Below are 62920 nucleotides of genomic sequence, written 5' to 3'. Positions count from 1 at the left end.
GAGAGAGAGAGAGAGAGAGAGAGAGAGAGAGAGAGAGAGAGAGAGAAAGGCACCAGATGAGAGCGAGTACACCTAACATGGAAGTTGCAGTCTTTTTTATAAACTAACATCAGTGATGCTATCCCCTCACTTCTGCCATTTTCTCTTTGTTAGAAGTCAGTCAGTAAATTCAGGCCACACTCAGGGGGAGGGGATCACACAAAGGCATGAACACCAGGAGGCCAGGATCCTTGGGGACCATCTTAGAAGCTGCCTGCCACATTGCCCCTAAGGTATGTGGGACCCCAGACCAATACTTGTTTACAGGATCTGTCTATATAAACACTTTGAAATGCATTATGAAGTCATAGGTCCATATGCAGAAGTGTGATTTATTGAGGAAGATTTAGAAAAAAGTGTAGAGAAGACGCACTTAGGTATTTGTTTATTGTTCACTCAAGGCGCCTGAAGAATCCTTACAGAGACCAGGCTCTATCTCTTCCTATTCGGGTGTAGGAACCAACTCCTGATGTTCTTTATTGCCAAACGTGCCTAGAAAGGAAAAGCAACTAGTTTTTCACCTCTATGTAGAGAAGAACCCAGTTTTTCACCCCCTTCTGTGTTTCTTTTTCCCAGATGTCTTTTTTATGACTTGCCCAGAGTACTCACAACATTGCAGACAGCAGATGTGGGAGGGTTTTCTCCCCCACACCAAGCAATTCTCTGTGACCCCAGCTGAGTGTCCTACAACTGAACTCAATTCTGACACCATCTACCCAGAGCGAGTGTCACATCCCCAGGTTAAGGGCTCGGTCCCACAAGACTGTCCCGCCCACAACTTCAGATGCCAATCACAAGTAGTAGATCTCCAGGTGACCCACAACTTCTGTCAGATTTGGCTATAAATCAGAGGTTCCCATGACCCCCTCCTCAGTTTTGATTATCTTGTTAGAGCAGCTCACAGAACTCAGGGTAACATTTACTTATATTTACCAGTTTATTAAAGAATATGATAAAGGATAGAGATGAACAACAGCCAGATGAAGAGACACACAGGGCCATGTCTGGGAGGGTCCCAAGCAAAAGAGCTTCTGTTCCTGTGGAGTTGGGGTGCATCACCCTCTCGGTGTGGCTGTGTTCGCCAACCTGGAGTCTCTCTGAACCCCATGCTATTGGGATTTTTATGGAGGCTTCTTCACACAGGCATGATCGGTCATTAACTCCATCTCCAGCCCCTCTCCCCTCTAGAGAACGGGAAGGGATGAGAACTGAACGGGAGGGATGAGGCTGAAAAAGCTTCTGATAAAGTCTTGGCCTTTCTGGTGACCATCCTCCATCCTGGAGCCATCCAGGAGCCCACCCAGAGTCACCTCAATAGAATAAAAGATGCTCCCAGTGCTCTTATCACTTAGGAAATTACAACGGTTTCAGGAGCTCTGTGTCAGGAACCAGGGGCAGAGATCAATCTATATTCTCTATTATCACACAGAACCATGGCTCTTTAGAACATGTTTGTACTGGAAAAACATAGATCTTCTTACCTCTTCGGGTCCCTAAGCCATTTATTTAGTGCCGGTCACATCTTCCTCATGACACTGCATCATCCATTGGGCTGCCCATAAATACTGGCTTCCAGGGATGATTCCTACAGAAGTTGTCCCTGTGCTTTGTCAATAGGGACCACAAAAGCAAGTCTTCTGCAGAGTATGCAGGAAAATGTAGACAATCCTTCATTTTCTGGTCATGTTAAATTTACTGTTTGGAATTTTATGGCAAAAATATGAAAACACACATCTTCTAACCACGTCTTCTCTTGAACTCTTTAAACAATAATCACCGCATTCCTAGAATGAGATCTGCTGCAACCTCAATTGCACCCCTGCCTTCCACACTCCACCACTGGTGGGGAGGATAGGCAAGGGGCCCATGGCAGTGAGAAGAGAAGTCCCGTTTGTACACAGAATGTCCCTTCCTCATCTGGTATGGCTTGGGACCGACCTGGGGTAGCACGATGTCACCACATTGATGAGCAAAGACATGCCACTCGAGTTGTGGAGCAATCATCTCGAAGTCCTTGGAGGAGGTGGACATGGCCAAAAGGACTGCCTGATGCCTGATGCAGAGCCTCTGGAGGGAATGACTTCTCTGGGTGCCAGTGGCAAGGGACAAACAGGGTCCTGCCACCACTTTTGCCACCTTTGGGGGCTCTAGACTGGAGACTGCCCCACAGTTGGAATGATGATGTGTAGGGATTGATACATGGGCCTCCATATGCAGTGCAACCCCAAGAGTTGGCAGTGGATTGTTCAAAACTAAAGCTTTGAATATGACCTATAAACGACGTGAACAAGAGTCACACAAAATCGGTATGTCATCACCATTCTGATGGCCCGGTCTCATGAAATCCTGTAAAAGAAATGCCACACCAGTCAACAGGAGCAATCTCTTGCCAGGTCACCCCCCTGGAACTGACCATGGAGCACGGGGTCAGCACCATAGGTATAAGAACCAGAGTTCAGGGCGCCTGGGTGGCTCAGTCGGTTAAGCGTCTGCCTTTGGCTCAGGTCATGATCTCAGGGTCCTGGGACCGAGTCCTGCATCGGGCTCCCTGCTCGGCGGGAAGTCTGCTTCTCCCTCTCCTTCTGCCCTCCCCCCAGCTTGTGTGTGCTCTCTCTCAAATGAATAAATAAAATCTTAAAAAAAAAAGAGCCAAAGTTCATCAGGGCATCTGTCTGACCCCGTACATAAGGTAGAGGATAAGAGCATCTCCAAGAGGGAGAAATGGAGATCAGGGCCCCTTTGGGTCGTGGCCCAGACCAGGGACTCCTCATTCAAATGATACATCAGGCTCCAGCCAGTCCCAGCCACCAGAGGAGGTTTTAGACCGCTTTGAGGAAGGCACTTGAAAGCATGGGGCCCCCTGCGGCTCAGGTACCAGAGCAGGGGTCCTCCTTGCACTGCCTGTGACTTACATGAAAAATACGTATTACGTATAAAATATAAATTCCATATCGTCTTTCATTAGGAAATTATTAAAGTTAACTTATACTATATTAGAGTGGTAGTTTTAGAATACATGCATGAATTCTTTAATATTCCTCCACTCAAGCGACGATACTTAATTCCCCTCCCCTCGAGAGTGGGCTAGACTTAGTGTCTCACTTTTAATAAACAGAATTTGGTGCAGGGACAGTGCATAACTTCTAACAGTAGCTCCTAAAAGGCATCCATTGAGGCTTCCTTCTTGCTTGTTCTAGTGTTCCTGCATGCTCTACTGCGCTCACTCTTCCTCTCTCTCTCTCACCCTCCCCCTTGTCACCTGCTCTAGGGGACAGAAGACACCTTATTGCAAGGACATATCAAGAAGACCTATGGAGGGCGCCTGGGTGGCTCAGTTGGTTAAGCGACTGCCTTCAGCTCAGGTCATGATCCCGGAGTCCTGCGATCGAGTCCCACATCGGGCTCCCTGCTCGGCAGGGAGTCTGCTTCTCCCTCTGACCCTCTTCCCTCTCGTGCTCTCTGTCTCTCATTCTGTCTCTCTCAAATAAATAAATAAAATCTTAAAAAAAAAAAAAAAGAAGACCTACGGAGGGCCCATGTGGTAAGGAACGGAGGCTACCTGCCAACAGTCATGTGAATAAGCTTGGAAGCAGATCCTTCTGGGCAAACGAGCCTTGAGATGAGACCCCAGCCACCATTCTGGCTGAAACCTCACGAGAGAGCAAGAGCGGAAGCCAGAACCACCCAGCTAAGGCACTCCTGCACATCAGCCCTCTGAAAATGTGCAAGATAAACTGTTGTGGTTTTAAGCCACTAAGTGTTGGGCGGTGGGTGATTTGTTACACAGCAAAAATAGCTGGTACAAATGTTATTGGTTAAAAATGTTCAATAACACTTTATAAATTCAGGTCTCCTGTTCACAGGTGGGATGAAGCGGAAGAAACAGGAGGAAAATATTTGCCTTTCTGACAAAGAAAGCTCTTCATGTTTAAGTTTGTCAACTGCTGGGCGCCTGGGTGGCTCAGTTCATTAGGCGTCTGCCTTCAACTCAGGTCATGATCCCAGGGTCCTGGGATCGAGCCCCGCATCAGGCTCCCCGCTCGGCGGGAAGCCTGCTTCTCCCTCTGCCACTCCCCCTGCTTGTGTTCCCTCTCTCGCTGTCTCTCTCTCTGTCAAATAAATAAATAAAATCTTAAAAAAATAAAGACTATACTTAAATTATAATTAAAGCTTACAAAAAGTTTATTCTTGTCTGTTTAATCTGGAGAAGTGTTTGTTTATGTTTTTGTACAGAGGTTGCTTTCCATAGACACACTTAACGATGCAGCAGAGTTGTTACACAGCCTGGTGGACAAGGCAGAGCCATGAGATGTCAGGAGCTGGGATCCCTGAGCCAGGGATTGGAGGAGAGCCACCTGCCCGTTAGGAATACACATTTTAAACTTTACTGCTTCCTGCAGTCAGCTCCCAGGGCTAAGATGAGGCAAATAAAGTGTCTAGAGTGCAGAATTAATTTTTTTTAAAGATTTTATTTTGGGGGCGCCTGGGTGGCTCAATGGGTTAAGCGTCTGCCTTCGGCTCAGGTCATGATCCCGGGGTCCTGGGATCGAGCCCCGCATCGGGCTCCCTGCTCCGCAGGAAGCCTGCTTCTCCCTCTCCCACTCCCCCTGCTTGTGTTCCCTCTCTCGCTGTGTCTCTCTCTGTCAAATAAATAAATAAAATCTTTAAAAAAAAAAAACAAAAGATTTTATTTATTTATTTTTAAAGATTTTATTTATTTATTTTTAAAGATTTTATTTATTTATTTGAGAGAGAGAGAATGAGAGATAGAGAGCACGAGAGGGAAGAGGGTCAGAGGGAGAAACAGACTCCCTGCCGAGGAGGGAGCCCGATGTGGGACTCGATCCCGGGACTCCAGGATCATGACCTGAGCCGAAGGCAGTCGCTTAACCAACTGAGCCACCCAGGCGCCCCCAAAAGATTTTATTTTTAAGTAATCTCTACACCCCCCAACGTGGGGCTCGAACTCACAACCCTGAGATCAGCGTTGTGTGCTCCACCAACTGAGCCCGCCAGGAGCCCCTAGAGTGCAGAATTTAAGGAGACACTTCAACTAATGAGTGGCTAAATGAAATGTGGTCTATCCCTATGATGGAACAGTATTCAGCCATAACAAAAAGAATGAAGTACTAATGCATGCTACAACGTGGATGAAACTCAAGGACATCACTCGATAGGGAGAACTTGAGGTTGCCAGGGAAGCCCAGAAGGAGCTGAAAAATGAAGACAACATAGAGAAGGCAAAGCTGAGGAATGCAGGGATTTCAAACCCCTGGATCCAGCCTTGTCCAAAGTCAAACTATGCCTGAACTTCTTGGTTGTATGCTGTGGGTCCGGAATTCAGAAGAGCAGCGATAATGGCTTATCTCTGCTCCTCTTTATCTGGGGTCTCAGCTGGAAGACCGGGAGGCCGAAGACCGGGTCACCTGAAGACTCCCTCACCAGTGTGGGAGCTGATGCTGGTTGTAGCCCACGCATCACTTCCTCTCCACATGGGCCTTTCCCCACAGTTGTTTTGGGCTTCCTCACAGCATGGTGGCTGGGTTCCAAGTCCAAGTGTCCTGAAAGAAAGGCAGGTGGAAGTTGGATCATCTTCATGACCTAGTTTTAGAAGTTATGTAGCATCACTTACCCTGAACCCAAGGCATTGAGGTCGTCACAAGGTCCTGCCCAGGTTCAAATGGAGAAGAAATAAGATGCCAGGGTTTTTTTTTTTTTTTTTTTAAGATTTTATTTATTTATTTGACAGAGAGAGAGAGAGAGTTAGAGAAAGCACAAGCAGGGGGAGCAGCAGAGGGAGAGGGAGAAGCAGACTCCCCGCTGAGCAGGGAGCCCGACGTGGAAGGCAGATGCTTAACCAACTGAGCCACACAGGCACCCCAAGATTCTGTTTCTTGATGGGGAGTGACATGGTTCTGGAAAAGCAGATGGGACCAGAAATATTGCTGTGACCATTTTTGGAAATTATAATCTGCCACACTAACCACATAAGATACCAGGCAATTTGTTTTACCTCTCTGGGCCTCAGTTTCCTCATCAGTAATGTGAAGATAATAGGGGCACCTGGGTGGCTCAGTCGGTTAAGCGTCTGCCTTCGGCTCAGGTCGTGATCCCAGGCTCCTGGGATCGAGCCCCGCATCGGGCTCGCTGCTCGGTGGGAAGCCTGCCTCTCCCTCTCCCACTCCCCCTGCTTGTGTTCCCTCTCTCACTGTCTCTCTCTGTCAAATAAATAAATGAAATCTTTTAAAAGAAAAAGTAATGTGAAGATAATAATAATGTCTATAGTGTAGAGAGAGAATCACATGAGATAATGCATGTAATGGACTTAGCATAGTGCCTGCAACATGACACGTGCTCAGTGAAAATTAGAAGTTATTGTCAACAGGGGCACCTGGGTGGCTCTGTCAGTTAAGCATCCGAATCTGGATTTCAGCTCAGGTCATGATCTCGAGGTCATGGGATCTAGCTCCACGTCCAGCTCTGTGCTCGGCGTGGAGTCGGCTTGAGGGTCTCTCCCTCTGCCCCTCCCACCTGCTCACACTCCTGCTCTTTCTCAAATAAATAAATAAAAATCTTTATTTAAAAAAGAAGGTATTGTCAAATATCACTATCATTGAACAATCAGGTATCTTGGTACAGCTGAAATAGGATGTTGTGGGTTGAATTGTGTCCCCCCCAGAAAGATACAGTTGACCCTTGAACAACAACACAGGGATTCAGGGCCCCAATCCCCTGCAGAGTTGAAAATCCATGTATAGGGACGCCTGGGTGTCTCAGTCAGTTAAGTGACTGCCTTCGGCTCAGGTCATGATCCCAAGGCCTTGGGATTGAGTCCCACATCGGGCTCCTTGCTCAGCAGGGAGCCTGCTTCTCCCCCTGCCTGCCACTCTCTCTCTCTCTCTCTCTCTGACAAATAAATAAATAAAATCTTTTTAAAAAAGAAAATCTATGTATAACTTTTGACTCCCCCAAAACTTAACTACTAATAGCCTACTGTTGACCAGAAACCTTACTGATAACATAAACAGTCAATTAATATATATTTTGTATGTCCTATGTATTATATACTGTATTTTTACAATCAAATAAAGAAAAGAAAACGTTATTAAGAAAATCATAAGTAAGAGAAAACACATTTACAGTGCTGTCCTTTTTTATCAAAAACATCTGGGGGCACCTGGCTGGCTCAGTGGGAAGAGCATGTGAGTCTTGGTCTCAGGGTTGTGAGTTCGAACCCCACGTTGGGTGTAGAGATTATGTAAATAAATAAATAAACTTTTAAAAATTAAAAAAAGAAAGAGACACACACACACACACACACACACACACACACAGGAAAGAGTCACGTGACAATAGAGACAGAAATCAGAACATTACATCTGCCAGCTAGGAAGCACCAAAGATTGCTGGGAGCCACTGGAAGCTGGAAGGGGCAAGAAAGGATCCCCCTCGGGCGCCTGGGTGGCTCAGTTGGTTAAGCGACTGCCTTCGGCTCAGGTCATTATCCTGGAGTCCCGGGATCGAGTCCTACATCGGGCTCCCCGCTCAGCGGGGAGTCTGCTTCTCCCTCTGACCCTCCCCCCTCTCATGCTCTCTCTCTCTCTCATTCTCTCTCTCAAATAAATAAATAAATAAAATCTTAAAAAAAAACACTAAAACCTTTAAAAAAAAAAAAAGAAAGGATCCCCCTCTGAGAGCCTTCAGAGGGAGCATGGCTCTGCCAACACCTTGATTTCAGACTTCTAACCTCCAGAACCATTAAATAATACATTTCTGTTGTTTTAAGAAAAAAAAAAAAGAATCGGCAGACTTTTACTGGGAGCCTGCTCTGTGCCAGGCACTGGAAATAAGATGGCGCCTCGGGTAAGGACCCTGCCCCTGAGGAGCTGACAGCAATTCCCGCAGTTAAAGCAATAAATGGAGGGGCTTTGAGAATGATGGTGTGGTGCTATGTAGAAGATGCTTTACGTCCGGGGACCCCCAAGACCCACCCCCAGCCAGGTTTGATGATTCACTCTGAGTGACTCCATGTAGTTGTACTCATGGCTATGATTTTTTTTTTAAGATTTTATTTATTTATTTGTCAGAGAGAGCACAAGCAGGGCGTGCGGCAGGCAGAGAGAGAGGGAGAAGCAGGCTCCCGACACGGGACTCGATCCCAGGACCCTGGGATCATGACCTGAGCCGAAGGCAGACGCTTAACCAACTGAGCCACCCAGGTGTCCCCTCATGGCTAAGATTTATGACAGCAAAAGGACACAAAGCACAATCAGCAAAAGGAAAAGGTGCATGGGGCCAGGTCTAGAGGGAGCCAGGAACAAGCTTCTAAGACCCTTCTCCCAGTGCAGTCACACAAGACATGCTTAATTCTTCCAGCAATGAACTGTGACAACACATGTGACATTGTCTATAGGGAAACTCACCTGAGCCTGATAGTCCAAGACTTTTATCAGGAGCCAGCCATGCAGGCAACCTCTGGCTAGCATGTACAAAAATCCCAGATCCCAAGAAGGAAAGCAGGTGTTCAGCATAAACCACAGTGTTTGTAGGAACAGTTTAGGCACAGTGAGCCACTCATCATTTAGGGACTGGTGAGAACCCTCCCAAAATCTGAGTTCTCAGATGCCACCTGTATCAGTCAGCTCAGGCTGCCGTACAGGATACCATGGACTGGGCAGCTTAAACAACAGAAAGTTATTTTATCACAGTTCTGGAGGCTAGAAGTCCAAGGTCAAGGCGTCACCGACGTTGGTTTCTGGGGAGAACTCTCTTCTTTGCTTATAGACAGCCATCTTCTTTTTAAAAAAAAAAAGATTTTATTGTGTACCTGGGTGATTCAGGCGGTTAGGTGTCTGCCTTTGGCTCGGGTCATGATCCCAGGGTCCTGAGATAGGGCCCCGAGTCCGGCTCCTTGCTCGGCCGGGGGCCTGCTTCTCCCTCTCCCTCTGCCTCTCCCCCTGCTTGTGAGAGAGAGAGAGCACAAGCAGGGGGAGAGGCAGAGGGAGAGGCAGACTCCCCGCTGAGCAGGGAGCCTGACATGGGGTTCAATCCAACGACCCCAAGGTCATGACCTGAGCCGAAGGCAGACAGTTAACTGAGCCACCCAGATGCCCCAAGTTTTTTTAATTTATTTAAGTAATCTCTACATCCAACATGGGGCTTGAACTCACAACCACAAGATCAAGAGTTGCACACTCTTCCGACTGAGCCAGCCAGGTGCCCCCGGAGAGATCTCTTCATATAAGGACACCAGTCCTATTGGATTAGAGCCCTGTTTATGACCTTATTTAACCTTAATTACCTCCTTAAAGGTTCCATCTCCAAATAAAGTCACATTGGGGGGTTAGGGCTTCAACATATGAATTTGGGCAGGGGGTTGGGGGACACAATTCAGTTCATAACACTAACCAAAGGTCAACCTTGCAAGCTGGTCTTTCTAAGGACAAGCAGTCTCTAGAGTCTCCAGACTGCTATGTTAACTCTTTCCTGCGGAGGCTCCACACCAGATTCTAGAAGCCTTGAAATGGTTGCCAATTACATTGCTCCCTGGGAGGAAGGGGGCCTCATTTGGTGCTTGTAATATAAAGATTTTTTTAAAAGTAATCTCTACACCCAGCGTGGGGCCCGAACTCACAACCCCAGGATCAAGAGTCGTGTGCTCCACCGACTGAGCCCGCCAGGCACCCTGGTGCTTGTAATCTAGATTACAATAGCTCTTTCCCCCTGTATTGAGAAAGTTCCTGCCACCTTGACCACAACTATGAGACCAGAAGTTGATGTGTGAGCAGAAGGCAGCCTTACATGGACACAACCTAACAACTCACCCCCAAAAAGGGACATGCGTATTGGGGTGGCAGTGATCAAAACCTCCCTTTGAGAAGTGACATGCAAGGGAGGCATGGTAGACAGCAGTTGATGACCACGAGCTTTGGAGGAAGACAGCGAAGTTCAAGCTGGATTGGACTTGTGGCTCTGAAGCTTTTATCAACATGACCCATGCTGCTATTTAATAAATATTTGAAGAAAGTTTTATTTTTTAAAAAGATTTTATTTTTTTTAAAGATTTTATTTATTTACTTGACAGAGAGAGAGAAAAAGAGAGAGGGAGCACAAGCAGGGGCAGTGGGAGAGGGAGAAGCAGGCTTCCTGGTGAGCAGGGAGCCAATGCGGGGCTCGATCCCAGGACCCTGGGATCATGACCTGAGCCGAAGGCAGACGCTTAACGACTGAGCCACCCAGGCGCCCCTAAAAGGATTTTATTTTTAAGTAACCTCCACACCCAATGTGGGGCTTGAACCTACAACCCTGAGTTCAAGAGTCACACGCTCTACTGAGTCAGGCTGGTGCTCCAATATTTGAAGAATGCTTTAAATGGATGTTGTTTACCCTTGGTGAAATTAACTTGTCAAGTCTCAGTTTCATCATCTGTAAAACTTACGATGATAATAATATTCTCACAAAATTGTTCAATACGTTCAAGGATTAAAGTGCTGCTCCTGATGCCTGACTCAAGGTATGTGCTGAAAAGAAAGACAACTAGCATTAAATATAAATAGGGGATGATGGCCAGTGAACTATGGGTCATACGAATGCTGGTAATTTCCCAATGATGCTGAGCCATCCTGGGGCTGCACTAAGCCACCAGCTTTGGAAGCAATGGAATTCCAAATGGCCGGGCGATGATGAGACAATAAGAACCTTCCCGACCTTACTGTATGTTCTCATGGATCCTTGTAACAAATCTCCAGCACTAACCATGTGTTTAGATTCGTAGTAGTTGGATTCTTGGAAGCCTAAAGAAAAGGAGCACATAAATAAACACTCAATGACACCATATCGGATGGCCAAAAAGCAAAAAATGACCTAGTTCAGAATTTAGCCCTGGAGAAACAGAATGACTCCAGAAGCACTTATAATGCTAAATGGGACAGTTCATAATAATGCTCCAACTATCATAAATCTGTATGTACTGAGTAGTAGAATGGCAAGATGTAAAATGTGTAACTTCAGGAAATGCAAGAAATAAATGATGGAAACACAACAGCAGTAGGAGGCTTTATATTAATCAGCCTAGGATAGATGTAGTAGACACAGCAAAAATTGCACAATTAGGGGCACCTGGCTGGCTCTGTTGGAAGAAGATGCAACTCTTGATCTCGGGGTTGTGAGTTCAAGCCCCACGTTGGGTGTAAAGATTACTAAAATATATATGTGTGTGTGTCTTATAGTCAGTGACTATGGAACATTAAAAATTATTGACCCTCATATTAGGCCACAAGGAAAAGTTCACTAAATTCCAGAAAAGAGAATGGATACACACCACGTTCTCTGACCATAGTGCAATCAACTTAGATTCTTTTTTAATAGCTCAGAAAAAAACTTTAAAAAATATCTCTCTTAAACAACTCTTGCACCAATGGAACAATACACCAAAATTTGCAAGAAATCTAGAATAATAAGATCTAAAATTTCTCTGTAATGAAAACATTACATATCCAAGTGTACAGGGTATATAGCTAAATGGGGTCCCAGAGCAAAATTCACAGTTTAAGATATACTATACAAGATATCGTTAAGAAATTTCTAAACGACTAAATACATCCAAACTAAAATCAATAGACAAGTGATAAGCTGGGAGAAACACTTGCAGTATGCGAAAAACCGCAAAAGGGTGCGATGTTGTGATTTATAAGGAATTTGGTCATTCTTTTCTCACAAACATTTGGTCTTTGTCCACAGTTCCTGAATCACAGCTCCCCAAAGCCTTGGAATTTCCTAAGTGGGGGAAGTGATAAATGTATCTTTTGTTATGTTAAGGAGGGGACTTTGGAAAACATCTTAGGATGGGGGCTGGTTGCTGGGGGAACCAACAGGTGTTTAGAGGGCTGGAAATTTCAGCCTCTTCCCCCCCCCCCGACTTCCGGGGATGAGGAAGGAGCTGGAGATCGAGTGCAAGCACCAACATCAGAGCTTTAATCAATCATCTGTATGTAATGAGGTCTCCATAAAAACCTAAAAGAACGGGGTTCAGGGAGCTTCCGGGTTGGTGAACGCATGGAAATTTGGGGAGAGCGGCGTGCTCAGAAGGCTTGGAAGCTCTGACGCTTTCCCCCATACCTCGGCCCTATGTATCTCTAACATCCAGCTATTCCTGAGTTATATGCTTCCATAATAAACCAGTGATCTAGTGAGTAAAATCTTTCTCTGAGTTCTGTGAGCCGCTCTTGCAAATTAATGGAATCCAAGGAAGAGATGGTGGGATCCTCCGATTTGTAGCTGGTTGGTCAGAAGCACAGGTGATCCTGGACTTCTGACTGGTATCTGCCTTTGTGGTCGGGGTGCGGTCTCCTGGGATTGAGGCCTGAATCTGTGGACTCCGATGCTATTTCTGGGTAGATAGTGTCAAAATCGAGCTGAAATTGTGGACACTCAGCTGGTGTCCGGAGAATTGCCTGTTGGATGCATGCAGTGGATTTGGGTCCAACACCCAAAAGAATGAGCTGCCTTTGTTAATTTATAAATCAATAAGAAAAGACAAAAAGTGAATAGAGATGGACAAAAGATATGAATGGAAAGTTCACGAAAAAGGAGAATAGACAAAAACACATGAAAATATGCTCAATTTCATTCATAAGTGAAGAAACTCTAACCGATGCGATATTCTTTTTATTTGTCAGATTGATAAAAATGTATATGTTTCATAATATCCAGTGTAGACAAAGGTATGAGGAAACATGACGAGGATATCAGGCAGAAGTATAAACCTGAACAAGAGTTTTGGAGGAAGTGCTTGGAGGAAGTTTGGCAATATTTATCAAAGTTTTCTATTTGTATACATTATGATCCAGGAATTCCATTGCTAGGAAGTTACTTTTTATTTGATTTGATTTTGTTTATTTTATTTAAAAAATATTTTATTGATTTATTTGTCAGAGAAAGAGAGAGAGCGCAAGCAGGGTGAGCGGCAGGCAGAGGGAGAAGCAGGCTCCCCACGGAGCAAGGAGCCTGAGATCATGACCTGAGCTGAAGACAGATGGTTAACTGACTGAGCCACCCAGGCGCCCCGGAAGCTACTTTTTAAATTGACTTTTGAAAAAGTAGCCGTATATATGTCTTTAATACGAGGGTAAACCAAAATTATATACATAGCTGTTTTTTAGAAAGTCAATAAAGGGGCGGCTGGGTGGCTCAGTTGGTTAAGCATCTGCCTTTGGCTCAGGTCAGGATCCCAGGGTCCTGGGATGGAACTCGGCTTTGGGCTCCCTGCTCTGGGGGGAGCCTGCTTCCCCCTCTGCCTGCCGCTCCCCCTGCTTGTGCTCTCTCTCTTTCTCTCTATCAAATAAATAAAATCTTTAAAATAAATAAATAGTCAATAAAGTGCTCACTTGAGCAGCACATATACTAAAATTGGAACAATAGAGATTAGCGTGGCCCCTGAGCAATGAACACACACAAATTCATGAAGCATTTCATATACATTATGAAAAAGAAAACCACAGGCCCTAAATGGCGTCACTTATATTAAGGCCCCATCAGTAAACCAAGACTTCACACCTAACCTAACTGCAGTTTCAGCCCTCCCAAAATGTCCTTTAACAAACAGTCAACATGAGAATTTCCTGGTCAGCAATAGGAAATTTACTAATAGACCTCTTCCATTCCCCTTAGGCGGGTGACCTTGCCTGAAACAATGGTTCTTTGCTAATAATTTCCTTTTCTCCACTCCCTCTCTGCCTTCAAAAACCTTTCCTTTTCTGTAACCCTTTGGAGCTCCCCTCTACTTGCTAGACAGGAGGCTGCCCAATTCATGAATCAATTAATAAAGCCAATTAGATCTTTAAAATGTACTCAGTTGAATTTTTGTTATTTAACAATATAAAAAAGTGATAAAAGAATTGAAAGTCTGTTAAAAAAGTAAGATAAAATGGCTTCTTATGGGATGACGGGAAAGACTGAAGAGGGAAGAGACAGTAGAAGGTAGATTTCTCTGAAATATACCATACTGCTGTTGAGTTTGGAACCATGTATATATAATAATCATATTATATAATTATATTCTATTTTACAAGGCTTGTCATACCCCAAAGCAAGGAAATTATTGAAGACTACTTCAGTCATATCAACCAAGTTTAAAAGGCTCCCAGCAGGGGTACCTGGGTTAAGCGCCCGACTCTGATTTCGGCTCAGGTCATGATCTCAGGGTCTTGTGATCAAGCCCCACGTGGGGCTGTGCACTCAGTGTGGAGTCTGCTTGAGATTCTCTCCCTCCCACTTCTTCTGACCCTCTCCCTGCTTGTGCTTGCTCTATCTCTCTCTAAAATAAATAAATAAAGTCTTGGGCGCCTGGGTGGCTCAGTTGGTTGAGCGACTGCCCTCGGCTCAGGTCATGATCCTGGAGACCCGGGATTGAGTCCCGCATCGGGCTCCCTGCTCAGCGGGGAGTCTGCTTCTCCCTCTGACCTTCCCTCTCGTGCTCTCTATCTCTCATTCTCTCTCTCTCAAATAAATAAATAAAATCTTTAATAAATAAATAAATAAATAAAGTCTTAAAAAATAAAAGTAAAAAACATAAAAGGCTCCCATTGGCTAAAGATGGGTCAGTCTGGGCACCAAAAAGAAAAATAACTGCAACGGATTGAAATACATCAACTAGCCACGAGATCATAATGATGCTAAAAAAATGCCATTGGCCACCTCTGGAGGATGTTAGTGAACCACTGTATTCTTCTTTTTTTAAAGATTTTATTTCTTTATTTGAGAGAGAGAGAGACAGAAACAGAGCATGAGCAGCGGGGAGGAGGCAGAGGGAGAGGGAGAAGCAGACTCCCTGCTGAGCAGGGAGCCAGACATGGGGCTCGATCCCAGGACCCTGAGATCATGACCAGAGCCGAAGGCAAATGCTCAACCGACTGAGCCACCCAGGCGCCCCCCACTGTATTATTCTGAAAGCTGGTAAATAAAGAGAGAAAAAGTACCTGACGATATTAAAGAATTATTGTTTAATTGTTGAGATAAGACAATGATGTATGGCTAACTTGTTCAAAAGAGTTATTGCTTATAGCAACATCTTGAAATGGTATCTGGGTTTGTTTCAAAGCAATACAATGGGGATGGAGAAGTCGGTCAAAGTATGAATGAAAGAATTTTTTAAAGATTTTATTTATTTATTTATTTATTTATTTATTTATTTATTTAAGAGTGAGCGAGCGGCAGGGGGGCAGCAGAGGGAGAAGGAAAGGGAGAGGCAGAGAATCTCAAGCAGACTCATGTGCCGAGTGTGGTGTCCCACATGGGGCTCAATCTCACCACCCCAAGATCATGATCTGAACCAAAATCAAGAGTCAGACACTCAGCCGACTGAGCCACCCAGGCGCCTCAGCATGGTGACTTAGAATTCTATGTCATTTCTCACAGAACTGAAAGGAATGTCTGGAGTCAGATAGCCTGGGTTCAAATCTCAGTTCTGCCATTTACTGTGTGGCTATGGGCAAGTTATTCAAACTCTCTGTGCTTCAGTTTCTTCATCTGCAAAATGGGAATTGTAGTACCTACCTCGTGGGTTGTTGTGAGGATTCATGAAATAACACGTTAAAAGTATTTACAACACAGAGTGCCTGGCACATCGTAGGCACTCGCTAAGCATTGGTTCTTGTGATTATACTTGTTGGGGTGTATCCTACAGGAAGACATGATGACGGATGAGGCAGGAGAAGTGGGTAGGATTGTAGGTTAAAGAAGGAGTGTGGCTTTTATGTGGCAGGAAGTCATTGAAGGGTTTTAAGCAACACTCACAGCTAACACTGCGGATTGAGGACAGAAGCTTCATGTCTCACAAGTGGTTGCAACATGAATTTCCTACCTGTGCAATTAACTGCAAAATGCTTCAGGGCGAGTTGAAAACCTCCGACTGTGTTTACTAGAACCCTAGTCATTCCACATACATACAAAATGCAGTACCGCACTAATCCTAGTCTGTCTCAACTAGAAAAAGGAAAGCTAAACGTGGGCCAAGCTGCTATTTCCTTAACAGGAAGGTGTCATGGGCTTGGGAAATGACTTATAAGGGGTAACATGACTCAGGATCCTATGAAGCTGGGACTTGCCAAACTTTATTAAGTCACATTTTGTGCAAGCTATATGTATATTGATTACATAACTGGAGTATGTTCTAGGAGGGTGTTCAAAGCTAGGTCTGATTAAGAGCACTATGCTTCTAAAAGGCACAATTCCAGGGGCACCCGGCTGGCTCAGTCAGTGGAATGTGTGACTCTTGATCTCAGGGTCGTGAGTTCGAGCCCCATGCTGGGTGTAGAGATTACTTAAAAATAAAATCTTTAGGGGCACCTGGGCGGCTCAGTCGTTAGGCGTCTGCCTTTGGCTCAGGTCATGATCCCAGGGTCCTGAGATCGAGCCCCGCATCGGGCTCCCTGCTCAGCGGGACGCCTGCTTCTCCCTCTCCCACTCCCCCTGCTTGTGTTCCCTCTTTCGCTGTGTCTCTCTCCGGAAAGTAAATAAATAAAAATCTTTAAAAAAATAAATAAAAAGCATAATTCCAGTCGTCAGTTTTTATTTTGGCAAATTAGAAACATACCACAAGGGGTGCCTGGCTAGCTCAGTAGGGAGAGCGTGCGACTTTTGATCTCGGGCTTGTGGGTTCCAGCCCCACATTGGGTGTAGAGATTACTTAAATAAATAATTATTTTTTTTAAAAAAAGAAAGAAACATTCCACAAGTTTAGAGAACAGCAAAAATGAACATTCTGGACCCATCACCCAACTCCAACCTGTCTGTACTCATGGCCAATCTTATTTCATCTATATCCCACCTACTATGCATGCCTCAGATTATTTTGAAGCAAATTCCAGACATCATATTATTTCATCTAGAATATGTCAGTATGTGTTTTTGAAAGATAAGGACTCTTTAGAAAACCTAACCTCAATACCATTTCTCATCTAAAAAAATAATAATTTGGGGAGCCTGGGTGGCTCAGTCTTAGGTTAAGTGTCACTATCTCATGGGTCCTGGGTTAGATCCCCAGGTTGGGCGTCCTGGTCAGCGTGGAGTCTGCTTCTCCCTCTCCCTCTGCCCCTCCCCCGCTTATGCTCTCTCTCTCTCTCTCTCTCTCTCTCTCTCAAATAAATAAAACCTCAAAAAATTAATAATAATTTGTAAATAGCATCAAATACACAGTCAGCCTTCACATTGCCCTGATTTTGTATATATATTAGGGAAGGCTTTCATAAGGATGCTATTTACTGGGACACCTGGGTGGCTCAGTTGGTTAAGCATCTGCCTTCAGCTGAGGTCATGTTCCCCGGGGCCTGGAATCGAGTCCCGCATCAGGCTCCCTGCTCAACAGGGACCCTACTTCTCCCTCTGCCTGCCGCTCCCCCTACTTGTTCGAGAGCTCTCTCTGACAAATAAATAAAATCTTAAAAAAAAAAAAGGATGCTGTGTACCTCCATAATTAGGCATGTAACTGTCAGTGATCGCTTTCTGGGATATTATCAATCACTGATGAGCAGAGGTTGGATCATTTATTCACAAAGGGTGGCAAAACGGAATGTTCTGATTCCCTTGTTCCTTCTTCTTTTATTAGCCCAAATATATCTATAAAGGAGAACTTCCCCTGGCCAACTCTTTGGTGTGTATAAGAAAAACAGGAGAGCTGCTCGATTCCTGCCTCCTCTTTACCAGTTTTCAGTATCAAGTGTTGTTTCCCTAAGCATCCTCTCAAGGAAAACCATGAGCTATTTTTATTTAAGGAGCTATTATTATTTATTCGTGAACTTGTGAGTTTCATATTGCTTTTAATTTTAATTCCAATAAATTAACATGCAGTGTTATAGTAGCTCCACGCGTACAATATAGTGATTCAATAATTCCTATATATTTCTCAGTGCTCGTCAAGGTAAGTGTACTCTTTAAATTTCACCTATCCCCCACCCACCGCCCCTCTGGTAGCCATCTGTTTGCTCTCTAGAGTTAATTAAGAGTCTAACTTGTGGGTTTTATTTTTTAAATTTGTATTATTTTTAAAAATATTTTATTTGGGGCGCCTGGGTGGCTCAGTTGGTTAAGCGACTGCCTTCGGCTCAGGTCATGATCCTGGAGTCCCCGGATCGAGTCCCGCATCGGGCTCCCTGCTCAGCGGGGGGTCTGCTTCTCCCTCTGACCCTCTTCCCTCTCGTGCTCTCTGTCTCTCATTCTCTCTCTCAAATAAATAAATAAAATCTTTAAAAATATATTTTATTTATTTGATACAGAAAGAGAGAGAGAGCACAAGCAGGGGGAGAAGGAGGCTGAGCAGCTAGCCCCGATGTGGGACTCGATCCCGGGACCCGGGGATCATGACCTGAGCCCAAGGCAGGTGCTTAACCGACTGAGCCACCCAGGCGCCCCTATTTTATTTTTTTTTAAGATTTTATTTTTCGGACCAGCAGCGCCGGGGGCGGGCGAGTATAAATGGAGCGGTGGCTCCCCCGGCCGCCTCTCTCCGCCCTGGGTCGCTGCAGCCTCCGTCGCTTTCGGGCCGTAGCAGCCTGAAGGAAAACCAGGAAAAGATTCAAAAAAAATCCCAAAATGCTTTAAAACCTAAAAAAACAAAACAAAAAAAACCAAAATGAGAGAGAGAGAGAAAGAAAAAAGCGCATCCTCCTCGGAGAACCCGCCGGCAAGTCACTTCTGCACGCTTCCGGCCTGCCCGCACCTGCCGCCGCCGCCGCCGCCGCCGCACCTCGGCGCCCGTCGGTCCGGTGGGGAGCCGCCCGCCCGCGTCCACGCGCCTCCGCTCCGGCCGCCCCCGCGCCGCCTGGCAGCCCCCGCCCCCCGCGCGTCGGCCCCGGGCGCACCACGTGTCCGCGCTGCCCTTCGCCGGCCCGGCGTGGGAGGAGGCTGCACGCCCGGCCCCCGGGGGTTGCAGAGTCGGCGCCCACCAAGATTTGGCTTCTCTCTTGCCCTGGCTGCTGTAATATTAAACCGCCGGGAGCCCGCGGCCTATATTTATAGAGAAACGCGTGTCCCGGAGGCCGCCGTGGGCACCATTTGGTTGCCTCTTGGAGAGTTTTTATAATTTGGAGGGGAGTCCCCGTTTTAATACGTTATTTTTTTTTTCTTCTCTTTTGAAATTTGGAGCTTCAGACCAGGACAGCTGGAAATTACAAACTCCCAGGGAGGGCCATATTGTTTTTGAGAGCCTTTTGTCTGCGGTTTTGCAGTCTGGAACGAGCTGTCCCTGAACTCCCCCGTCTCTCCGAGCCTGCTCCGGCGTCTCTTAGCTTCACTCTGCCACCTGTGAGCCGCGGCGCGGGCCACGGCTCCGAGAAGAGCCCCTTTTGTCCTGTGTGGTCCCTATAAGAAGTTCTCCTGGCGGGGCTCGGGGTGGTGGGGGCTGGGGAGATGAACGCTGCGGCCGGCAGCTACCCCATGGCCTCCCTCTACGTGGGTGACCTGCACTCGGACGTCACCGAGGCCATGCTGTATGAAAAGTTCAGTCCTGCGGGGCCTGTGCTGTCCGTCCGGGTCTGCCGCGATCTGATCACCCGCCGCTCCCCGGGTTATGCCTACGTCAACTTCCAGCAGCCGGCTGACGCTGAGCGGGCCTTGGGTACCGTGAACTTTGATGTGATTAAGGGAAAGCCAATCAGTATCATGTGGTCTCAAAGGGATCCCTCTTTGAGAAAATCTGGTGTGGGAAACGTCTTCATCAAGAATCTGGACAAATCTATAGATAATAAGGCACTTTATGATACTTTTTCTGCTTTTGGAAACATTCTGTCTTGCAAGGTGGTGTGTGATGAGAACGGCTCTAAGGGTTATGCCTTTGTCCGCTTCGAGACGCAAGAGGCTGCTGACAAGGCCATCGAGAAGATGAACGGCAAGTTCCTCAATGACCGCAGAGGGTTTGTGGGCAGATTCAAGTCTCGAAAAGAGCGGGAAGCTGAGCTTGGAGCCAAAGAGTTCACCAATGTTTATATCAAAAACTTTGGGGAAGAGGTGGATGATGAGAGTCTGAAAGAGCTATTTAGCCAGTTTGGTAAGACCCTAAGTGTCAAGGTAATGAGAGATCCCAGTGGGAAATCCAAAGGCTTTGGCTTTGTGAGTTACAAAAAACACGAGGATGCCAATAAGGCCGTGGAAGAGTTGAATGGAAAAGAAATCAGTGGGAAAGTGATTTTTGTAGGCCGTGCCCAGAAGAAAGTGGAATGGCAGGCTGAGTTAAAGCGGAAATTTGAACAGCTAAAACAAGAGAGAATTAGTCGGTATCGGGGTGAATCTCTACCTTAAGAACTTGGATGACACCATTGATGATGAGAAGTTAAGGAAAGAGTTTTCTCCTTTTGGATCGATCACCAGTGCTAAGGTAATGTTGGAGGATGGGAGAAGCAAAGGGTTTGGCTTTGTCTGCTTCTCATCTCCTGAAGAGGCGACCAGAGCAGTCACCGAGATGAACGGACACGTCCTGGGCTCCAAGCCACTATATGTCGCCCTGGCCCAGAGGAAGGAAGAGCGAAAGGCTCACCTGACCAACCAGTACATGCAGCGGGTGGCTGGAATGCGAGCACTCCCTGCCAATGCCATCTTAAATCAGTTCCAGCCTGCAGCCGGTGGTTACTTCGTGCCAGCAGTCCCACAGACCCAGGGAAGACCTCCATATTACACACCCAACCAGTTAGCACAGATGAGGCCTAACCCCCGCTGGCAGCAAGGTGGGAGACCGCAAGGCTTCCAAGGAATGCCAAGTGCTATACGCCAGTCTGGGCCTTGTCTCGCTCTTTGCCATGTGGCTCCAACTGGGTCTGAGTGCCCGGACCGCTTGGCTATGGGCTTTGACGGGGCTGGCACCGCCCAGCAAGGGCTGACTGACAGCTGCCAGTCTGGAGGTGTTCCCCCAGCCGTGCAGACCTTAGCACCTCGTGCTGTCGCTGCTACTGCCCCTCGGGCTGTCGCACCTTACAAATACGCCTCCAGTGTCCGCAGCCCTCACCCTGCCATCCAGCCCCTGCAGGCGCCGCAGCCTGCGGTCCATGTGCAGGGGCAGGAGCCCCTGACCGCCTCCATGCTGGCCGCAGCACCCCCCCCCTCAGGAGCAGAAGTAGATGCTGGGAGAACGTTTGTTCCCGTTCATCCAAACCATGCATTCAAACCTGGCTGGGAAAATCGCGGGCATGCTGCTGGAGATCGACAGCGCTGAGCTGCTGCACATGCTCGAGTCCCCCGAGTCGCTCCGCTCCAAGGTGGATGAAGCTGTGGTGATTCTGCAGGCTCATCGTGCCAAGAAAGAAGCTGCCCAGAAGGTGGGCGCTGTTGCCGCTGCTACCTCTTAGCCAAGGAGAAACCGATTCAAAAGCCAAATAACCCCTCCTGGAATTCAGCTCCAGGTTTGAAGATTTCTAGCGTGTCCTATGGACCTCAACACCAAGAACCGCAAATTGGAAATTTAATAGGTCATTTTGTATCAAAAGGTCAATTATGAAGCACCTAGACTTTTTCAGTTAAAAGAATATATTCTCTGGGTTCTGCTGTGGCCCAGACAGTGTTAACTTTTTTTTTTTCTATTGTGGGTTTTGATTTTTCCCCCCAGAAATTGGTTTTATTTGATGTACCCGAGTCTTAAGTCTCTCAATAAAGAAAAAAATCTCCATTAAAAAAATTATTTTTCATCATCTCTACACCCAAGGTGAGGCTCAAACTTAGAACCCCGAGACCAAGAGTTGCAGCTCTACCGACTGAGCCAGCCGGGCGCCCCTAACTTGTGAATTTCAAACACGTTTATAATTAATGTTTCTTTTTTTTCCTAAAGATTTTATTTATTTATTTATTTGAGAAAGAATGAGAGAGAGAGAGAGAGCATGAGATGGGGAGGGTCAGAGGGAGAAGCAGACTCCCCGCTGAGCAGGGAGCCCGATGCGGGACTCGATTCTGGGACTCCGGGATCATGACCTGAGCCGAAGGCAGTCCTTTAACCAACTGAGCCACCCAGGCGCCCCTGTTTCTTTTTTTTTTTTTTAAAGATTTTATTTATTTATTTGAGAGAGAGAATGAGATAGAGAGAGCATGAGAGAGGGGAGGGTCAGCGGGAGAAGCAGACTCCCTGCTGAGTAAGGGGCCGGATGTGGGACTTGACCCCGGGACTCCAGGATCATGACCGGAGCCGAAGGCAGTCGCTTAACCAACTGAGCCACCCAGGCGCCCCTAATTAATGTGTTTCAATCCATTGCAATCATAACCCTCGTGGACGCTCCAATTGCCCATCTACAATCAGTGGGATCATCCTGAACTTGGCTTCTGGATCCTTTCTCAGAACTTCGGAATTTTCTGCTCTAACAGAGCGTTCCTTTCTTTCTGGTACTGCTGGCTCATCCGGTGCGCCCACGGGGCTTGAGGCTTTGTCAGAGTTTCCTCTTGGTGACAGTGTTGCTCCAGAAATACCAAGAAGCCCGCCGGCCCTCCTTCCACCCCCTTCCACACTCGGCCTCTGCTCCCGCCCTTCGGGTCTGGAAAAAAATGCCAAGGAGCCGGAGAGCCTCGGGAAAGGAGGCCACCTGCTGCCGGCTTTGCAGGAAACCGGCTGGCTGCGGCAGTACTTGCCTTTTTGACCCCGAAATCAATCTGAGATCTAAATGGCAAACTCTCATCAGACATCATTTCTAGAATTCCATTTCTACCCGTCCTAGGCTTTGTCAGTCCGCCCTCGTTGACTCCACCTGAGATCCCCGCGAAGTTACCGTGGTGCCAAGGACTGCTGGAAAGTCAAGGCCTGGAGGGAAGAAAGCAGCCCCGGAGGTCGGGGGATGTGGGGGGCTCACACACCTCCCAGGCCCCCGGGTGTCCGCCCCCGGGTGTCCGCCTCCAGGTGCGGATCCCAGCACCGAGGCCCGGGGTTCTCAGAGTGCGCTGGGTGGCTGAGCAGCATCTGCATCCCTGGGAACTTATTAGAAATGCAAATTCCCAGACCCCAACCCAGACCCCTGGATGGGAAACTGGGGAGCCTGTGTTGAAGCAAGCCCTCCAGTGGATCCCGAGAATCACTGCACCAGGCCAGGTGTGTTCAGTGGGAAGTAGCAATGTAGGGCAAGGCTTCGGAGGACCGGTCAGACGGTCCGGATAGGTTGGTCAGTGTGCACCATGGACCGCTCAGGGGACGCGCCCGGGCGCTCCACGCGGAGGGGAAGGACAGTTTGGTCTTGTGGTTTTATCACTGATACTGGAACCGGCACCCTTTCTCATGCCATTAAACAGCCTTCCATTGCTTCCCATTTCCTTTACTTTCATTTAAGAAAGAGTGTTTAATATTATCATTGGAAAAGTCCACTCCCTGAGCGCCACGCCGGCTCAGCTGGTGGAGTGTGCGACTCTTGCTCTCCGCCCCGAGTTCGAGCCCGACGCTGGGGGTAGAGAGTACTTTTAAAAAAAGAAAGTCCATGCTGCTCAGAAGGTTTTCAGAAAAGAAAGAACTATATCGGAGATATTTCTACATTTCCATGTTTATATTTACATAAACGTTTTTATAAAATTGGGTTCACTTCTACATATTATTTTAAAATTTTATTGATTCACTTATTTATTATTGAAGTGTTCTATTAGTTTCAGCTGTACAATATAGTCATTCAATAATTCTATACATTACTCCGTGTTCATCAGGGTAAATGTAGTCACCATCTGTCACCAAACAATATTATTAAAATATTATTGACTCTATTCCTTATGCTGTACTTTTCATTTCCGTGACATTTATTTCGTAACTGGAAGTTTGTACCTCCTGATCACCCCTTATCTATTTGTTCATATCATTGTGGATGGTACTTTTTCACTTCTGTTTGTACTGTTACACGATATGCAGTTTTCCAGTAACCATAACTCGTGAAGGCGTATTTTACAATTTTAAAATAAAAATGTAATAATCAGGGGCACCTGGGTAGCTCAGTCGTTAAGCAACTGCCTTCGGCTCAGGTCATGATCCCAGGGTCCTGGGATCGAGCCCCGCATCGGGCTCCCTGCTCAGCGGGAAGCCTGCTTCTCCCTCTCCCACTCCCCCTGCTTGTGTTCCCTCTCTTGCTGTGTCCTTCTCCGTCAAATAAATAAATGAGATCTTTAAAAAAAATGTAATAATCACAATGAAGAAATTAGAAATACAGAAACAAAATATTTCAAATCTCAAATTTCTGGAAATATATCCAGTACTATTGGCTTTATATGCATAATTTCAGACTCTATTCACATATAGTCATTCAATTATATCTAACATATGTGAGCAGGAATACAAAATGCCCAGGGTTCATCAGTATAATCCATATAATACTCATCATTCATCTTGCAAGATATATTTAAGTGTATATGTAAGCATATTCATAAACAATACACATTTTTTCTTTTATACAATTAAGACCGTGTCACATACAGTGTTCATGCCTGCAATTCATCATTTACCCCACGCCCCATATTATGACAATGTCCCTTATAGTTGTTCTCAAAGTGCCTGCTGTTTATTTTTTTATAGATTAAAAAAGTGTTTATTCTAATTGGAAATTCAACACATTCATTTACAAAGTTTAGAAAAATTAGAAATGATTTAATAAGCAAATAATTTACATATTTAAAAATTTTAGGTGCAAGGGGCACCTGGCGGGCTCAGTCAGTGGAGGGTGTGACTCTTGATCTGAGGGGTGTGAGTTCGAGCGTGCCCCTCCCCACCGTCTGAGTGTAGAGATTACTTAAAAATAAAATCTTTAGGGGAGCCTGGGTGGCTCAGTCTGTTAAGCGACAAGCTCCTGATTTCAGTTCAGGTCAGATCTCAGGGTTGTGAGATTGAGCCCTGTGTCGGGCTCCATGCTCAGTGGGAGTCTGCTGGAGATTCTTTCTCTCTACCCCTCCCCCCCATTTTCTAAAATAAATAAATAAATCTTTAAAATAAAATAAAATAAAATCTTTTTTTAACTTTTTAAAGATTTTATTTTATTCATTTATTTGAGAGAAAGAGCACAAGCAGGGGAGGGGGAGAGGCAGATTCCCCGCTGAGAGGGGGAGCCCCATGTGGGGCTCGATTCCAGGACCCTGGGATCATGACCTGAGCCAAAGGCAGATGCTTAACTGACTGAGCCACCCAGGCGCCCCTAAAATAAAATCTGTAAAAAATAAATACATAGGGGCACCTGGCTGGCTCAGTTTGTGGAGCATGTGACTCTTGATCTCAGGGTTGTGAGTTCAAACCCCATGTTGGGTGTGGAGCCTACTTAAAAAAATAAAATAAAATATAAAATAAAATTTATAAATTCATTTCAGTTTCGGCTTTTATAATATTTGTATTTCACATAAAAGTGGAATTATTTTCTACAGTTTCTTTCTAAAGATTTTTTTTATTTGACAGAGAGCACACAAGAAAGGGGCAAAGCAGAGGGAGAGGGAGAAGCAGGCTCCCTGCTGAGCAGGGAGCCCGATGTGGGGCTTGATCCCAGGACCCCGGGATCATGACCTGAGCCGAAGGCAGACACTTAACCATCTGAGCCACCCAGGCGCCCCTATTTCCTACAGTTTTATAGAATATTTCTCCATCACGTTATGATCATTACTCATAAGTTTTTGTATTCCCAAAATTATCCAAAAAATAAAGGCTTAACCAGGCTAATCCTATTCTTGAGACCTAATTGACTTTTTAACTTAATCAGCAGCCATGATTTAATTCAATCTATGTGTACATTTGTTTCACTCTCTGGATTGATTTCGGAGTTTTTATTCCATTTTTTCTCCCAATGACTTGGAAGTTATGTTTTCTATTTCTATTATTTTAATCTTTATATAGAATTCTTTTCAAACTTAAACTTACCTACATTTTCTTTTAAAAGATTTTCTGGGGCGCCTGGGTGGCTCAGTCTTTTTTTTTTTTTTTTTAGATTTTATTTATTTATTTGGCAGAGAGAGAGACAGCGAGAGAGGGAACACAAGCAGGGGGAGTGGGAGAAGGAGAAGCAGGCCTCCCGTGGAGCAGGGAGCCCGATGCGGGGCTCGATCCCAGGACCCTGGGACCATGACCTGAGCCGAAGGCAGACGCCTAACGACTGATGGGTGGCTCAGTCTTTGGGCTTCTGCCTTCGGCTCGGGTCATGATCCCAAGGTCCTGGGATCAAGTCCCACATTGGGCTCCTTGCTCAGCGGGAAGCCTGCTTCTCCCTCTCCCCCTGCTTGTGTTCCCGCTTCTCACTGTGTCTTTGTCAAATAAATAAATAAAAATTAAAAAAAGATTTTCTTTTATTTTTTAAAAAATTTTAAAGATTTTTATTTATTTATTTGTCAGAGAGAGAGAGAGCATGAGCAGGGGTTAGAGGCAGAGGCAGAGGGAAAAGCAGACTCCCCAGTGAGCTGGGAGCCCGATGTGGGGGTCGATCCCAGGACCCTGGGATCATGACCTGAGCCAAAGGCAGATGCTTACCTGACTGAACCACCCAGGCGCCCCAAACCTATATATTTTTTAAAGATTTTATTTATTTATTTGATAGAGACAGAGAGAGAGGGAACACAGCAGGGGGAGTGGGAGAGGGAGAAGCAGGCTTCCCGCTGAGCTGGGAACCCGATGCAGGGCTCGATCCCAGGACCCCGGGATCGTGACCTGAGCCGAAGGCAGACAATTACTGAGCTACCCAGGTGCCCCAATTCTACATTTTCTTAACAATAACTAAAGTTAATAAGTTATTTTCCACTTTAAGAAATTTTTATTTTTATTTATTTTACGATTTTATTTATTTGAGAGAGAGAGAGCACTTGAACAGTGTAGAGGAGGCAGAAGGAGGCGCAGACTCCCCGCTGAGCAGGAAGTCTGACATGGGGCTGATCCCAGGATTCTGGGATCATGACCTGAGCCCAAGGCAGACCCCCAGGTGCCCCTGTCTGCTCTTTTTTTTTTTTTTTAAGTCATCTCTACATCCGCCTTTTGTCTGGAATCAGCATCTTCCAGTAATTCACCAAAATGATCAACACAAAGGGAAAGAGGAGAGGTACCTGCTCTATGTTCCCCAGCCCTTTTAGAAAACATGGAGTTGTTCCTTTGGCCACATAGATGCAAATCTATGAGAAAGGTGATATTGTGGACATCAAGAGAATGGGCACTGTTCAAAAAAGAAGCCGCCCAAATGTTACCGTGGCAAAACTGGAAATCTACAATGTTACCCAGCATGCTGCTGGCATTCTTAAAAACAAACAAGTTAAGGGCAAGATTCTTGCCAGGAAAATTAATGTAAGTATTGAGCATATTAAGCCCTCAAAGAGCCGAGATAATTTCCTGCAGGCATGAAGGAGAATGATCAGAAAAAGAAGGAAGCCAAGGAGAAAGGTACTTGGGTTCAATGAAGCGCCAGCCTGCCCCACCCAGAGAAACACACTTAGTGAGAACTGATGGAAAGGAGCCTGAGTTGTTGGAACCCATTCCCTATGAATTCATGGCATGATACATGTAAAAAAAAAGGGGGGGGAGGGGCGCCTGGGTGGCTCAGTCAGTTAAGCGTCTGCCTTCGTCTCAGATCATGATCCCAGGGTCCTGGGATGGAGCCCCACATCGGGCTCCCTGCTCTGTGGGGGGCCTGCTTCTCCCTCTCCCACTCCCCCTGCTTGTGTTCCCTCTCTTGCTGTATCTCTCTCTTTCAAATAAGTAAAATCTTTAAAAAGAAAAGACCTCAAGATTGTACAAAAAAAAAAGTAATCTCTACATCCAACATGGGGCTTGAACTCACAACCCCAAAATCAAGAGATGCATGCTCTTCCAACTGAGCCAGCCAGGCACCCCTCTTTTTTTTTAATTGAAGTATAGTTGACATATTAGCTTCAGGTGTTCGACATGGTGATTCAACAACTGTATACACTGTGAAATGCTCACTATGGTGAGTATAATCACCATGCATCACCACACAGAGTTATTACAACAGTATTGTTTTTTAAAGTTTTTATTCACTTATTTAAGTAATCTCTACACCCAACGTGGGGCCCGAGCTCAGGACCCCGGAGATCAGGAGTCTGCATGCTCCACAGACTGAGCCAGCCAGACGCCCCTATTTCCTGCTTTTGAAAAGCTCAATGTATCACTTTGCTTTAACAGGAAAAGATTCATCAGGACCACAGGATACTGAAGGTTAACTGGGCAGCGATACAGACCTAGGTTTAAGACAGTTTTTAAAGAAACTACTGCAATCAGTCACGTAAGAAGTGTTTACCGAGTATTTACTATGTGCCTGGCCCTGTTCTGGGGACTGAAGACATCAAAGGAAAAACTGCTCTGATATTCTGCATTCGACTGAATGAGAAATGAGATAGCACGTTGATCCGTATTCTTACAAATTTAATCTGTTTTTTTTTCCTTAACTTTCTCAGGATTTTTTTTTCTTTTGATCCTTGTACTCTCGAAGTTTCACTACTATTTCAACGGCTCAGAGAAAGCATCAAGCTAAGTGGACTAGAAATGTCAGGACTGGGGCGCGTGGGTGACTCAGTCGTTGTTAAGCGGCTGCCTTCGGCTCGGGTCATGATCCCAGGGTCCCCGGGATCGAGCCCGGCATTGTGCTCCCTGCTCTGCGGGAAGCCTGCTTCTCCCTCTCCCACTCCCCCTGCTTGTGTTCCCTCTCTCACTGTGTCTCTCTCTCTGTCAAATAAATAAATAAAATCTTAAAAAAAAAAAAAACAGGACTACCAGAGCAGACGGTGGAAGAAGGGTCAAAGATGAAGGCCTGCTGGACTGAGTCTATGATGTGGATCTGGGAAATCCCCACAAAAAAAACCCCGAGGATGATGTCCCCTGCGAGGGCCCAGGGGATCCTCTGTTTACCGAAGTGATAATAAGGAATGCCATGGTGAGGGGCCCCCGCATCACAAACAGGATGGGTGGTGGCGCTCCTCTGTCAGCCATGGCCAGTGGGTGCCAGTCAAGGAAGGAGGTGGATGGTGGGGCTGGGTGGGGAGGGAGGGGGACAAGAAGGGCCTTGGGATGAGCCTGGGGTGCTCCACCCACCCTCAGGTTGCCCAACACGAAGGTCCATGAGGGGTTCAAGATCAACAAAAACATCTACTCTCTCTTTTTTTTTAAGATTTTATTTTTTATTTTTTTTAAAAGATTTTATTGTGTTGACCATCTTCTTATCTTTTTTTTTTTTTTAAGTAGGCTCCATGCCCAACATGGGGCTCAAAGTCACAACCCTTAGATCAAGAGTTATTGGATGCTTTACCCACTGAGCCACCCAGGCACCCCAGTGTTGACCATCTTTTTATGAGCTTGTTTGCCATCCTTATAACCCCTTTGGTGACGTATCTATTCAAATCTTTTCCCCATTTAAAAAAAATTAGGCTTAAAAATATAAAAAAAAATTAGGCTTCTTTTTTTTTTTTAAGATTTTACTTATTTTTTGACAGACAGAGAGGGAACACAAGCAGAGGGCGTGGGAGAGGGAGAAGCAGGCTTCCCGCGGAGCAGGGAGCCCGATCTGGGCCTCGATTCCAGGACCCCGGGATCTTGACTTGAGCTGAAGGCAGATGCTTAATGACTGAGCCACCCAGGTGCCCCTAGGCTTGTTTTCTAATTGTTGAGTTTCAAGAGTCCTTTCATATTCTGGATTCGAGTTCTCTGTAAATGCGATTTGCAAATATTTCCTCCCAGTTTGTACCTTGTCTTTCCATTCTTTTAACAGTGTCTCTCACAGAACAAAAGTTTTTAATTTTGATGAAGTCCAATTTACATTTTTTTTCTGTTGTGGATCGTGTGTTTTGTGTCCTAAGAGCTCTCCACCTAATTCTTGGTTACGAAGATTTTCTCCCATGTCTTCTTTTTTTTTAAGGTTTTATTTATTCATTTGAGAGAGAGAGGGAGGGAGGGAGAGAGCACAAGCAGGGGGGAGGGGGAGAGGGAGAGGGAGAAGCAGGCTCCCTGCTGAGCAAAGACTCCATGCGGGGCTCGATTCCAGGACCCTGGGGTCAAGGCAGCCGCTTAACCATCTGAGCCACCCAGGCGTCCCCTCAGGTCTTCTTTTTAAAAGTTTGATTGTTTTATGATTTTTTTTGAGAGAGAGCAAGAGCCTGTGCGAGCCAGCGGAGGGCAGGGGTCAGAGGGAGAGAGAATCCTGACATGGGGCTCAACTTTAGGACTGTGAGATTGTGACCTGAGCGGAAATCAAGAGTTGGAAGTTTAACCAACTGGACCACGCGCACCCCATTTATGTTTGACATATAGATCTATCATCCATCCGGTTTTCATTAATTTTTGTATAAAGTGTGAGGTTTCCATTGAAGTTCGTTTTTTGCATATGGATGAGCAATTGTTCCAATGCTTTTTAAAAAATATAATTACAGAGGTGGGTTTTTTTTTAATTCCAGTATATTTCACATACAGTGCTATATTAGTTTCAGGAATGCAATATAGTGATTCAACACTTCCATACAACACCTGGTGCTCATCACGAACGTGCCCTCCTCAATCCCTATCACCTGTCTCACCCAACCCCCTTACCCCCTCCCCTCTGATAACCATGAGTGTGTTCTCTATAGTTAAGAATCTTGTTTCTTGGGCACCCAGGTGGCTCAGTCGTTAAGCGTCTGCCTTCGGCTTGAGTCATGGTCCCAGGGTCCTGGGATCGAGCCCCACATCAGGTTCCCTGCTCTGCGGGGAGCCTGCTTCTCCCTCTCCCCCTGCTTGTGTTCCCTCTCTCACTGTCTCTCTCTCTCTCTCTGTCAAATAAATAAAATTAAAAAAAAAAAGAATCTTGTTTATTGGTTTCTCTGTCTCTCTGCCCTTTGCTCATTTGTCTGTTTCTTAAATTCCACATGAATGAAGTCATATGGTATTTGTCTTTCTCTGACTGACTTCGCTTAGCATAATATTCTCTAGCTCCAACCATGTGGATGCAAATGGCAAGATTTCATTCTTTCTTATGGCTGAGTAATACATACACACACACACACACACATATATATATGTGTATATATATATATATAAGCCACTTCTTCACCTTTTGTTGGATACATGGGGGGCTTCCATATCTTGGCTATTGTAGATAATGCTGTTATAAACATAAGGGTGCATGTATTCCTTTGAATTAGTGTTTTTATATTCTTTGGGTAAACACCCAATAGAGCGATTACTGGAAGGCAGTTCTATTTTTGATTTTTCGAGGAACCTCCATACTGTTTTGCAGAGTGGCTGCACCAGTTTGCTTTCCCACCGACAGTGCACAAGGGTTCCTTTTCTTCTACATACTTGCCAATTCTTGTCTCTTTTGTTTTTGGTTTTACCCATCCTGACAGGTGTGAGGTGATATCTCATTGTAGTTTTTTTTTTTAAAGAGCTAGGAGTCTTTTTTTTTTAAGATTTTATTTATTTATTTATTTATTTATTTATTTATTTATTTATTTGAGAGAGAGAGAGAAACAGCATGAGAGGGGAGAGGGTCAGAGGGAGAAGCAGACCTCCCGCCAAGCCGGAAGCCCGATGTGGGACTTGATTCCGCGACTCCGGGATCATGACCTGAGCGGAAGGCAGTCGCCCAACCAACTGAGCCACCCAGGCACCCTCACTGTAGTTTTGATTTGTATTTCCTTGTTGATGAGTGACGTTGAACATCTTTTCATGTGTCTGTTGGCCATCTGGATGTTTTCTTTGGAGAAATGTCTGTTCATGTTTTCTGCCCGTTTTTTAAATTGGATTATTTGGTTTTTGAGTGTTGAGTTGTATAAGTTCTTTATATATTTTGGATACGAACCCTTTATTGGGTATGTCACTTGCTAATATCTTCTCCCATTCTGTAGGCTGCCTTTTAGTTTCTTTTTAAAGATTTTATTTATTTGACAGAGAGAGAGAGACAGCGAGAGGGGAACACAAGCAGGGGGAGTGGGAGAGGGAGAAGCAGGGAGAGTGGGAGAGGGAGAAGCAGGCTTCCCGCCGAGCAGGGAGCCCAATGTGGGGCTTGATCCCAGGACCCCGGGACCATGACCTGAGCTCAAGGCAGATGCTTAACGACTGAGACACCCAGGCACCTCCTTTTTTTTTCTTTTAAAGATTTTATTGACTGACTGATTGATTGATTTGAGAGAGAGCACGAGTGGGTGGAGGGGCAGAGGGAAAGGGAGAGGGAGAAGCAGACTCTCTGCTGAGTGGAGAACCTGAAAGATCATGATCTGAGAGATCATGACCTGAGCCAAAGGCAGCTGCTTAACCAACTGAGCCACCTAGGCGCCCTGGTTTAGGAGTTTTTAATGCTTGGAATGAAAAATCACAGGCTGGGCTTTTCATAAAGTTATTGGTCCATCTCTGGCAAGGCAAGGATCTGCCCTCACCCAGCAAGGGCTTCGGAGTGGGGGAGCTCCTTCTGTAGTGTGGTATAGTGATGCCCCAACCAGGAGGCAAAAAAGCAAGAAGTATAAGGACCATCCACCTGCCAGGCCCAGGCACGACACAAGGCAATTTCAAGTGTTATCTCACTTAATCCCCACACCAACCCCATGAGGTAGGGATCCCCGTTTTACCAATGAGGATCCTGAGGCTTGGAGAGGTTCATCAAATTTGTCCAAAGTCATAAAGTTCAAAAGTCATGAAGTCTCAAAGCCGAGATGAAGAAAGCCTGGTCTTCTGGTCTTCCCTACTCTGCCACACTGAATTCTTTCTCTGATCCAACCTCAGTGTCCCGTAAGAGGTTCTTTCTTAACATCCATATCCCTCGCTTTGTCCTGGTCCCTCTGACTGAGGGCACTCCAGTCCCAGCACTGGTCGCTTTGGGTGCTCTTGGGGCGGGGTCAACACAGGTCCCCCAATGCCCAACCAGTCCCGGACTATGCTCACTTCCCGAAAGGGCACCCCAGTCTGGGCCATGCCAACGGGCCTGGGGTTCATGCCCAAGAGGAGTACTTCCTTGGGGCCCTGGCAGTAGCGGGTCACCTAGCTGCGGTGAGGCTCCCACGCATACTCCACAGGATTGTAGATGATGCCCACAGGCTCGGAGGACTGCAGTTGGCTCAGTTCAGCACTGAGCCGCAGCTCCTCCTCCAGGAAGCCCTCAGCCACACTTTGAGGGCAAAGCTGCGGCTCTATCGGGGCACTGGGAGGCTCATGGAGGGGCCCCAGTGGATAAGCCTGGGGCACAGCCACGTCACTGCCCCCTTTTTCAATCCTGTTTAAAACGACCTTCTACCAAGGAGTCTTTCTTTCCCGATGGACTCCTCTCCGTTTCTACAAGCCCGAGTTCACTCAAGACTCAGCTGCCCGCTTTGCACTCCAATTGCTTCTGAGGGTTTGCCAGGCTCTGGGTGTGTTTCCATCATGTCTGGGCCTCCCATGGGGCAGGGATCAAGGTTCTTCTCCCCCATGGGACCTCGGGGTTGACAGAACAGCTTGATCCATCAACTTGTTCTCTGACCCTAGCCTGGTTCAGCTCTCCACCCAGTTTCTGCCTTTTAGTTTTGTTGATTGTTTCCTTCACTGTGCAGAAGCAATTGTTCCAACACTGTTGAAAAAGACTCTCCTACCTCCATCGAATTTCTTTTGCATCTTTGGCAAAAATCAAATGTCAGCATTTCTGTGAGTCTATTTCTGAGCTCCTCTGCCCCATGATATGTGTGTCTGTTCCTTTGCCAGTACCACACTGTCTGGGGTATTATAGTTTTGTGGATTTTTTGTTAAGATTTTATTTATTCATTTGAGACACAGAGATACAGAGAGAAAGAGAGCATGAGCAGGAGAGGGAGAAGCAGGCTCCTCGCTGAGCAGGGAGCCTGATGTGGGGCTCAATCCCAGGACCCTGGGATCATGACCTGAGCCGAAGGCAGACGTTTAATGACTGAGCCACCCGGGTGGCCCTCCCCTCACTCCTATATACAATTATTTATTTATTTATCTATCTATCTATCTATCTATCTATTTATTTATTTATTTATTTTTAGTAGGCTCCATGCCCGATGTGGTGCGTGAACTCATGACCCTGAGATCAAGAGTTGCATGCTCTACCGACTGAGCCAGCCAGGCGCCCCTTGGGTACGATCATTTTACCATAATTTTAAAAATTGATTGGTGTGATTCCTCCAACTTTATTCTTGCTTTTCAAAATTACCTTAGCTATTCTAGTTCCTTTATCCTTCCATACAAATTTTGAAATCAGTTTGTGTATAATTACACAAATTCCTGCTGGGATTTTGATTGGTATTGCATTAAATATTTAGACCAATTTGGGGGAAACTGGCATTTTTCTTGTGTTGAATCTTCCAGTCACTGAACACAACATGCCTCTTCATTTATCGAGCTGTTGTTGATTTCTTTCGCCAACGTTTTGTAGTTTACAGCATGCAGTCCCAGTACATGCTTTATTAGGTTTATAACTAAGTATTTCATTTTTGGTGGAGCTGTTGTACATTTCTTTGTTGTTGTTTGTTTTTAATTTTATTTACTTATTTGAGAGAGAGAGAGTGAGAGAGAGAGCATGAGCGGGTAGGGTAGAGGGAGAAGCAGATTCCCCGCTGAGCAGGGAACCCAGTGCTGGACTCTATCCCAGGACCCTGGGATCATGACCTGAGGCGAAGGCAGATGCTTAACAGACCGAGCCACCCAGGTGCCCACTGTATATTTCTTCGGTTATCAATTCTACATCGGTTTCCAATGCGATTGAATTTTGTTTGTTGACCTTGTACACTGCGACCATGCTAAGCTTATTCATTAGTTCTAGGAGGGGTTTTTTGTTTTTCTTTTGTAGATTCCTTGAGATTTTCTACATCGACAATCTTGTTGTCTGTGAATAGAAGCAGTTTAATCTCTTCCTTTCTAATCTGTATGCCTTTTATCTTTTTTTTTTGTAAGCTCTATGCCCAACGTGGGGCCAGAACACTCAGAACCCCATGATCAAGAGTCATTTGCATGCTCCGCTGACTTCTAGGCACCCCTTATCTTTTTTTTTAGAGAGAGGGAGAGAGAGGGCAGGGAGGGGCAGAGGGAGAGGGAGAGAGAGAATCTTAAGCAGGCTCCACGCCCAGCCATGGGGCTCGATCTCACAGCCCTGAGATCATGACCTGAACCAAAATCAAGAATTGGTTGTTTAACCGAAGGAGCCAGCCAGGCACCCCCGAAGTCTTTGTTTTCCCAAGAAGTTTCTGAATGGTCCTTGATTGCTTCTGATCTGAATATGACTTCAGAAGGGAATAAGACAGCACCAAGCAGTATCTTTTCTATGCTCCAATTCAGCATCATACTAAAGATTAGATGATTTAGAGAAAAATTAATTTGTACAAAACATAACCAAGGAAGGTTAAATTATAGGCTTTCTTTCTTTCTTTCTTTCTTTCTTTCTTTCTTTCTTTTTTTTTTTTTAAAAGATTTATTTATTTGAGAAAGAGAGACCATGTGCCGGAGGGGCAGTCGCTTAACCAACTGAGCCACCCAGGCACCCGCTGGAGAACTTCTATTACCCAATTTCAAAACTTTCCAGAAACCTACAGTAATAAGATACTGTGGTATTGGTAGATAGGCATATAGGTTGAGAGAATGGAATTGAGAGTCTAGAAATAACCCCTACATTTATGGTAAACTGATTTTGACAAAGGTACGATGAGAATTCAGTTGCAGAAAAGACAGTCTTTTCAACAAATGGTGTCAGGACAACTGGCTATCCATATGCAAAAAGTCAGCTTACACTGTTAGCTCACACTGTACAGAAAAATTAACTCAAGTGGATCATAGACCTATATATAAACCTGTAAAATGTTTAGAAGAAAGCATAGGAGAAAATCTTTGCAACCTTCAGGCAAAGAGTTCTTTAAAAAGACATTAAAAGGGGCGCCTGGGTGGCTCAGTCGTTGGGCGTCTGCCTTCGGCTCAGGCCCTGATCCCAGCGTCCTGGGATGGAGCTCTGCATCGGGCTCCCTGCTCGGCGGTAGCCCGCTTCTCCCTCTCCCACTCCCCCTGCTCATGTTCCCTCTCTCTCTGTGTCTCTCTTTCAAATAAAATCTTTAAAAATAAATAAATAAATGAAAAGACATCAAAAAGGGCCCCTGGGTGGCTCGGTTGAGCATCTGCAACCGGCTCAGGTCATGATCCCAGGGTCCTGGGATCAAGTACTGCATGGAGTCCCACCTCCAGCCCCTGCATTGGGCTTGTAATTTAGCAGGGAGCCTGCTTCTCCCTCTGCCCCTAGCCCCTACTCGTGCTCTCTCTCTCCCCCTCAAAAATAAATAAACAAAATCTTAAAAAAAAAGACATCAAAAAGAGGGGTACCTGGCTGGCTCAGTTGGAAGAGCATGTGACTCTTGATCTCAGGGCTGTGAGTTCAAACCATGTTGGGTGTAGAGATTACTAAAAAAATAAATAAATGGAAACTTTATTTTATTTTATTTTATTTTATTATGTTATGTTAGTCACCATAAATAGAAACTTTAAAAAAAGACACCAGGGGCGCCTGGGTGGCTCAGTTGGGTTAAAGGCCTGCCTTTGGCTCAGGTCATGATCTCGGGGTCCTGGGATCAAGCCCCAGGATGAGCCCGGAAACGGGTTCCCTGCTTGGTGGGGAGTCTGCCGCTCCCTCTGCCCCTCCCCCACTCTGTTCGCGTGTGCTCTCTCTCTCTCAAATAAATAAAATCTTTAAAAAAGAAGACACCAAAAAAAACATATTAAAAGAAAAAAAGTTGATAAATTGGATTTCATTAAAATTTAAGGTATTTGGGGTGCCCGGGTGGCTCAGTCTTTGGGCGTCTGCCTTCGGCTCAGGTCATGATCCCAGCGTCCTGGGGCGGGAAGCAGGCGGGAAGCCTGCTTCTCCCTCTCCTGCTCCCCCTGCTTGTATTCCCCCTCTCGCTGTGTCTCTCTCTGTCAAATAAATAAAATCTTTAAAAAAAAATTAAAGTGTTTGCATTTCAAAAGACACCACCAAGTAAAGGAAAAGACGGTGCTTGCTTTGGCAGCACATATACTAAAATCGGAACAATACAGAGAAGATTAGCGTGATTGACACACAAATTCATGAAGTGTTCCATATTTTTACAGAAAAAAAGTAATACCCATTAAAATGGCAAAATTAAGGGCTCAAGCCGGCAGAGCAAGTGACTCAATTTTTTAAAACAATTTTTCTTTAAAGATTTTATTTATTTATTTATTTGACAGAGAGAGACACAGCGAGAGAGGGGACACAAGCAGGGGGAGTGGAAGAGGGAGAAGCAGGCTTCCCGCCGAGCAGGGAGCCCGATGCGCGGCTCGATCGCAGGACCCTGGGATCATGACCTGAGCCGAAGGCGGACGCTTAACGACTGAGCCACCCAGGCGCCCCTAAAACAATTTTTAAAAATATTTTATTTATTTGTCAGAGAGAGAGAGAGGACAAGCAGGGGGAGCGGCCGGCAGAGGCAGAGGGAGAAGCAGGCTCCGCGCCGAGCAGGGAGCCCGATGTGGGGCTCGATCCCAAGACCCTGAGATTGTGACCTGAGCCGAAGGCAGACGCTTAACCGAGTGCGCCACCCAGGCGCTTTCATAGGCTAGTATTCATAGCAGCGTTATTCATAAGAACAAAAATCCGGAAACTATCCATATGTCTATTACTGATGAACGGATAAACAAAACGTGGCGGCTCCGATACGCAATGGATTCCTATCAGCAATAAAAAGGAACAGAACACTGACAACATGGATGAACCTCAACAACATTACACCAAGGGAAAGAAGCTAGATACAAAGTTCCGTATGTTGTATGAGTCCATTTATATGAAATGTCCATAAAAGGCAAATCCATAGAGACAGAAAGGTCAGTGGTTGCCTGCGACTGGGGTTCGGGTGTGGGCAGTGACTGCAAGTGGGCTCGCGGGAAATTTTGGAGCTGATGGAAAAGCTCTGAAACTGGCTTGTGATGATGTTGGCCCGAGGCTATAAATGTACTAAAAATCATTGAACTGTACACTAACAATGGGTGAACTTTGTGATATAGAAGCTATACGCTGATGAAACTATAAAATGTGCCCAGTGCCAGGAAAGACGGGCAGGTTTTATCTTGCCCCTGCAGCCCCAGCACCGCCAACCACAGTGTGTGTGGCCGGAAACCAAGACCGGGGTTCACCCTCGCGCCACAGATGAGAGAGAGGGAGCTGGGGGGTGCTACAGCCGCGGCTGTTCTCCTGACCAGACACTGCCAACCTCCCCAAGGACTGGCCATTAGAAATGTGAGGAGCGGGGCGCCTGGGTGGCTCAGTTGGTTCAACCGCTGCCTTCAGCTCAGGTCATGATCCCAGGGTCCTGGGATCGAGCCCCACATCGGGCTCCCCGCTCGGCGGGAAGCCTGCTTCTCCCTCTCCCACTCCCCCTGCTTGTGTTCCCTCTCTCGCTGTGTTTCTCTCTGTCAAATAAATAAATAAAATTTAAAAAAAAGATTTTATTTATTTATTTGAGGGAGAGAGAGAGAGCACGGGCGGAGTGAGGGGCAGAGGGAGAGACAGACCCCCAGCCAAGCAGGGAGCCGGATGCCGGGGCTCGATCCCAGGACCCTGGGATCCTGACCTGAGCCGAAGGCAGACGCTTAACCGACTGAGTCACCCAGGTGCCCCCACACCAATTTCTTAAATCAAGAAGGGATCACAGGTACTGCCAGGCCTTAACACCATCAAAAAGACCTTTTTGTGTGCCTTTGGGAAGAAATTCACATTTCCTCCCAAAAGGTCTTCTGAAGTTTTACCCCAAATCTCCTTAGCCCCCCAGCAGATGTCCCTAAAATGTTATCTGGAAAAGTGGGAGTTACCTCTCTTCTCTCCTTCCTGCTCAGTCTGTGACATCTTCACACCCGTTCTTTTTTTTTTTTTTTTTTAACTAGAAGTTTGTTCCTCTTCGTCTTCACCTAGACCACCCATCCCTCCACCCTCCTCCCTTCGGGTAACCACCAGTTTGTTCTCTGTACTTATGAGTCTGTTCTGTTTTGTTTTGTTTTTTGTTTGTTCCTTTTTGTTTTTTAGATTCTACGTATACCTGAAACCATAGGGTATCTGCCTTTTCTCTGTCTGACTCATTTCACTTAGCATTATACCCTCTAGGCTCATCTATGTTGTTGCAAATGGCAAGATCTCATTCTTTTTCTATAACTGAATAATTCTCCATTATATATATGTACCACATCTTCGTTATCCATTCATCTATGGTTGGACCCTCGGGTTGCTTCTGTATCTTGGCTATTGTAAATAACGCTGCAATAAACATGGGAGTGTGTATATATTTTCGAGCCAGTGTTTTGGTTTTCTCTGGGCAAATACCCAGCAGTGGAATTACTGGATCATATGGGTTTTTTTATTTTTAACATTTTGAGGAAATTCCCTACTGTTTTCCACAGGGGCTGCACTAGTTTGCATTCCCACCCACAGTGCACGAGGTTTCCCTTTTCTCCGCATCCTCGCCAACACCTGGTGTTTCTTGTTTTTTTTAATAGGTATTCTTTTTTTTAAGGTTTTTATTTATTTATTTGGTAGAGAGACAGCGAGAGAGGGAACACAAGCAGGGGGAGTGGGAGAGGGAGAAGCAGGCTTCCTGCCGAGCAGGGAGCCCGATGCGGGGCTCGATCCCAGGACCCTGGGTCCATGACCTGAGCCGAAGGCAGACGCTTAACCACTGAGCCACCCAGGGGCCCTTTGTCTTTTTGACACTAGCCATTCTGATGGATGTGAAGTGAGATCTCAATGTGGGTTTCATTTGTTACTTCCCTGATGATGAATGATGTTGAGCATCTTTCCATATGTCTGTTCTTCACACCCATTCCTGCTTCTCTGGATCTCCGGAGCCCCAGAGGATGACAGGGCTATATTCTGAGATTATGTCCTTCCTACTTTTCTTTTATGTGAAAAAAAACTCTTCTTTCTTTTATAACATGATGGTGAGAAGTTAGAAGTTGAGGCTTTGTCAGTTTGTTAATGTCCCAAACTTGGCAAAATGGAGAGTTGGCCAACCTCTGCCCCCTCCCACACACTCACATACATGGCTACACCTGTTTTTCTTGGGGGGGGATTCATTAGTCCAAAAAAATGTGGCTAGTACCCACATTATATATCTAAATTTTCTTACACTTTAGAAACTTATGTAATATTTATCATAAAATGATTTATCATAGGGACACCTGGGTGGCTCAGTCAGTTAAGTGTCTGCCTTCGGCTCAGGTCATGATCCCAGGGTCCTGGGATCGAGTCCCACTCCCTCCTTGGCGGGAAGCCTGCTCTCCCTCTCCCACTCGCGCTGCTTGTGTTCCTGCTCTCGCTGTGTCTCTCTCTGTCAAATAAATAAATAAAATCTTTTTTTAAAAGATTTTATTTATTTATTTGAGAGAGAGAGAATGAGAGATAGAGAGCACGAGAGGGAAGAGGGTCAGAGGGAGAAGCAGACTCCCTGCTGAGCAGAGAGCCCGATGTGGGACTCGATCCCGGGACTCCAGGATCATGACCTGAGCCGAAGGCAGTCACTTAACCAACTGAGCCACCAGGCGCCCATAAATAAAATCTTTTAAAAAAAATAGGAAAAAAACATAATAATGGCCAAAAGTTGGGTCGGTGCCAGGCACTGCCTCAAGAAAATGGCCAGAGGCAATCTTGGATGAATGAAATGAAGAGGAAGAGCAGGCTGGAGGTGCCTACCACACCAGGGCGGTGCTGCGGCAAGCAGGAATCTCCATCTCTCAGAGCTTAGAGCACTGTTAAGAAAGTGGAGGTCCCGTGTTTGATTTTATGTTTTCTGCTATGGGACCCAGGGCTATCATCCTTCTCCCGTAGCCCCACAAACACATAGCAACAGAGAAAAGAACAAGAATTCTGGGTACGGTGGGATTCAAGGCACAGGTGACCACGAGGAGGTATTATCTAAGTGCCAAGAAGTAAATAATATGTAATGTAACAGTGATGATGGTGATGATGGTGATGGCAGAAAAAAAATGTAGAACTTGGACTCTTGGCTAGGGCGAACTCATTTAATCAACTGCATGGGATCTAATCCCAGCTGCTAATGTCAAAATGTTGTTCCCTGGTGGCCCCATTCTTTGCTTTCTACCATTTTTTAAAAAAGATTTTATTTATTTGAGGAGACACAGAGAGAGCTCGTGCGCGCGCGCGCGCGCGCGCACACACACACACACACACACACACACACACACACACACACACACACACACGAGCTGGTGGGGAGCGGCTGCGGCAGGGGGAAAAGCAGGCTCCCCGCCGAGCAGGAAGCCCAACCCGGGGCTCAATTCCACAACCCTGGGATCATGACCTGAGCCCAAGGCAGAAGCTTAACCGACTGAGCCACCCAGGCGCCCCTCTATCTTTTTTTTTTAACTCTGTTTCCAAAATGTTTGCGTCTCTGGTCGGACTGTGATAAAGGGAAATAGCTATCCTGGGCCCCGGGGGTTCAGCCCAGAGCCTGCTCTTTATCTTGCACACGCCGTGTCCCTCCCCCGGGATGACCGTGTCCCTCCCCCGGGATGAATTTCTGCAGATGAGAGGCCGGGCGTTTCATTATCCTTACACACTGCCTGGCAGACTGCCTTGCGCAACAAGGTCTCTAATAAATGTGCTTTGAAAAACAACTTCTGGAGGACGTCTGCAAGGGAGCAGACGGGGGAGGATTCAGTGGTGGAGGAAGGCCTAAAACCTATGCCATGTCTCCGGGGCAGATTTTAAACACGTGTGAACTGGTTAGTAAAGGAATCAGTTAAAGGGACAAGTCTTCAGCGAGATCCCAGTATGTTTTCCCCTTTGATTCCAATCAGACATTGACTTTGGCTACTCATTTTCCCAGAGAGTGGCAGCAGGAATCTCTCCCTGGCCCAGACTTTGCCAAGAGGGGGCCTTCAGGAGGTTACTCTGCGACAGGGGGGTGGTGGATGCGGTTTCCCCATTAACGAACCTGAACCTGATTTCTTCTCTCTTACAGGAGTGTGAAGGGTGGCGTCTTGGGGAGCAGAAGGGAGGAGAAGGGGGACCAGTAGGGAGTAGGGAGAGAGCTGGGGGAGCAGCGGGTCTCCTCCCAGCTGTCACCCAATCAGAAAGCCAGAGATTTATCAGAAGACTCACAGGGCCAGGCCAAGGGTTCTCTTTGTTCTACCTCTTTTCCCATGCCAGAACCAAAGAGGAAAAAACCCAAAACACATCAAAGGACAAGAATTAATGGTGTCAAATAAATAACATTAGGGACAGAGGCTTCTCAGTCTGTGATAAGAGCTGTGCTGCTCAGCCTGGGGCTGAAGTTCATGGTGCCTTGGGCAGAGGCAAGCCGCTGGTGCCTCCTGGGAGTGAAATCCAAAACTATCAGACCAGGAAAAGGTGAATTAGGATCTGAGAGACAAACGCATCGCAGTCCACATTTATAGGAAAGCAATACATTACCCATCGGGCACCCATCCTCTACCTCCCTCCAGCTTTTGGTCTGACTCGCCCCAAACACCGTGGAGGGAACACAAAATATGAGTCACTCATTACTCCTGTCCTCACATCGCTTCCAGCCTTCGCAGGGAGCTCATCCTGGTCCAAAGAGAGAACCAGCCAAGTGAGGACCGGAGCCGGGAGCCAGGACAAAGGACAATGTATGACTGAGGAAGTGAGCACAAGGGGACAGGCTAAATACACACACTTTTACCTGTGAGTGATTTGTTATTTACAAAGGAGTAATTATTGCAGGTGATCTATTATTTGCCAGTAGTTCCAAGGCATCAGCATCGGACTCTAAAGGTGTCAGGCTTGGGGCACCAGGGTGGCTCAGTCGGTTCAGCATCTGACTTTTGATTTCGGCTCCAGTCACAATCTCAGGTCTGCATCTCAGGTCATGATCTCAGGGTCATGAGACTGATCCCAGAGTCAGGAGTTAGGCTCCAGGCTCAGGGCAGAGTCTGCTTCTCTCCCTCTGCCCCTCCCCGCTGCTCCCGCAAGCATGTTCTCTCTCTCTCTCTCTCAATTAAATAAATAAATCCTTAAAAATCCTTTATTTAAAAGGTGTCAGGCTCAGTTCTCCAGTCCATAATTTATATTCACATGATTGTTCTCATATTTGACTTGAGAACATTATTTGGATGAAACAATTTGTTTCATCTCTGATGACATCCGTTGATTTTCCTTTCCCTAGCTGCCCTCCCTCCACCCTATCCTCTCCTCCAGCTCAGGGCACTCTGCATTCCCATCATTTTCTGGAATGTCTCCCTAACCAGCAGGGAACTCACAAGGGCAGGTCTCCTTCCTGTCTGTACTGTGTCCCCCACCCCAAGGGGGTTCAGCCCTGGCCTGGCCCTTTGCAAGGAAGGAGACTGGGTGGGGGGTGGAAATCTTTGACGTGCATCATTCACACCTTTGTTTAGTCACTCATCCAATAGCTATTTTTTTTAAAGATTTTATTTATTTATTTATTTATTTATTTATTTATTTTGAGAGAGAGAGAGAGAGACAGAGAGACAGAGAGCATGAGGCAGGGGGAGGGGGAACAGTGGGAGAGGGAGAAGCAGACTCCCCCTGAGCAGGGCTCAATCCCGGGACCCTGAGATCATGACCCAAGGCAAAGGCAGACGCTTAACCAACTGAGCCATCCAGGCTCCCCAATAGCAATTTTTTGTAAATTTTAAATTGACTCCATGCCCATTGTGAGGGTTGAACTCACAACCCTGAGATCTCGAGTCGCAGGCTCTACCGACTGAGCCAGCCAGGCGCCCCTCCAGTAGCTATTCCTTTAATGTCTCCCATATACCTGATGCTGTGAAATAAGGCTGAAAGGCTTGCCCACTTACTGCTTACAGAGGAGGGATACACGAGTTCATGAGGAGGCAACAGAACCTGAACTCAGCGTGCCCGGGAAGGAGTTCCGGGGAGAGTGGGATCTCAGCTAAGCTCTGAAGGATGAATAGAAGTTTGCTAGATGAATGGGGTGAGAGGCTGGGTAATGGGAGCCAGAGTTAAGAGGACAGGGGCCCAGCCTTATTTGTGCTGACTCTGTGATCCTGAGCAAACAAGTCACCTATATTTTCTGAATCTGTTTTCTCATGAGTAAAATGCGGACAAAATATCCCCCTTGTCGGTTTGTCGTGAAGGTTAAAGGGGAGAATGTAGATAGAGCATCCGACAGACTGCCTGGCATGTAGTAGATGTTCAGTAGACATCTGATGGAGTAGAGCCTGCTTCTCTCTCTCCCTCTGCCCCTCCCCTGCTTGTGCTCTATCAAATAAATAAATGAAATCTTTAAAAAATATTTGTTGAGGGGTGCCTGAGTGGCTCAGTCGTTGGGCGTCTGCCTTCGGCTCAGGTCATGATCCCAGGGTCCTGGGATTGAGCCCTGCATCGGGCGCCCTGCTGGGCGGGAAGCCCGCTTCGCCCTCTCCCTCTCCCACTCCCCCTGCTTGTGTTCCCTTTCTCGCTGTGTCTCTGTCAAATAAATAAATAAAATCTTAAAAAAATATATTTGTTGAATTTTGATTACCTGGATCTAATGCATTCCATAAATTTTATAGGTGGTCCTCTCCTGCCTAAGATTAAATCCCAAACTCTTGTGTGGTAACTTCATTGAACTACTTGAGAAAAATAATTGGGTATGGAGTAAGGGGGTGTCACCTACCGAATCACTTCAAACCCTCCACAATATTAGGTTTTTCCCCTTGAGGCCCCTGACCAATCCATGGCTCTGTGAGCCACACGAATACTTGCACACCTGTGTGTGAGTGCGCATGTAAAGTATATACACACATTTGTTTGCCTGAGTTTCTGGAGGTCTCTCAGCCTTGTGGTTCAGCTTACCCTCTGCAACGGGGGGATGGATTTCAGTTTGCTATTTCAATGAATATTGGACACAAACCTACTTGCTGCTTAATCAAAAGATGCAATGGAAAGTCTCAGCCTGAAATTCAATGTTCATTTGGGCAGGGACATAAAAGATCCTTTTAATAACATTGCATTAGAGAATGTCTTTGAAAGTCTTCAGCAGAAACCACATATCTTTTTAAGACTTTATTTATTTAGGCGTGCCTGGGTGGCTCAGTCGTTAAGCGTCTGCCTTCGGCTCAGGTCATGATCCCAGGGTCCTGGGATCGAGCCCCGCATCGGGCTCCCTGCTCGGCGGGGAGCCTGCTTCTCCCTCTCCCATTCCCCCTGCTTGTGTTCCCTCTCTCGGTGTCTCTCTCTGTCAAATAAATAAGTAAAGTCTTTTTTTTTAGACTTTATTTATTTATTTGAGATAGATAGCTTCCTGCCGAGCAGGGAGCCCCAGGCAGGGCTCGATCCCAGGACCCTGGGATCATGACCTGAGCCAAAGGCATACACTTAAGCTTAACCAACTGAGCCACCCAGGCGCCCCAAAATCACATATCTTTGTACAAGGAAGGACTTCCCCTCACCCAACGCCAACAAGTTGCTGATGGAAATTATGTATTTTAACGTTACGGATTTGGTTTGAAACCAAGCAAACATTATGACTACTCTTTGGCAGTGGAAAGAGCTCTGTAATACACTGAGTGTATGTATTCAAATAATCAGGCAATTTTTACACTTTCTCCCTAGATCTTGAAGAATGCTGTTCCTACATTTAAAATTATACAGCACCTTCAACTGGTTATCCAGACTAATAAGTAGGTATTCAAATGCTATACTATCACTTGCCCATAATATACCTTGTAGTGAACAGTTCTCACAGTGAAGCCTCATAATTGCTTAAAGAAACCTTTCTTGGGGCGCCTGGGTGGCTCAGTCAGTTAAGCGTCTGCCTTCGGCTCGGGTCATGATCCCGGGGTCCTGGGATGGAGCCCCACATCGGGCTCCCTGCTCAGCGGGAAGCCTGCTTCTCCCTCTCCCACTCCCCCTGCTTGTGTTCCCTCTCTGTCAAATAAATAAATAAAATATTAATAAATAAACAAATAAATAAACCGATTACAAGATATTTTATTCCAATTAGTTGTTTTCATTTCAACACATGGTTTCTTTCTTCCGGGAAAATATATCTTTGGGATGAGGCTCAGAAGCTGCCTGGCCACTCAACCGCACTCTAGCCTGGTAACTATTTTGACTCTCTTTGAAACCCAAAGGGCTAAGGCATTTAGGGCTTTCACAGCAGATATTCAGAGCCTTAAGGAGGGAGGAGAGACTGTTTGGTACCTGGCCTCACCCGGCGCCAAATACCCTGCACTGCTATAATTCTTTTGTAATTCAAATTTTACACAGAAGTTCATCTATCTTTGATAAGACTATTACTACTTTTTCAGGAAAAAAAAGCTTTGAAAAGATGAATTTTTTTCCTTTTTTGTTAAATCCCTGCCCCCCAAATGTCCCAGCTGTGCAATCCTGCCCCACCCCACCCCACTGTGTAGCTAAGCCCCCATGCCCAGCCTCCTGAATATTTGTAAACATTGACAAAATATCTTTCAGTCACAAATAAAAAAAAATCATAAGTGAAAAAATAGCTTTAAGAGATTTTGCTTCGATTTTAAAAGACCATCGGTGGCCAAAAATATACATTTTAAAGCTTCCTGACTTAACTTGCAGGACTCAGGCAAGTTATGCTAACACTATGCATATGTGCATATTTATCCCCAATTTCCTGAAAGTTCCATTGATCATAAGATTATAAACACACACGCATTGTTTTCCCATAGTTGCCAAACCTAGCAAATAGACACAAAACAACTTTTTTTCTCAAGTCTAAACTGGGTTTGCTGGTGAAGAAATTCGTGTAATTGAAAGGGCTGCCAGCATAATAATGCGAGCCACATTTATTGGAGGTTTTCTTTCAGCATTTTATTTTTTGCAAATGGGCTCATTCTTTTATTCATAAGCTGAAGTTTTTCTTTTGTTCCCCTCCATCTTCTTCAATCATATCACTTTGGGGTGTATTTCTGGAAAGAGACTGTAGAGCTATTGCATGTTGGGCTACACCATACTATAACCATTAGGGCTAGATCCCAAACAAATACAATGCACCTCCTACCAACATTGGCCCTTGGGTGAAGATATTAAACCGAAGTATGTGTGTTACAAACCCAGCCACCATCAGAAACATTCAGGGATGACAAAGTACCCACACTTTAACCTAACCTTTGATTTGTTCTACCCAGCACCCCAAGCTCCCATATACACACTTAAAATAATGATCAGAGCTGATGCAAAAGCAGTGCAGGCAGTGCTGAGCATAAATTTGGAGTTTCCAAGCAAACTAAAGGAAATTTGCCCCTACCTGGTGAAGGCAGAGGGCTCAGGGCCCAGGCCTCCTAAAATTGAGGGCACCATGTGAAATTATCAAATTACTTGCCTTTGAGCATGTGACTGACCCAGGACAGTGAACTGAGGTCCCACTCCTCCATTTACATCATCTATATGCCTATGAATCATGTACTTATAGTTATTTATATGTATTTTATAATGCACGTAATATATACTTATATTTTAATTTACATACATATATAATGCAAACATTGCCAACTTTAAAGCAGGTAACTGGCTGTATCACCTACGATGTATATTAAATAATACATATCAATCGCCAACAATCCTGTCCCCTCTGGCCGGGCCTAATGCTCCAAAACCATTGCTTTGTGCATCGAAAACTGGGGAAAGTATTTATTCTCTTAAACACACTTTGTCAGATCCCTCGCCAGGAGGGACCTTAACCGCTGTAAACTTTGTACCCGTTTGTCAGAGGAGTAAAATTAATAACTTTAGTACATTGAATCCAAAGACCGTAAAACGTCCACTCTGCAATTTATGGTATTTAGGGAGAGCCAGACAGCCCACCTACGCCCGTCCTACTGCGGCGTAATTTTATTAAACTAACTTCTGAGTAGTTCCTGGAGTAGTTCCTAGAACCCAAACTCAAAGAACGCCTTCGATTTTGTGTTAACTAGAGAATAAAGGAATGCAAGAAACCTGGGGTGCAGGCACGAAAACCCTACTAGGTTTGTTAGACTTTACAATTTCGAGGTTACACGGAGCGCCACGCCCCGGTGGGTCATCTCACTAACCCCCAAGGGGAGGCACCCCCTCCTGCCCGTTCTTACAGGTGAACCCCTCTGAGCCCCGGGCGCGGTATCCGAGCCCGCGATGCGAAACCTCCCACAGCCTCGCTTTAGCGGCCCGGCACCGCGGTCTGGCATCCACTGCACATGCTCCGAGCGCGTGACCAATGGGAGCCCGGCGCGAGAGAGCGGAGGCGGGCCGTGTTTGTCTCCGAGGCCCAGGGAGAATGCGGCCATCGACCAATCAGAGCCCACGGCAGTCTCCGAGCCGGCTCTCTGCACCCCTGAGCCTACTGGGGGCTCGGGTACACTGACAGCGGCTTCTAGGGAATGGAGGGGGGCGGTGAGAGTGGTTAAGATGGCGGATGTGAGTGAGGCCGAGGGCGCGACCAGAGCGTGAGGCACGCCCGAGGCGGGTGGGAGTCGGGAGGACCGGACGGGAATCTAGGGACAAGCCAGATGGTGACATGCCCTCTCTATTACGGATTGAGGCAGCTGTCGCAGTCCTCCCCCACGAACAAATGGTATGTTGTGAGGTGGCCGTCCCCTTCCTAGTGGTACGGTCCTGGGCGGACTGTTCCATTTCGCGTTCCTCCCCACGCCCCTCTGTGGTCCGTTCCAGGCGGCGGTGTTAACCTTCCTGGGGGTCCACACGGCCAAGGGTGTGAGCTGCCCTTGGGACACGCAGACCGGAACGCGGATACTCCAGGAGTCACACACATGGGGATTTGGACCCTCAAGGGGTCACACACGCTCGGTGTGCACAATTCTGGTGTCACAGACTAGGGAAGGGACACGGGGTCACAAACATTGCGGTCTAGGGAAGTAGCGAGCACCTGTCTAGGGAGAGTTGGTGACTTTGAGGGGGTGGGCAGTGTAGGGACTAGAAGGGGACCTTTGGCTCCCCGGCTGGCCCGAGGTTAGCAGCCACAAACCTAGAAGGGAAGGGGAGGGCTGGCTGGCAGTTTTCCTGTGCAGGTTCGGGGAGTAGGACAGGAAGCAAGTGGTGGGTGGGACCTCCGAGGTTGCCAGGGAGGGCTCCAGGACCACGTGACGGCCCTGGAGGAGTCCGGCTGCCCCCCCCCCCACATCTCTGAGATGGTCTTTGCAGCAAGGGAAGGTAGAGAAAGGGCAGTGGGAAGGTGGTCAGGTGTTCTGGGTCTCACCATCCACCAAGGGCGGTGGGACCTGAAAGTGGTATGGAGGAGGGTGAGGAGAAGATTGGAGCAGGGCTGAGGGATGAGAGTTCATTCATCCAAGTTACTCAGCTATTTCAGAAAAACAACAATAATGCATAATTACAACATGGCCTAATCACTTTGCATGAATTATCTTATTTAGCCTTCCCAACAACCTTAACTGCTATTATCTTCACTTTATGGATGAGAAAAGGGAGGCACTGCGAGGCTCCCAGACTTTTATTTATTTATTTATTATAAATTTTATTTATTTATTTGACAGAGAGCACAAGTAGGCAGAGAGGCAGGCAGAGGGAGAGGGAGAGGCAGGCTCTCCGCTCAGCGGAGAGCCAGACGTGGGGCTCGATCCCAGGACCCTGGGACCATGACCTGAGCCGAAGGCAGACGCTTAATGACTGAGCCACCCAGGCGCCCCAAGGCTCCCAGACTTTAAACAGCCCTAAGTGGGGGCGCCTGGGTGGCTCAGTTGGTTAAGCATCTGGCTTCAGCTCAGGTCATGATCCCAGGGTCCTAGGATCACCCCTTGGAACAAGAATGGTCCCGCATCCCTCTCCCTGCTCAGTGGGGAGTCTGCTTCTCCCTCTCCCTCTGCCTCCCACCCCCGCTTGTATACACACACTCTCCCTCTCAACAAATAAATAAAATATTTAAAGGAAAAAAAAAAACAGCTCATAAGTGGCACAGCCAGAGCCAGAATGTAGGGTCCAGAATTTGTGGTTCTAACCACTGAGCCATTTTTTTGCTTTTTTATTAAAGTAAGCTCTCCGCCCAACGTGGGGCTTGAACTCATGACTCTGAGATCAAGAGTCACATGCTCGGGCGCCTGGGTGGCTCAGTTGGTTAAGCAACTGCCTTCGGCTCAGGTCATGATCCAGGAGTCCCGGGATCGAGTCCCACATGGGGCTCCCTGCTCAGCGGGGAGTCTGCTTCTCCCTCTGACCCTCCTCCTTCTCATGTGCTCCCTCCCTCTCTCTCTCTCTCTCTCTCTCATTCTCTCAAATAAATAAATAAAATCTTTAAAAAAAAAAAGTCACATGCTCGACTAACTGAGCCAGCCCGGTGCCCCGCCACTGAGCCATTCTTATCTTTCCAGGTGTCTCTGCTTTTCTGTGTGCCCCCATCCTCCCTCCACCCCCACCAGAACTAGAAATCAGCTCCCCTCCTGAGCACCCCTAAGAAAGCACCCATTTGCCCATAGCGTCCATGAACGGTTTAGACACCTCTGTGAGAGAGAATGGCCCCTGCACTGAGTTCTTTTCTTCCCCCTTTCCCCAGGCTGGGGCGGGGGGGTGGGGGTGGAGGATGAAGAGAGGGCAGTAAATCACAGCACAGATAGCTGGACTGTAGGATGATTAGTCCACAAATACTGATTGAACAGCGTGCAGGGTCTTGTGCCTTGTGCCAGGGTGGTGGGCATACGGCGATGAACAAGACAGACAAGAGTCACGTTCCTTCCTGGTACCTGGGGGGTGTGTTTTAGAAATTCCCGGTTGGCCGAGTTTGGTTGTCACAATGACGGGGGTGCTCCGGCATTGAATGGGCAGGGGCCTAGGATGCGGGGGGACAGCCCCACACCACCGAGACTTGTCATGTACCTGAATGTCATTCCAGGATGGTCAAAGGATTGGGTCAGAGGGTTGGGCACTGCTGCTTCCTTCCGCCTACCCGAAGGAGCACTCCTCAGTCTGGGGTCCAGAGGACCACGGGAGGCGGGGGGGGGGGGGGGGGGGGGGGGGGAAGTGGAGGAGAAAGATGGCGTGGCAAAGAAAATGTTGCCATCTTGGCCTCAGTTTGGTCCTAGAGGACAGCAGTAGGACCCTACATTTGCCTACGTCTCTTCTGTGGACTCAGTCGTGCGGTAGGACCAAAGTGAGGAAGATAACCCCATGTCTTATCACTGACGGTGTCTTATTCCCTACTCAGGGCCTGAGGTGTGGCAGTCAGGATCTTGTAGGCAATCTCCTCTCAGAATAAAGCAAAATAAGCGCAGGATATAAACAGGAAATGGTTCTCCATCTGGTGACCCCGGGGCAGGGGGTTGGGGGGGCTGTGGCAGGAGGAGGTGGCGGAGGGACATCAGGATGGTCTAAGTTACTGGGTATATCCTGGTTCTTGGGGCTTTCTGGGTATTCACTGGCTTACTGAGAAGTAAGCTGGAACTACTGCTCCCAGCTGTGGTGGGCTGACTCATATTCGACCTACCCTCCTGCTGAGAACCATAAAAGCTATATTAAGGTTCTTGTTCTTTTTAAATCTATTTGAAGACCCTGGAGAGCACATTACCTTTAAGGTCATCACGTCACCAAAGACTGTCATCCAGTGCAGAAAAGCAAGAACCGATGGGGATACATAAAAGTGAAATAAGCCAGCTCCCCATTCCTTATGCAGGTCAACAAAGTAATTCAATAATTTGGATAATCTGAAAAATTATTACCAAATCACTATATTCCAGGGTGGGGAAACTCATTCTGTTAGGGACTAAAATAACAAAACTCTAGTTTTTTTTAGTTAGAGAAGAGTAAACATTTTCTTTTTTTTTTTTTTAAAGATTTTATTTATTTATTTGAGAGAGAGAGAATGAGAGATAGAGAGCACGAGAGGGAAGAGGGTCAGAGGGAGAAGCAGACTCCCCGCCAAGCAGGGAGCCCGATGCGGGACTCGATCCCGGGACTCCAGGATCATGACCTGAGCCGAAGGCAGTCGCCTAACCAACTGAGCCACCCAGGCGCCCAAGAGTATACATTTTCAACCTGTCTGCTACTTAGAAGCACAGGAAATATATAACTTTTTAAAAGAAGATTTATTTGTGGGCACCTGGGTGGCTCAGTCGGTTAAGCATCTGTCTTTGGCTCAGGTCAGGATCCCAGGGTCCTAGGATCGAGCCCCACATCGGGCTCCCTGCTCCATGGGGAGCCTGCTTCTCCCTCTGCCACTCCCCCTGCTTGTGGTCTCTCTGTCTTTCTCTGTCAAATAAATAAAGAAATAAAAATCTTAAAATTTTTTTAAAGATTTATTTATTTATTTGAGAGAGAGAGAGAAGCAGAGGGAGAGAGAAACTTCAGCTGACCTCGAACTGAGTGTGGAGCCCTACACGGAGCTCGATCCCATGACCCTGAGATTACCACCTGAGCCGAAACCAAGAGTCGGACGCTCAACCGACTGCACCACTGAGGCACCCCAGAAATATATAACTTTTAAATGTTATTTTATTTTTTTTAAAGATTTTCTTTATTTTTTTGAGAGAGAGAGAGCATGAGTGGGGAGAGGGTCAGAGGGAGAAGCATACTCCCCGCTGAGCAGGGAGCCTGATGCGGGACTGATTCCGGGACTCCGGCATCATGACCTGAGCTGAAGGCAGTCGCTCAACCAGCTAAGCCTCCCAGGCGCCCAGAACTTTTAAATGTTAATGCAAATGTAGCAGAGGCTTAAGGCCCCCTGGTATAGACTTAAGGGAGACAGATCTAGGGGCAGAGAAAGAAGGAAGAGGAAGGTGGAGAACAAAAGGCAGAGAAAGAGCAGAAGAATTTTGTCTCTGCCCCCATGTGACGCTTGACAGATTAGGAATCACTTCTCACATATTTGGCCTCCACTCCACCATTCACGAGCCGGGTGATCTTGGGCAAGTTAGCTTACTTCCCTGGGCCTCAACTTCCCTATCAGTAAAATGGGGATAAGAGTAGTGTTTACCTCATGGGGTCATCTGTGAAGGTGAAACGAGTTAATAAATGTAAGGCACTTAGAAAAATTTCAGAAAACACTAAATCAAATTAGACACTAATCCCTCATTGATTCCTTCAGTAAACGTTTATTGAGTGTCTAGTTTGTGCCAGATACTGGAGATAGGCTTGGCACCCAGCAGGAGCACAATGAGCAGTATAAAAATGAATGAATGCAATGGCTTTTTTTTTTTAAGATTTTATTTATTTATTTGAGAGAGAGAGACACAGCGAGAGAGGGAACACAAGCAGGGAGAGTGGGAGAGGAGAAGCAGGCTTCCCGCCGAGCAGGGAGCCTGACGCAGGGCTCGATCCCAGGACCTGGGATCATGACCTGAGCCGAAGGCAGACGATTAACGACAGCCACCCAGGTGCCCCAGCAATGGCTTTTTTAAAAATTTATTTTTATTTATACTGTCAGAGAGAGACAGCGCAAGCAGGGGAAGCAGCAGGTAGAGGGAGAAGCAGGCTCCCTGCTGAGCAAGGAGCCCGATGTGGGGCTCGATCCCAGGACGCTGGGATCGTGACCTGAGCCGAAGCAGATGCTGAACTGACTGAGCCAGCCAGGCGTCCCTGCAATAGTTTTTTTAAGGAACAAAGCAGGGCCTTGCCCCACGAACAGGCTGGAAGGCGCTACAGGCCCGGAGGTACGAAATTGCCTGGTGAATTGTGGGTTCCAGAAGCTGAGTTGTGAGTTGTGCTGTATGTGGCCGAGAGCTTCATGTCCCCAAACGGTAAACCGAGGCCCAAGGAGGCATGAGGACTGAGCTAGCATCCACTTGGGGGAAGAGCCTGGCATAATCTGGTCAAGTCAGTGATAGGCAAGCCCTACAAGCGATGTTCTGACCTCTGTAAATATTGACCCATTTAAATCCTCCTAACAAAATGGCCAACAGACACATGAAAAAGTGCTCAACATCGCTCGGCATCAGGGAAATCCAAATCAAAACCTCAATGAGATACCACCTCACACCAGTCAGAATGGCTAAAATTAACAAGTCAGGAAACGACAGATGCTGGCGGGGATGCGGAGAAAGGGGAACCCTCCTACACTGTTGGTGGGAATGCAAGCTGGTGCAACCACTCTGGAAAACAGTATGGAGGTTCCTCAAAAGGTTGAAAATAGGGCGCCTGGGTAGCTCAGTTGGTTAAGCGACTACCTTCGGCTCGGATCGTGATCCCGGAATCCTGGGATCAAGTCCCACATCAGGATCCTGGCTCAGCGGGGAGCCTGCTTCTCCCTCTGGCCCTCTCCCCTCTCATGCTGTTTATCTCTCTCTCTCAAATAAATAAATAAAATCTTAAAAAAAAAAGTTGAAAATAGAGCTACCGTACGATCCAGCAATTGCCCTACTGGGTATTTACCCCAAAGATACAAATGTAGGGATCCTAAGGGGTACGTGCACCCTGATGTTTATAGCAGCAATGTCCACAATAGCCAAACTGTGGAAAGAGCCAAGATGTCCATTGACAGATGAATGGATAAAGAAGATGTGGTATATATATACAATGGAATATTATGCACCCGTCAAAAGGAATGAGATCTTGCCATTTGCAACGATGTGGATGGAACTGGAGGGTGTTACGCTGAGTGAAATAAGTCAATCAGAGAAAGACATGTATCATATGACCTCACTGATATGAAGAATTCTTAATCTCAGGAAACAAACTGAGGGTTGCTGGAGTGGTGGGGGGTTGGGAGGGATGGGGTGGCTGGGTGATAGACATTGGGGAGGGTGTGTGCTATGGTGAGCGCTGTGAATTGTGCAAGACTGTTGAATCACAGATCTGTACCTCTGAAACAAATAATGCAATATATGTTAAGAAAAAAAAGAAGATAGCAGGAGGGGAAGAATGAAGGGGGGGAAATCGGAGGGGGAGACGAACCATGAGAGACGATGGACTCTGAAAAACAAACTGAGGGTTCTAGAAGGGAGGGGGGTGGGGGGATGGGTTAGCCTGGTGATGGGTATTAAAGAGGGCACGTTCTGCGTGGAGCACTGGGTGTTATGCACAAACAACGAATCATGGAACACTACATCCAAAACTAATGATGTAATGTATGGTGATTAACATAACAATAAAAAAATTTAAAGGAAAATAAATAATAAATAAGTCCTCCTAACAGCCTATGGGACATACACCCTTACCGGGTCCATTTGCTCATGGGAAGTGAGGGAACGGAGGCACACTGATTGTGTGGGGGAGAAAAAGCAAGACTCTGAAGAATCCAGACTTTTATTTTATTTTATTTTTTAAGATTGTATTTATTTATTTATTTGACACACACAGAGAGAGAGAGAGAGAGTGAGAGAGAGAGAGAGAGAGAGCACAATCAGGGGGAGAGGGAGAAGCAGGCTCCCTGCTGAGCAAGGAGCCCGCCGACATGGGGCCGGGACCCTGGGACCATGACCTGAGCTGAAGGCAGCCGCTTAAGGACTGAGCCACCCAGGCGCCTCAAGAATCCAGACTTTTATTTATTTATTTTTTTAAAGATTTATTTATTTATTTTGAGAGAGTGAGAATGAGAGAGAGAGAGTACATGAGAGCGGGGAGGGTTAGAGGGAGAAGCAGGCCCCTCGCCGAGCAGGGAGCCCGATGCGGGACTCCATCCCGGGACTCCAGGATCATGACCTGAGCCGAAGGCAGTTGCTTAACCAACTGAGCCACCCAGGCGCCCAAGAATCCAGACTTTTAAAGGTTCAAAAGCAACGGGGGATTAAACAAGATGGGGGATTAAACTAGACGTTGCCTAGGCAGTCATATATGCTGTGAAGGGATGAGAGGCAGAAAGTGATTTGGGAACTGCGGGGAGGCAGGGGTAAGGGATGGGGAAGGGAGCTGGGTGTCCGTGCATTGTTGGGGGTCTCACGAGCCAGGAGGGAATGTTATTAGAGGAAAATATCACAATGTTATTAGAGGAAAAGTTTTAACACGGTAACCCTTCCGCACGAGGGGCCTTGGGCCTCAGGCCCAGAGCAGCTGGATGCTTTGGGGAGGAAGGAGGCCGCTCAGCCCCCGGACTGCTCCCCACCATAGCGTCCTCCAGCAGAAGTGCAGCAGTGGGGCGCCTGGGTGGCTCAGTTGGTTAAGCGACTGCCTTCGGCTCAGGTCATGATCCCGGAGTCCCGGGATCGAGTCCCGCATCGGGCTCCCTGCTCAGCGGGGAGTCTGCTTCTCCCTCTGACCCTCTTCCCTCTCGTGCTGTCTCTCACTCTCTCTTTCTCAAATAAATAAATAAAATCTTTAAAAAAAAAAAAAAAAAAAAAAAAGAAGTGCAGCAGTGGCCTAGCTCTTGCTCCCAGCCAATCAGAGGGAGGAGGATCTGAGCCAGTCCGAGGGAAATGGGCCTCGGGGAGTAAGGAAGAAGGAGGAGGACATGAGCTGGCCCCAAAGATGGGTCTCAACCAGCCAAATGGAGGAGGGCCTCATTCTGAGGGAGGAGGGTCCAAGCCTGTCCAAGGGAGGGAGGAGGAGGCCGGGCCCACCCCGGGGCCCCTGGAGGACTTGTTTCCCTTGTGGTTTTTTGTACTTCCTGTTCCCCTGTGCACTGCGGAAGTTCCTCTTCTTACCCCACACCCAGAGCCTGGCAGGAGAGGACAAGGGCAGGAGGCACCATGAGTGGGGGCCCTGTAGGAGGCAGGTCTGGGGGTCGCGGAGGACCAGGGGTTCAGCAGAACATGCCCTCCACACTCCTCCAGGACCACGAGAACCAGCGACTCTTCGAGATGCTGGGTCGGAAATGCTGGGTGAGCTGGGCAGCTCCTGGCCCTCCCTGTCTCCCTCCCTTTCCTCCTCTTTCTTCCCCTCCTCCCCTCTTCCTTCCCTTCTCCATCATCTCCTCTCCTAAAACCCACTTACCCCCATTCAACAATCCCAGGAAGATCTTGATTGCGGTGTCTGTCTACTTTCCCTCTGGCTTCGGCTCTTCCTTTGGAGCCAGGACAGCCGTGGACAAGGAAGAACTAGACCCTCTTTGCCCCTGAGCCCTGCTCTTCCCTCCCAGACACTGGCCACTGCCGTTGTTCAGCTGTACCTGGCACTACCTCCTGGAGCTGACCACTGGACCAAGGAGCACTGTGGGGCTGTGTGCTTCGTGAAGGATAACCCCCAGAAGTCCTACTTCATCCGTCTTTATGGCCTTCAGGTGACCCCCATCCCCCCGCTGGACGTGCACACCGGTTTTCAACCTGCAAACCCAGATCTGTGTCTAAAGCCCCAAGGCGTTGGACAGAGCAGTGAACCCCTGAGCCCCAGAACCAAAGACCTCATCTAGACGTCAAACTCTGGTTTGGCTTTCTTTGTCTTTGATGACTGACCCCAGGATCCCCATGTCAAGATTTATAACCCCCCAACTATCAGTATAGCTCCTAAATCTAATCTGTTTCATGAACTCAAAAAAATAAATAAATAAATGGGCACTGTATTTTTACCTGAACCTCAAATCTGTTCTAAACTCAAACTTTTGGGTTCCAGAAATCCCCCCATCAAAACTCCTGGACCCTAAATGTTTGCCTAGCTCCTAAGCCATAGCTCTGCCTCACAAACATCAAATTGTATATACCTTGACTGAATGACCCCCAAAACTTTCAAGTCTGTGTGTCTGAACCTCAAATCTCAACTCCAACTCCCAGTACTGGAGCCCTACCTGCCCAAATGAAGGCCCCCCCCCCCATAAAGGAAGGATGTAAGATGGAGTCTATGAATGGGCTGTTTCCTAGGACTGGAGTCCTAAACCCTCATATTCAAGCCCCCAAGTCCCACATCTGGGGCCCTGAACCCCAAATCCAAATCTCTGACTGCAATGTCTAACTCCCATATGGTACCCCAACCCTCCACACCTGACATCTAGACCCCTAACTCTGATGATAAGCTGGAAGTCTCCAATCTGATCCTGGGGCCCCAAATTAGGACACCATTCTCCTTGCCCAGATAACAGAGGCCTGCCACCCAGGGCATGCCTCCCTGCTAATGTGCCCCCTCCCCACCTCTCCAGGCTGGCCGGCTGCTCTGGGAACAGGAGCTGTACTCACAGTTGGTCTACTCCACTCCCACCCCCTTCTTCCACACCTTCGCTGGAGATGTGAGTGACCCTTCAACCCCTGGGCCTCAGGTGGGGTGTGGGGAGGAGATGGGAAAGGTGCGGGGTGGGGGGGGGCGCCTGGAAGGCTATTGAGCCCAAGATGTACGCAGGCCTGCCAAGCAGGGCTGAACTTTGCAGATGAGGGCGAGGCCCAGGCCTTCCGGGCCCTGGTGCAGGAGAAGATCCAAAAGAGGAGTCAGAGGCAAAGTGGAGGTGAGGAGGCCTTCGGGGAGGAAAGGAGGTTGGGCAGAAGTGTGTGCAAGAGCAGGGAGCTGGAGGAGCCCCTCTTATGGTTCTGGTTCCCAGTCCACCTGTCTCTCCACAGATAGACGCCAGCTACCCCCACCACCAGCACCAGCCAATGAAGGTGAGTCTTCAAGTTCAAGGAGGGTACTAAGGGGCTAGCCCAGGAACTTATGGCAGGGTTGTAATAGCTCTCTACCCATTCCATCTTTCCAGAGAGAAGAGGAGGGCTCCCACCCCTGCCCCCACACCCAGGCGGAGACCAAGGGGGTGAGTGCTGATTCTTCCCTGTGTCTCTGGGTGGACAGGTGGGTGGGGGAGTAGACGGATAGATGGGTGAGGAGTGGGTGGATGGATGAGTAGTTGGGGAGTGCAGAGATAAGTGGGCAAATGGGGGGGTGGATGGGTGGGTGGATAGATGGTTGAGTGGAGGATGAATTGATGGGAAGATGAAAACATAGATATATAGATGTATAGGTGGGTGTACAGATGTATAGGTGAATGAGTATGTGGATATATGGGTGAATGGATGGATGGATGATTGACTCAATGAATGAATGAGTGAATGAATTGAACAGCAAATAAATGAATAAGTGACATAACATTTCAATCAGTGAAGAAAGCAATGATTGACTGACTGACTGACTGAATGAATGATTTAACAAATTAATTGGTTAATGAGCCATGAATGAATGAATCAATACTTAAGTGATAAGCATGAGTGGATGAATAAATACATGAAGTGGTGAAGGTAAGAATGGTTTGTGGAACCCGCCCATCCACTTCTCCATAAACCCTAATTGGACCCCTCACCTACTCCCTCCATGACCATCAAACACACACACAGATTCCCCCAGCACTCGCCCTATCTCTTGCCCCTATGCTTTGGTTGGTAGGTAAAGTAGGTCAATGGCTCAATCACCCTATTCTCCCCACAGGCCCAGCATCTGGCCAGCTGTCCCTGGGGCTAGTAACAGTGGACATCCAGAACCCCGACATCACGAGTTCACGATACCGTGGGCTCCCAGCACCTGGGCCTGGCCCAGCTGATAAGAAACGTTCAGGGAAGAAGAAGATCAGCAAGGCTGATATTGGTGCACCGAGTGGATTCAAGTGAGAACCTCTCCCCGCTAGTCCCACAGATCCCTGTTGGGGGGTGCAGATGAAAAGATGGACAGGAAGAGAGCTGGGTGGATGGAAGGATGGAAGATGGATGGGTGGGTGGGTAGGGAGATGAGTGAGTAGGTGCCTGGGTGCAAGGCCAGGACTAGGGAGAGGCAAGTGAGGCACTAATGTTGCAAAATTTACAGAGGCAGTTATTCTAAGGGTCATGCAACTGCAATTCATGACTCTGAGAGTGAGGGCCTCCTTAAATTTTGCCCCCTAGGCACCTCACTTGCTTCCCCTTAGTCCCGCCGTGGGTGGCTGGGGGGTGAGTAGATGGGTGGGTGGGTAGATGAATGGCCGAATGAAGGAAGGAAGGAAGGAATGAATGGATTGGTCGGGGAATGAGTGGATAGGTGGTTGGATGGATGGGTGAATGGGTAAATGGGAAGTGGGAGGGTAGATGGATGGGTGAGTGGATGAGTGTCTGGACAGAGGGATGGCTATCGGTTGGTTCACAGAGAAGGTGGATGGGGATGGATAGGTGGCCAGTTGCGTGGATGAATGGATAGTTCGATGGATAAATAGAAGTGTGTTTTGAATAGGTAGACAAAAGAGTGGATGGATTGAAAGGTGGGCACATGGGTAGATGGATGGGTAGATGGACAAGCGTGTGTGAAGACAGGTTGGCAGAGAAATGGGTAAATAGGTGTATGTGGGCAGATGAGTAGAAAGACAAATATACAATAGATGGGTGGTCTGACAGGTGAATGCAAATGGCTAGGTGGACAAATGGATGGGTGTATGGATGGTAGAAAAAGGGATGTTTGGACAGACGGGCAGTATAAACCAGGGACTCCTAATTCTGTAACTACTGCTCTCATTCAGTCACTCATTCATTCACTTAGGACTCATCCAGTAATTCTGGCCCCTCAGAGTCCCTCTGGGCAGGGGGGGGGGCGAGAGGGCTTCACTGGGAAGGGAGAGAAGGAAGGGCAGTGGGGCTTCACTGGGATCTCCTCACCTCCCCCAGACATGTCAGCCACGTGGGGTGGGACCCCCAGAATGGATTTGACGTGAGTAATTCCAAAGACCCCTTGACCCACTTAACTCCCCGCCTGCCCTTCCGTGGTCCACTGGCTCAGACCTACCCCCAGACCCCACCCTTTCTACACTCCTCTCAGATCCCCCCTCTGGGGTGGGCCCAATGATAATCCGTGCCCCTCCCCTATCCACCTTATGCCCCGACCCCTGCCCTCGCCGCCTTTTTCCTCCCGGGCAGGTAAACAACCTGGACCCGGACCTGCGGAGGCTGTTCTCCAGGGCAGGAATCAGTGAGGCCCAGCTCACGGATGCCGAGACCTCCAAACTTATCTACGACTTCATTGAGGACCAGGGTGGGCTGGAGGCTGTGCGGCAGGAGATGAGGCGCCAGGGTGAGCCCCCTCCTTCTTTTTCCAGCCCTAGGAGCTGGTTCCTAAGAGATACACTGCAGTCACTCAGTCCTCATGGGTACCCTTACACTGCTTGAATCAGGAGTTGGTCAGTTAGGGTGCCCATGTTACAAATGAGCAAAATCGAGGCTCTGAAGAGAAGTGTAACAATAGCTCTGTGTTATTCCTCCCGCCCAGAGCCGCCTCCACCACCCCTGCCGCCATCCAGAGGAGGAAACCAGGCCCCCCGGCTCCCTACTATCGGGAGCAACAAGGGTCGTTCTGGTCCGCTGCCCCCTGTACCTTTGGGAGGTGCTCCACCCCCACCAACTCCCCGGGCACCCCCACTCCCGGGCCGAGGGGGCCCTCCACCACCACCCCCTCCAGCCACTGGACGTTCTGGATCACTGCCCCCTCCGCCCCCTGGAGCTGGAGGCCCCCCCGTGCCTCCACCACCACCACCACCACCCCCACCACCGCCCAGCTCTGGGGATGGGCCAATCCCTCCCCCACCTTCTGCTCTGGGGCCTGTGGGGGGCCTGGCCCCTGGTGGAGGTCGGGGGGCACTTTTGGATCAAATTCGGCAGGGAATTCAGCTGAACAAGGTGAAGACGGGCGAGATGGAGGATGGGTGGGGGGGTCTGGGACTCGGGGGTGCTGGGCCAGTCAGGATCTTGGGGCCCAGGGCTGAAACTCGCAGAGGCCCCAGGCTTTTGGGTTTCAGTGACAGGGCTGGGAGGCCGGTGGGGAGAGGTAGGTGGGGAACCCTGAAGGGGAATGGAGTGTATGGGAGGGGAAATGACGAGGAAGGGGCAGGGAGGAGTGCTCCTATCGCGGGCCTTGAACCCTCTGTGCTGGACCCTGCTTGGTGCAGACGCCCGGGGCCCCAGAGAGCTCAGCGCTGCAGCCTCCCCCTCAGAGCTCAGAAGGGCTGGTGGGAGCCTTGATGCACGTGATGCAGAAGAGAAGCAGAGCCATCCACTCCTCAGGTGAGAGCCCGCCCTTTGCCAGGACGGCCAGCCCACTTCCAAGGGCCAGTGTCGGCCTGAAGACACCCCCACCGGCTACCACCAGTAGTAACAGTCACCCCATCATGACTCTCGTGTCAATCTCCTTTTTGACAGTGTTAACACTGTCATCATGGAACAATAATAGAATTCACTCTATCTTTGCCAATAGCATTAGGATTAATCCCAGGGTAGGTCCGCAAGATCGGTATGGATCCATTACCCGACAATATTCTAACAAGCCTCATCTTTTGACGGTGCGATCATCAATAACCCATTATGGGTCAACAGTATTAACATGAGCCTGCTATGAAATAGTAATATTGTAACGTACTCCACCTTCGCTATAATACTTAAATTCGCCCCATTAAGAAAGAAACAGAGCATTAACCCTTGTGTGACACCACATTTCTGACAGTGATATTAACTTTCATTCCAACTCCAGCCCTCACCGTCCGCTCTCCCTCCTCTGAGGGGCCCCTTCTTCATTCAACTGCATGGGTCCCCAGGAGACCTCAGCCCCCCAGAACCCTGAGTCTTGACCTCTCAGACCCCAGGAACTTCACCCCACCCCCGGCCTCTGAACCCTTCTGCCCATCCTGAGTCCCACTTTCTCTCTCCCTCCAGATGAAGGGGAGGACCAGGCCGGCGAAGAGGATGAAGACGATGAGTGGGACGACTGACCCCCCTCGCCACCTGTTCGGAGCCCCCTCCCCCGGCAGCCGCGGCTCGCTGCCCTCCGCTCCCAGCCTCCAGGGCCCTCAGGCCCCGTTTCTTCCCCGCCGACCCTTCCAATGCTGGTCCCCAACATTCACCCTAGCAGGAGCCAGGGCCCCTTTTTATACAGAATTTCTCGGTTCTCCTCACATAAGGATTTTGAGACCAAAATAAAATAACTGTCTTTTTGTTTCTCTAAGTCTCAGTTGGTTTATATTCCAAATGTGGAAATTTGGGGTCCTGTAGCCCCAAAGTCTCTTTTATTCATCTCTCCCATTTCATTCGTTTATTCACTCATTTGTTCCCTCATTTATTTCTCTGTTCCCTTCTGCCCTTCTTTCTTCCCACAAACATTTGTTGCTGGGCACTACTCTTGGGCCTGGAGCTAAAGCCGTGGGAAGAAAACCTAGTGACGCCAACATTCTAGTGGAGGAGACAGATATGAAACCAGGAATCACATAG

At 47.5% G+C, this 62920-nt stretch overlaps 1 protein-coding gene, 1 non-coding gene and 3 pseudogenes across 2 annotated transcripts; 4 read left to right on the top strand and 1 right to left on the bottom strand.

Moving 5' to 3' along the window:
* Window positions 1-13416: 13416 nt before the first annotated feature.
* On the top strand, window positions 13417-13518 carry LOC112812998 (U6 spliceosomal RNA). The gene has a single exon (XR_003205405.2). It is a non-coding gene; the product is annotated as a U6 spliceosomal RNA (small nuclear RNA).
* A 5774-nt stretch (window positions 13519-19292) lies between these two features.
* On the top strand, window positions 19293-21501 carry LOC112812933 (polyadenylate-binding protein 4 pseudogene; annotated as a pseudogene).
* Window positions 21502-32592: 11091 nt separating this feature from the next.
* Window positions 32593-40663, bottom strand: LOC112812918 (single-strand selective monofunctional uracil DNA glycosylase pseudogene; annotated as a pseudogene).
* Window positions 36924-37017, top strand: LOC112812997 (U6 spliceosomal RNA; annotated as a pseudogene).
* A 15770-nt stretch (window positions 40664-56433) lies between the features above and the next one.
* On the top strand, window positions 56434-62657 carry WAS (WASP actin nucleation promoting factor). The gene is made up of 12 exons (XM_025857653.2): window positions 56434-56620; window positions 56878-57018; window positions 57868-57954; window positions 58065-58167; window positions 58280-58321; window positions 58414-58467; window positions 59136-59310; window positions 60335-60377; window positions 60584-60737; window positions 60933-61339; window positions 61609-61723; window positions 62369-62657. The coding sequence occupies exons 1-12, from the start codon at window positions 56489-56491 to the stop codon at window positions 62422-62424; spliced, it is 1509 nt and encodes a 502-aa protein (XP_025713438.1). The 5' UTR covers window positions 56434-56488; the 3' UTR covers window positions 62425-62657.
* The last annotated feature ends 263 nt before the right edge of the window (window positions 62658-62920 follow it).

This window comes from Callorhinus ursinus, unplaced genomic scaffold (assembly GCF_003265705.2).
Source record: "Callorhinus ursinus isolate GAN/ISIS: 27379988/994484 unplaced genomic scaffold, GSC_fseal_2.0 scaffold16, whole genome shotgun sequence".
Taxonomy (NCBI): Eukaryota; Metazoa; Chordata; class Mammalia; order Carnivora; family Otariidae; genus Callorhinus; species Callorhinus ursinus.
This window is presented reverse-complemented; position numbering and strand designations above follow the sequence as displayed.

Bases quoted from the DNA above. Each gene is read 5' to 3' on its own strand.
- WAS (XM_025857653.2), top strand. From the start codon at position 56,489: ATGAGTGGGGGCCCTGTAGGAGGCAGGTCTGGGGGTCGCGGAGGACCA. The intron at 58,468-59,135 runs GTGAGTGCTGAT...TTCTCCCCACAG, and splicing joins CCCAGGCGGAGACCAAGGGG to GCCCAGCATCTGGCCAGCTG. The intron at 61,724-62,368 runs GTGAGAGCCCGC...CTCTCCCTCCAG, and splicing joins CAGAGCCATCCACTCCTCAG to ATGAAGGGGAGGACCAGGCC.